This window comes from Lithobates pipiens, unplaced genomic scaffold (genome assembly GCF_037356315.1).
Source record: "Lithobates pipiens isolate NorthernLeopardFrog02 unplaced genomic scaffold, aLitPip1_a1.2 Scaffold_8, whole genome shotgun sequence".
Taxonomy (NCBI): Eukaryota; Metazoa; Chordata; class Amphibia; order Anura; family Ranidae; genus Lithobates; species Lithobates pipiens.
The window spans coordinates 668,275,875-668,347,963 of NW_027507903.1; the positions used below are offsets into that span (position 1 = coordinate 668,275,875).

The following is a 72,089-nucleotide window of genomic DNA, read 5'->3' on the forward strand; positions in this document are numbered from 1 at the left end:
ATGTCTTCCGCCGAGGCCGACATGTCCCTCGTCTCTCGGGTCCCAGTGCCGCCATCCTCACTAAGGGTAACAGGCATTGGAGCCTTACGGTTTCACTGCCCGTTTCCTACTGCGCATGCGCGAGTCACGCGGCGCTTTGTGAATGGGACGCAACACACAGTTCCCAGAACACAGCGCGCCCCATTACCCAGAAGACCGAAGATCACAGAGGAGCAGGAAGAAGGCAGATTAGGAAGACTGCCTAGCAACAGGGATTTCTGACCAGGTAAAAAAAATATATATATATTTTTTTTTTACTTTTTTTAATAATATTAATGCTCTTTTTTTTTTTTTTTTTTAGGGTGGCCCTCCACGTTAAGGCCTAGGGCTGGAAGGCCTGGAAGTTCAGAGATTCCAGTGCTGGATAGCCGCACACATCTTTGCCGGAAGATGATGGAGGTTCAGAGACTCCAGAGCTGGAAGGTTTCCACCATGTTCCGAAAGCAAGAAGTAGCTGAAAACCGACCGGAGTGAACCAGGGTTGGCCTGGACCTTTCCTGAGCTGGCCTGGGAGGAAAAGGGCAGGAGGAGAAGGCAGGGGAGGCCTGGGACTGCTAGCGTTTCAATAGCACATGCTTTTCAGAGGGGCATGCGTGTCAGCTCACTAAAGGAGAGGGACTACTCACTACTCAGGCAACTCTTATTCTGTGCATCACTGATGTGATAGTACCCGCCGGAATCTGGAATAAAGTTAAAGTTTTGAACTGTTCTACACGTGTCTGTGCTTTACTACAGCGGGGGTGGAAGAAGCGCTGGTTAAACCAGCCGTACTGTATGAACTACTAGCAGCTCCCAAGGGAGTAGTGCGCCTCACTAGTTAATATCAACACTGGAGTATTAGTATTGAAGGGAAAGGCTTCCTTCTATTCTTAGATGTAGCACCCTGATGTTTAGGCAGGGTTGCTCTTAAATTTATCTGCCAAGTGATAGTTGCATTGGCCGTGTGCTAGGAGGTCGATTGATCTCACCCTAATTCTGAAATGATTCCACTTTTCTCTTTTGTCGCTAGGTGGCCAGGTATCTGCTGACATTAGATAAGGCAAGGGCATTGCAAGGAAAGATTAGGAATTAATGAGGTGTCTATGCCAATGGGCGGGAATTTTCTTGGGTCCCTTGGCCTGCTGGGAGAACCTATTTATTTAGGTGGAGTCGGGTAATCGGGGTTCTGTGCTACCTGGACGGCTGTCTGGGTGGACGTGTGTCGTCTTGCTCCGGGCTGCTAGGCCAGAGACCTGAGGCCTATTCCGGGGGACATCTGTCTGCTAGGCTATCTGAGGGCCTATCCAGAAGCAAGAGAGCAACGTAGGGTTGAGATTGCGGCTTGCACTCCAACCAAAAGTAACGGTTCTGCGGGCTGGAGAATCTGTCATGGTCGGATTTAGAGGGGAAGCTGTCGCCACTAAGGGACCATCCACCTTGTTACCAGGGACCACTGTGAGTAGCTGAAGCAAGTACCAGAGCAGTATTCTCACCAACCGGGGACGGTGAAGAATTGAGAAACTTCAGCAGATGCCAAGCCAGGGACCCAGCCAGCGGAGGTGACGCTTGCAGAGCATTATTGTGTGCCAAGCCAGGAACCGGGCAGGCCAGTGGGGTGAAGCTTGAAGAGTATCTGTGAGTGCCAAGCTAGAAACCCAGCAGGGATGCAGGGTGACGTTTGAGGAAGACAGTAAGTGAGAAGATTGGAAGAGCTCAGGGGATCCAGTGGCATTGGATCAGCAAATCTAGTGAGAGAGACTGGGAGCTCAGTTTGAGTGAAGATCTACAATAGAAGATTGTAGAGGAAGTAAAAGAGCTTGTTACAACTTGTGTTAGAAACTGTTATAAGACTGTTGCCATAGGTGACAGCGATCCTACTCATGCAGATGTGGTGTCTTGCTGGATGCCTTTCCCTGCATGACTTTCTGCCTTTAGAAGTCTCGGACTCTGCCAAATTAACATTGCAACTACTAAAGGGTATCCTGGCCCTAACCCTCTCTCCCACCATTCTGTTCAAGAGAAAATATATCTCTTTGCATTCAAGAAGTGTCTGGCACCAATGAATCTACCTTGCATTACACCCACCATGCCTTGTAACCCACTCTAAACAGAAGGATGTCAGCTGTCCCTAATGCCCCATACAAACGGTCGGAAATTCCGACTGAAAAAGTCAGATCGGATTATGTTGTCAGAAAATCCGATCGCGTGTGGGCTCTATCAGACTTTTTCTGTCGGAATTTCCAACGGAAAAAGTTTGAGAGCTGGATCTAAAATTTTCCCACAACAAAATCCAATCTGACTTTTTCCGTTTGTGTGTAGAGAATTCCGACGCACAAGGTGCCACGCATGCTCAGAAAAAATTTGGAGACGAATGCTATTGGCTACTGGCCTCTACGTAGTCCTGTCGTACGTTTTGTACGTCACCTCATTCCAAACGATCGGATTTTCTGACAACTTTGTGCCACCGTGTGTATGCAAGACAAGTTTTGGTCAAAATCCGTCGGAAAAAATCAGACGGATTTTGTGGTCAGAATGTTCGACCGTGTGTATGGGGCATAACTCTGGAGGTCACCATTAGGCCCCAGGGGCTCCCGGGGACATCGATACATAAATATGTGCTGTGCTGGTGTTCTACTTTAACCTAGAGCATCTGTGAGATATACTCTTTTCTCCCTGGACTGTAAGTAATAAAGCTATTTTTTCTTTTTATCTAAAAGTGACTGGCGGACATTTTTCACAGTAATACAATCAAAGCCAGGACTTCCCCCTGAGAATTGAATGTCAGCTCTTTGCACACTCCTGGGTGGCACTATCTGCTTCCGAAGGGGGAGTCGGGGTGTAGAGGGGCTACAAGTAGAATAGTTGTTAAAGGAGCAAGCACCTAGACTTCCATATCCACTGTTTAACCTCTGAGTGTGAATTATTGTTTGGGTTTTGTGTCTTTTAAAGTCTATGAGCCGTGCTTGTAAATGTGCTGAGACAGTAAAGCTCAGTGACCACCCACATATCATTTTGTAGAAAAGAGCAACCGTTCCCTCTTTCTCTCTCTTCTAACGTAGGGAGGTGTGATTATCTTCACTACTGCAGAGAACACCCCTCCCCCCTCTGTACTTTGTATTTCACCATGTGAAATAGTACTGATTAGGCCCAGCCTCATCCTGTGTAGGATGATGTGATCAACCCAACTGCATCCTTCCCCATTGTCTTTCACTTCCCTTCCCTTCGGCGATGGCGTCTGCTGATTTGAGAGTTGAGTTGGAATGTTCCGTCTGTTTGAACATTTATACAGATTCTGTAAACCTGAGATGTGGTCACAACTTCTGCCGGGTCTGTATTGATCGTGTGCTGGATACACAGAGGGGGTCTGGAGGGTATTCTTGTCCTGAATGCAGAGAAAAGTTTCTGAATCGGCCTGCACTGCACAGGAACATAACACTACGTAACATAGTGGAGAATTTCCTGTCTGCTCAGCCAGATCAAGAGGAGTCCGGGGTCTTCTGTACTCACTGCGTGGACTCTCCTGTACCTGCTGTTAGATCCTGTCTGCTCTGTGAGGTTTCTCTGTGTGATAAACACTTGAGAGTCCACAAAAAGTCCCCAGAACACGTCTTATGTGACCCCACCTTGTCCATGGAGAGCAGGAAATGCTCCGTCCATAAGAAGATCCTGGAGTATTACTGCACTGAAGATAATTCTTGCATCTGTGTGACCTGCAGTTTGGCCGGAAAACATCGAGGACACCAGGTGGAGATGCTGGATGAGGCGTCTGAGAAGAAGAAGGAGACCCTGAGGAATGTTCTGCAGAAACTTCTGATAAAGAGAGAGGAGACGGAGGAAAGAGTCCAGAGTCTGCAGGAACACAGGAGGAAAGTAGAAGAAAAAGCACCTGGTGACACCGAGAGAGTCACTGTCCTGTTTAGAGATCTCAGGAGACGTCTGGAAGACCTGGAGAAGAGAGTCCTGAGGGAAATCTCCGGGAGGGCAGAGCGGATCTCCATCTCCATCCGGGATCTGGAAATAAAGAAGGAGGAGCTGTCCAGGAAGTTGCGTCACATTGAGGAGCTGTGTAACGTGACGGATCCACTGACTGTCTTACAGGAATCAGACACAGGTGACTTGTGTGATACTGAGGATGGAGATAATGAGGACGGAGAGAGACATGAGGAGCACCTCCATGATGGAGGGGGTCTGGATGTGGCGGGGGTCTTACATAAAGGTTTATCTGATATAATAACAGAGGTAAATGTATACATCTATATACAGGGAGCTGCAGACATATTACTGGATGTGAACACAGCACATAATGATCTACATATATCAGATGACAGGAAAACTGTGTCCAGGTCACATAGAAACCAGAATCGTCCAGAAACACCAGAGAGATTTCAGGATTATTCTCAGGTGTTGAGCAGTCGGAGTTTCTCCTCAGGGAGACATTACTGGGAAGTGGATGTCGGGGGATCAGAGAGCTGGAGAGTTGGGATGTGTTACCCCAGTATAGATAGGAGAGGAGGGCAGTCGGGGATTGGAAATAATAAGTCCTGGGGTTTGGATAACACTAGTAATCAATATGTGGTGATACATGACAGTAAAGAGATCCACATATCTGCCAATATCTCCAGTAATAGAGTCGGGATATATCTGGATTATGAGGTCGGACGGATCTCCTTTTATGATCTGTGTGACCCGATCCGACATCTCCACACCTTCACCACCACCTTCACTGAGCCCCTCCATGCTGGGATATGGCTACCGAAAGGTTGTTTAAAGATCTGTGGGGGGGATCAGGAGATATGAGAACTCTGTCCAGGGACTGGTGATGTCACAGGGAGGAGGGGTGGGATTGGTGAAATATTCAGCCATTAAGATAAAGCTGTGGGAGGGGCTTACGTTAGTTTCCTGCAGGGTTTTCTTCTGTAAATAAACAAGGGAGATTTTCTGTAAGTGCCTTTTAGGTCAAACCAGTGGCGTTGCTAGGGGGTGCCTACTGGGACTGTAGCCCCAAATCTTTTACCTAGGGATGGCTCTTGGCTCCATCTGCTCAGCTGGTGGCCCGGGAAGAACATGATTAGTTAATTTTATCATTATCTATACGCAGCAGTTTCGACAATTTAATCATTGTCCCGAGGTCCACTTCTATACCAATCTGCCAGACAAGGTAATTGACGGGAACCGCAATACAAGGATTACGCCACCGGGACTATTTGATGATTTTCGGACTAGAAGTAATCCTTGTGCTGCAGTTCCCCCGAAATTACATTGCCCAGCAGATTGGTATATAAGTGGACATCAGGACAATGATCAAATTGTCGAAACTGCTGAATATAGATAAGAGCTTGTGCCTGATAACATTAACTAGTCATGTTCCTCCCCGGGCCACCAGCTAAGGAGATGGAGCCCGGAACCCAGTCCAATCTGGATCACCACAAGCGGTAAGCACTTGAGCTGAGGGGTTAAACAGTCCTGTTGCTTCCCCTGGCCCCCCCAGCCGAGCAGAAGTTTTTCTTATAATTGCTGCAGACATGGGGGGACTCTCTGAGGACCCTGATGTAAGGAAGGGCCTATCTGGGGACCATGATGTAAGGAGGGGGCTCTCTGGGGACCCTGATGTAAGGAGGGGGGCTCTCTGGGGACCCTGATGTAAAGTGGGGGCTCACTGGGGACTCTGATGTAATGAAGTGCGCTCTTGAGACCCTGATGTAAGTGCAGGGGGGCTCTCTGAGGACCCTGATGTAAGGAGAGGCTCTCTGGGGACCCTGACGTAAGCAAGGGGCTCTCTGGGGACCCTGATGTAAGGGGGAGGCTGTTTGGGGACCCTGATGTAAGGGGGAATCCGCACTCAGATATGTAACAATATTTTATATATATATATATATATATATATATATATATATATATATACACACATATATTATATACAGTATCTCACAAAAGTGAGTACACCCTTCACATTTTTGTAAATATTTTATTCTATCTTTTCATGTGACAACACTGAAGAAATGACACTTGTCTACAATGTAAAGTAGTGAGTGTACAGCTTGTATAACAGTGTCAATTTTCTGTCCCCTCAAAATAACTCAACACACAATATTTTGTGTAGCCACCATTATTTTCCAGTACTGCCTTAACCCTCTTGGGAATGGAGGTCACCAGAGCTTCACAAGTTGCCACTGGAGTCCTCTTCCCCTCCTCCATGATGACATCACGGAGCTGGTGGATGTCAGAGACCTTGCGCTCCTCCACCTTCCATTTGAGGATGCCCCACAGATGCTCATGACTAGGGGATGTGCTTATTTGTGAGGCTCTTCTATAACCACTTATACTCTATATGACTTATTTATCAAATCCCAGACGACACATTATCTTCTTTGGAGTCGAATGGCCATAGCAGCCCTTTTTTATTACAAACATATGAAAAATGCAAAAATACTCTAAAACATAACTTAAATGCATATAAATACATTTTCAACAAACATTATAAACCAAATATATACATCCAGCATTAACCCATTTTTTGATCTAGAGGTCTTTGAAGGTAAATTAGAATTTTAACCCACCAGTTGTATCGGTAAACCATAAACAGGCCCCCCGCCATGTAATTTACGCAAGCTCAGGGACAAACCAGCAACTTCCTTCCAAATACAACCTCCTCCATTCCATTATTAACATTTTAAGGGAGAAAAGGACACCCATACCTCCATCTGTGCCCAACCCCCTTAAACCTCCATTATTTTTTCCAGCACCACCTTCAAAGACCCCATAGACCTAACGCTGCTACGACAACTAATTCCCCGTAACCCACCTGAATCACCTAAAATTAAACAAACCACCACCCCAAAACAAGAAAAAACATCCCGCATACCACTACACCTTGACCCACTGAAAACCACAAGTAGGGAGGGAGGGTGGGAAAAAACTCTCCTGCTTCCTGTTCCTCAGCGCGAACTGGTCTCTGCGCGCCGGCTCCGCCCCCTTTCCACGTCATCCCGCCGCCCAAAGGCCCGCCTCCTAACTCCCTAAACTACACGCAGCCGATCCTCACTGCCCCCACCCTCGTCATGTCGGCCCTCCCCCTAATTTTAGTGTACGGGCCGTTTCTATAGGGTTTAGGTCTGGAGACATGCTTGGCCAGTCCATCACCTTTACCCCCAGCTTCTTTAGCAAGGCAGTGGTCATCTTGGAGGTGTTTTCGGGGTCGTTGTCATGTTGCAATACTACCCTGCGGTCCAGTCTCTGAAAGGAGGGGCTCATACTCTGCTTCAGTATGTCACAGTACATGTTGACATTCATGATTCCCTCAATGAACTGTAGCTCCCCAGTGCCGGCAGCACTCATGCAGCCCCAGACCATGACACCCCCACCACCATGCTTAAATAGGCAAGACACACTTGTCTTTGTACTCCTCACCTAGTTGCGGCCACACATGCTTGATACCACCAGAACCAAATAAGTTTATCTTGGTCTCATCAGACCACAGGACATGGTTCCAGTAATCCATGTCCTTAGTCTGCTTGCCTGTGCTTGACTGTGCATGCGTATGCCCGCCCAAGCTTATGACTTTCTTTACTTCGCTTCTATGGGCTCTAGCCCCAGATCTTTCGTAGACCTAGCAATGCTTCTGGGTCACAGACAGATTTTCACTTCCATATATATATATATATATATATATACATATTTTACAATGAGTTTGTTCTTTTGATTATTTTATTGTGTGAAGAAATAAAAATGAATAATAGATCTACAAATGTATAGAAAGAGATGGAAATCGATGTAAAAATCTCAGAGGAAAAATATGAAGAAATGATCCCGAGATTTACTAGGAAAGAAAAAAAATGGGATTTATCACTATAAATAATGTATGCTTACTAGAACTGGAATGTGTCCCCAATATAATGTGTCCCCATAGAATGGATCACCAATAGAATTCTATGGGATCACTTTTATAGTGGATCCTAATATAATGTATCATTGTGATGGTGTATCTTATAATCACTAGATGTGTCCTGGTGATTGGAGGAGGAATTTAAGAAAAGATGTTAATGTGAATAAAGTTTTTTTCTCTATTTTACATGTGATATTTTACATATATAGTATACTTTTACATCAGTCTTTAACAAGGTGGTGTGATATGGGGGATGTTTGGCTCAGTGATAGATGCGTTGAGTCCACATCATACCGGAACTACAGTTAAGCGCTTGGTAGTCCACTTTTATTGTACAAAAATGAAAACGTCCATCCAGGGGTTTCAACTTCACTCAGCAACAAATAATGAAAAAAATACCAAGCCAACTAGCTCTCTGGTCAGCAGTACCTCTACTCTGTTTGGTCTCCCAGACAGGGGCACCCCCCCTCCAGGCAGTAAAAAAAAAATGTTAAAAAAAAAAACGGTTTTGAAGCTGGACCTTTAAAAAAAAAAAAGGTCCTTAAAGCGGAGGTCCACCCTAAAGTGGACCTTCCGCTCATTGGAATCCCCCCCCTCCGGCGCCACAATTGGCACCTTTAAGGGGGGGGGTGCAGGTACCTGTACATTACAGGTATCTGAACCCACTTCCGGCGTAGATTCTGCAGAAGGTACGCCCCTTTCTGCAGAATCCACGCCCCTTTCCGAAAGTCCCCCCGCTGCCTGCTGGGAAACACACGGATCCCAGAGACAGCGGGGACCATCCTTATTGCGCAGCGCGACTCGTGCATGCGCAGTAGGGAACCGGGAAATTAAGCCGAAAGGCTCCACTTCCTGATTTCCATAGCTAAGATGGCGGCAGCAGCACCCGAGAGACGATCGAGAGATCGGCTTCGGGTGCGACATCGCGGGCGCTCTGGGCGGGTAAGTGTCACTATTTTAAAAGCCAGCAGCTGCAGTATTCGTGCACTGTGTTCGGATGCCGGACACAGTCCGACACCAGACACAGTGCACTTATGGGAAGCGCCACTTCTATGCAAGAGATTGCAGAGGTGGCACTTCATTTACGGGCATTTAGCTTGCCTTGCGGTGCTTTCTGAAGCGCCGAGTAGCTTCCGCCTGTTCGTAGTATATATTACTACGACCGGGTGGTTTGATTGACATCTGAGTTTGATGTCACTTCCTGTTTTCGCTCTCCAATTGCACCCAGGAGAGAGGAACCAGGAAGTGTGAGAGGATGGACCTCTCCACAGGAGACATCGCTGGAGAGGACAACACACTGCAAGGTAAATAAGGGGGGGGTTTGATGTGAGGCTGCTGCAACTTGGTGGCACACATACTGCTGCAACTTGGTGGGATGCATGCTGCTGCAACTTGGTGGGACGCATGCTGCTGCAATTGATGGTAACACATGCTGCTGCAATTTGGTGGGACACATGCTGCTGCAACTTGGTGAGTTACATGCTGCTGCAATTTGAAGGTGACACATGCTGCTGCAATTTGAAGGTGACACATGCTGCTGCAATTTGATGGTGACAAATGCTGCTGCAATTTGGTGGTGACACATGGTGCTGCAATTTGATGGGGGCACATGGTGCTTCAATTTGATGGGGGCACATGCTGCTGCAATTTGGTGGGACACATGCTGCTTCAATTTGATGGTGACACATGCTGCTGAAATTTGATGGGACACATGCTGCTGCAATTTGATGGGACACATGCTGCTGCAATTTGATGGGACACATGCTGCTGCAGTTTGATGGTGATACATGCTGCTGAAATTTGATGGTGACACATGCTGCTGCAATTTGATGGGACACATGCTGCTGCAGTTTGATGGGGACACATGCTGCTGCAGTTTGATGGGGACACATGCTGCTGCAGTTTGATGGGGACACATGCTGCTGCAATTTGTTGGGACACATGCTGCTGCAATTTGATTGTGACACATGCTGCTGCAATTTGATGGGGACACATGCTGCTGCAGTTTGATGGGGACACATGCTGCTGCAATTTGATGGGACACATGCTGCTGCACTTTGATGAGGACACATGCTGCTGCAATTTTATGGGACACATGCTTCTGCAATTTGATGGGGACACATGCTTCTGCAATTTGATGGGGACACATGCTGCTGCAATTTGATGGTGACACGGGCTGCTGCAATTGATGGTGACACAGGCTGCTGCAATTTGGTAGGACACAGGCTGCATGTAAGGATGAACTCTGCTGGGGGCACCTGATGTAAGGATGGACTCCACTGGGGACACCTGATGGCATCTGGTGGCAGGCGACGTGGTTAGTGACACACTCAGGGCTCCCACTGATTCTGCATTATGGTGAGTTGAATGATTTCATTTTATATTACAATGTTATAATATAAACAATGCACTTCAATTATTCTGACACCATAACAACCATGGTGCTGGGATGATTGAAGTGATAACACCAGGTTATCTGCTGATTGTTAAACTTTCTAGAATACACATTTCTAATGTTGTGTAGGATCTGGGCCTGCTGTCCTTCCATCCCTCTTTCCCTCTCCTTCCGTCCCTTGTTCATCTCAGACACTAACCACACCACCTTAGAGCCACGCCCACTATTTCACTGAAACCACACCCATTTTTACCAAGAGGGGGGGATCAAAAAGGAAGGGCGGGGTCTGGCACCCCCATCCTAAAACTTCAGCAGCCGCCACTGCTCCCAGACCACTGACTATTCAGGCTCTCTCTTCCTAGATAGCAGCAACTTGCTGTACAAGTCCAAGCTTGGCCTCTTGACAGAGTTCTCCAATTTGAAGGATCTGTGGTTATGGGGATTCTTCTAGGTGGTCTGCAGACTGAGGCTAACACAGTGGCGTCACTAGGGTTGACGTCACCCGGTGCGGAAAAAAATTAATGTAACCCCCCCCACAACCAACTATAGTCCCCCCTCAGTACAGACCCCCCTCCACTAACTATATACCCACCACTAAGTACAGATCCCCCTCCCGCAGTATAGATCCCCCTCCCTCAGTACAGACCACCCTCACTAAGTACAAACCGCCCTTCCTCAGTATAGACCCCCCTACTAAGTACAGACCCCCTCCCTTAGTACAAACGCCCCTCAGTGCAGACCCCCCCATCAGTATAGACATCCCCCCTCAGTGCAGACCCCCCATCAGTATAGACCCCCCTTATTGTAGACCCCCCATCAGTATAGACACCGCCCCCTCAGTGCAGACCCCCCCATCAAGTATAAACACCACCCTCAGTGCAGACCCCCACATAGCACCCCCCTGCACTTGTCCATGTACATATAGCAGTGCACAGACCTCAGCACGAACGGATATAACAGCAGACAGCGGTGTGTGTCCCTCAGGCTCTCCCTCCTCCTTTGTGGATGTAAGCAGAGAGGAGGGGTAGGGGGCTTCAGTCCGCTCCACTGAGGGACACAGCCATGAGATCCAAGAGGCAAATCAGTGCAGGGCAGCCGGCGGTGTTAGCGGTGCCGCTGCCCATGGGTGTCACCGCTCTGGTGGGGGTCACCCGCACCCCCCACCCCACCTAGCGATGCCACTGGGCTCACATAGGCATTTGCTCGCATCTCTCCTATACTTGGGCCAGGACAGCTCCCAGGCCCTGTAAGCTCCCATTTGAATACACACGGAAGGTCCTAGTAATCCACATAGGCCAGTAAAGGTGCCAAAGTCCGTTTTTGCTTGAGAGTTTCAAAGGCCTTTTATTGGGGGATGTGCCTTTGGCATTGGATGGAGGGTGATAGCCCACCCTTCTTTTGGGTAGTGTGGCTGTTTAGCAGATGGATAGGAGTATGACGATTTGTGTGAACTTGGGGATGTACCACTAATAGTATCCCACCAGTCCTAGGAAGGAGCGTAACTCAGTGACAGTCTGTGGGGGGTGCCAATTCTGTATGGCCTGGACTTTAACTAGGTCCAGACAGATCCTCCTGACTTCCATGATGTGCCCCAAGTACTGGATCTTCTTTTTTATTAAGCGGTATTTCCTGGGTTTGAGCTTCAAACCATGCTCTACTAGATGGGTGTACAGATGGTCCTTGATTGTTTTTTGAAAAATTATATCATCCAAGTAGACTTAAGCCGCGTACACACGGGCGGACTGTATGGCCAACTTAGTCCGTCAGACAATCCGACGGACAGTCCGTCCTACTTTCGACTGAACGGACTTGACCACAATGTGTTTCGACGGACTAAGTTGGACAGACAGTCCGCCCGTGTGTACGCAGCTTTACACAGTCTCAAAGTTGAAATCTCCCAAACTTTACTCCATTAGGTGCTGAAACCTACTAGGGGCATTACTAAGGCCAAAGGGCAGGTGGTTAAATTCGAATAGTCCCAGGGGTGTGATAACAGCAATCTTTTAAAGGTCTTGGTCTCTCACTGGGACTTACCTGTAGTCGCTTGCCAAGTCACCGGTGGAGAAATATTTAGCGATTTCTCCACTCCGGGTACCGTGTAGGCATCCTAGTGGGTACAGGCATTTAACTTGCAGTAGTCCACACAAAATCGCAGACTTTTATCCTTATTTCACACAAGGACCCCGGAAGCAGCCCATGGGCTATGGTTCTCCAAAATTATTATTATTATTATGCACAATTTATATAGCCCCAACAGTTTACACAGCGCTTTACAATGTATAGGGGGGGGGGGGCAACACAATTACAGTACAGTTCAATACAAAAGGTACAGGAGGGCCCGGCTCGTATAGCTTACATTCTAAAGGGAGGAGGTGGTGGTAAAAAAGGAAATAGCTGCAGAGAATGATTTGATGGGGGTGACTCGGGGACAGTAGTTAGGTGGGTGTGGGATAGGCTTCCCTGAATAAATGAGTTTTCAGGGATCTCATAAAGGTAGACAGGGTAGGGGCTGATCGGACATACTGGGGCAGGGAGTTCCAGAGGAAGGGAGAGGCTCTGGAGAAGGCGAGCATGGGAGGAGGTAACAAGGGAGCTAGAGTGCAAGAGGTCCTGGGAGGAGCGGAGGGGACGATTTCGGCATTATCTGCAGATGAGGTTGGTGATGTAGATGGGGGCGATGTTGTGAATGGCCTTGCATGTTATGGTTAGCATTTTCAATTTTACACGGTGGGGTAGGGGAAGCCAGTGGGATTGGCAGAGAGGAGCAGAAGTCATGGATCAGTTAGTGAGGTGTATTAGTCTAGCATCAGAATTCATAATAGACTGAAGGGGGAGGGGGGGGGATAGCCTGCTTAAGGGTAGGCCATTAAGGAGAGAGTTGCAGTAGTCAAGGTGGGAAATAAGGAGTGAACGGGTTGCTTTGTGGTGTCATTAGTCAGGAAGGGTGGAATTCTGGAGGTGTTGCAGAGGTGAAGGCAGCAGGATTTAGCCAGTGATTGGATATGGGGGCTGAAGGAGAGGTCAGAGTCAAGGTTTACACCCAGGACCCTGGCATGTGTGGCGGGACCAATGGTTGTGTTGTTGATATTAATGGTGAAGTCACAGGGGGGGATTGTGAAGGAGGAAATATAACAAGCTCAGTTTTAGAAAGACTGAGTTTGAGGAAGTGGTGTGACATCCATATCGATATGTCATTCAGTAAGTTTGAGATCTGTGAGGAGATCAAGGAGGTGAGTTGAGGAGTGGAGAGATAGATCTGGGTGTTTTCGGCATAGAGGTGGTATTGGAAGCCATGGGAGGTTATCAACTGGCCCAGGGAAGAGGTATAGAGTGAGAATAGGAGAGGCACAAGGACGGAGCCTTGAGGTACCCCAACAGAAAGGGGAAGGGGAGCGGAGGAGATGGAGTTGTAAGTGACACTGAAAGTGCGCTGAGATAGGTAGGAGGAGAACCAGGATAAGGCAGAATCACAGAGACCAAGGGAGTGTAATTTGCTGAAGAGGAAAGGTGTTCAACTGTGTCAAAGGCAGCAGAGAGGTCTAAAAGTATGAGTATGGAGTAGTGCCCATTGGTTTTAGCAGTTAGTAGGTCATTGGTGAGTTTTAGTAGGGCAGTTTCAGTAGAATGTTGTGGGCGGAAACCAGACTGTAGAGGGTCAAGAAGGTTGTTGTCCATGAGGTAGCGACTCATTCGGTCATGGACAAGGCGTTTGATGAGCTTGGAGGCAAACGGGAGCAGGGAGATGGGTCTTAAGTTGTTCAAACAGGTGGGGTCTAGTGAGGGTTTTTTGAGTATGGGGATAACCAGTGCATGTTTGAGCGGGGAAGGAAAAGTGCCGGAGGAGAGGGAGAGGTTGAAGATGTGGGTTAGGGAGTTTAGGATAGTGTGGGAAGGTGATAGCAGTAATTGTGAGGGGACAGGGTCCAGGGAACAGGTAGTGAGGTGGGCCATGGAGAGGAGTTTATCAACTTCATCTGTGGTAACTGGGCAAAAGGAGGAGAGTCAGTGGCGTAACTAAAACCTCCAGGGCCCGATGCAAGAAACCATGAAGGGCCCCCCTGAACCCCCTGAGGAGAGTATTGAGTGTGGTGTTGGACCCGATGTGTTGGGTAGGGAAGGAATTTGAATGCTGGATATCTCCTTGCGAATTGTGTCAATTTTGCTATTGAAATGGTTGGCAATCTGTTGAGCGGTAAGAAAGTTGGTGGGTGAGGGCAATGGGGGGTGAAGTAAGGAGATAAGGGTAGAAAAGAGTTGATGAGGTTTGGATGAGAGTGTTGTAATAGGTTTGTTTAGCAGAGGCAGGAGTTGTATTTGAGAAGGGCAGATTTGTAGAAGGTAAAGTCTTGCAGGGATTTAGATTTACGCCACGCTCGCTCAAGAGCACGGCTGTGTCTCTTGAGACCTCTGGTGTCGTGTGTTTGCCAGGGTTGTGGCAGATGGGGCCTGGTTCTGCGTGTAGAAAGAGGAGCAAGTATGTCTAGGGAGGATGACAGTGTGTTGTTGTAGATGGAAGTGGTTAGGTCTGGGCAGGATAGAGGTGCGATTTTGTCATAAAGGCCATCAGTAGCAGGGTAAAGAAGGGAAGGGTTGAGGTTGCGAAGGTTTCTGCGGGTAGTGGTTTGTGGGTTGGCAGCATGGGATGTAGGAGACAAGAAGAGTGTGAAACGGATAAGGTTGTGATCAGAGAGAGGAAAGGGTGTGTTAGAGAGATTGCAGGGAGTGCAGCGATGGGAGAATACGAGGTCGAGAGTGTTGGAGTGAGTGGTGGTTTGTGTCCATTGTGTTAGGTTAAAAGAGGACGTTAGGTTGAGTAGTTTAGAAGTGGTAGCAGTATTAACATTGATTGGAATGTTAAAGTCACCTAGGATGATGGAAGGCACTTCAGATGAGAGAAAATTGGGTAGCCATGCAGAGAAGTCATCCAGAAAGCGTGACACTGGTCCAGGAGGTCGATAAATGACTGCGACTCTCAGACAAACTGGAGAAAAAAGACGAATACAGTGCATTTCGAAAGAGCAGGGGGAAAGAGAGGGAGGTGTGGGAAGTTCCTGGAAGGTGCATTGTGGGGAGAAGAATCACCCCATTCTGCAGCATGTTACATGGCAAATCCTTGACCTCCTGGCACAGGACTGGGGGAATGTAGCAGTACCGCTCCCAGATGGTGGGGAGCTTCCCCCGTATGAATCAGGTGGTCGATGGCCTTTGTGCAACCATACATTTCTGGGCTGGTGGTAGAGACTAATAGGTGTTTTTCTAGCAGTTGGTGAAGCAGTTGTTGCTGGGGTAAAGGGCAGTGGTGTATTTAGGTTTTGTGCTTCCCTAGGCCTGACTAAACTCATGCACCCCCTAATTTAAATATGACCCACCCCTTCCTGCCAATGCAACACCTCTTCCTGTTTTAGACCCACCTTGTCATCTGTAAAACCACACCCCTTCCTCTTTAGGCTCCACCTCTTCCTCTCTGTACATTGAATGTGGGTACCAAGTGCAGCTTCATCAGTGCCCATTAGTGCAGCCTGATCAGTGCTCCTCAGTGCAGGCTCACCGGTGCTTTTCAGCGCAGCCTTACTAGTGCAATTCAGCGCAGCCTCACCAGTGCCCTTCAGCACAGCCTCACCAGTGCCCATCAAAGCAGCCTCACTAATGTCCATCAAAGCAGCTTCAACAGGGCCCATCAATGCAGCCTGATCAGTGCCCATCAGTGCAGCCTCACCAGTGCCCATCAATACAGCCTCACCAGTGCCCATCAATGCAGCCTCACCAGTGCCCATCAATGCAGCCTCACCAGTGCCCATCAAAGCAGCCTCACCAGTGCACTTACCTGCAGTGAAGCCTTTTGGCTTCCCAGTCGGTTCCCTACTGTGCATGTGTGAAGCACGCTTTGCTTTCTAATTGGCCTGGTTGCGGAGGAAGGAGGGGGGGGCAAACTTCTGAGAGACAGGGCCGCAGTCCCATCTCCCAGAAGTGGGCCAGGTTCCTGTCAAAAACAGGTACCTGTTCCACCCTCCCCGCTGAAAGGTGTCTAATGTGTCACCGGGAGGGGGGGGGAAGGGGGGGATTGGGATATGGATTAGCAGAAGTTCCACTTTTGCATGGAATTCTGCTTTAACATACAGACAGAAAGTGTGTCTGTGTGCGCATCAGGGGGTGGAGTATGGACGCAGCCGATGAAGGAGGCACAACAGAGATGAGGTAGATCATAAGGAGGCAGGGCAAAATCATTGGCCTTTTCAGCAAACTGCGCTGTTCACTGTTCAATGTGTAGCTAAAAAAAAAAAACACGAAAAAAGGAAAAAAAATCTCAGTCAGTCTTAAAGAGGGATTCCACCAAAAAAAAAAATATTAAAAGCCAGCAGCTATAAATACTACAGCTGCTGACTTTTAATAAATGGACACTCACCTGTCCCGGGTTCCAGCGATGCCGGCAGCCGAGGCCGATCGATCGCTCGGCCCTCGGCTGCTGCCGCCACCATTCTAGGTGAGGGAATCGGGAAGTGAAACGAATCGGCTTCACTTCCCGGTTCCCTACTGCGCATGCGCGAGCCGCGCTGCGCAATAGGAAATCTCCGCGCTGTCACTGGGACCCGTGTGTGTCCCAGCAGACAGCGCGGCAGGGCAGGAAATGGCGTAGACTCCCGTGGGAGTCTATGCCCGGAAGTGGGTGAAAATACCTGTCTTTGACAGGTATCTCCACCCCCCTCCCCCCTGAAAGGTGTCAATTGTGACACCGGAGGGGGGGGGGGGGGTCCGATCAGCGGAGGTTCCACTTTAGGGTGGAATCCCGCTTTAAATGTAGTCAGCAGGATGGATACTAAAATCCAGACTGATCTATAATGAGAAATGACACGCTTCTTTATATGTCAGAAGGCAGCATTAGCCATACAGGTAGCTATGAAAGGTTAACCAATATAAACAAGCAGACACTAAAGAGGAAGTAAACCCTGATGGGTTTACTTCCTCTTTTTTTCCCTGCAAAGGTAAAGCATAATGGACTACTATGCATCGCATAGTAGCTCATTATGTGTCACTTACCTGACACAGGAGCCAGCGAAGTCGCCGCTGTCCTCTGTAGTCCGCCGCATCCATCTTGCTGGTGGCGTCTCGCATCTCCGCCGAATGACAGCGGCGAAGCCGCGATGACGTCACTCCCACGCATGCGCACGGGAGTCGCGTCTCGCAGCTCCGCCGCTGTCATTCGGCGAAGCTGCGATGACGTCACTCCCGCGCATGCGCACGGGAGTCGACAAATTAGGCAGCTCCATTCTTGGACTTGCCGCGTTTAGTGCGCCTGCGCGCCGCTGTCTACGGCGCATGCGCCGTAGACAGCGGTGCCCATTTTCGGGCAAATATCTCCTAAACCATATAGGTTTAGGAGATATTGCTTGGACCTACAGGTAATCTAGGCTTACCTGTAGGTCAAAGTGGTTTGTAAGGGTTTACAACCACTTAAGGTGTTAAATACCATTTATACCAGAAGCACCAGCTTGCAGATATTGAGATGTAAAGAGTTAACCATTTAGGGAAGTAGCAGTGTACATAAGTTCATTGTAGCAGAGTAGAGAAGCACAGTCCTCTCCTAGCAAGGACACAGAGGGTTAATTACCAGAGTCTATTTCAGATAACAGGGGATAGGAGAAAGTTGGAAAGCTGGAGCACAGATAAGCCCATGAGGTCTGGAGAGACAGATTGTGAAGACCTGTATTTTACTCTCACCCCTCCAAGATATACACTATGTCTGTGCAGAGGGGAGAGGGAGAGGGAGGAGGAGAACTGTCAAGCTCCATGCTTCACAAGAGAGATGCTCTCTGAAGGCTGCAGCCAGCAGCCACAGCAGGGAATGAGCTGACTGGGGAGGAGGGGAGTGCTTTTTTCTTGCAGTGGGGGTGTGTGGCTTTTTTGCCTCCCCTCTCAAAGTGCCGCCCTAGGCCTGGGCCTTGTCGGCCTAGGCCATGAAACAGCACTGGTAAAGGGTAGTCCCAGAAGGGGATGGCCAGCTATTCCAGCATTAGTTTGTTTTGTAGCTGATAATGCTAAACAGTGCTTGCTATAATGTGCAAAACCATAACAGTCTGTATAATATATGTGCTCCTTTCAATAGTCACATTGCTATTTCATGAGACCAAAATTACAAAACCAATATTATGTTACCAATTGACCATTGTGACTTGTCTAAAGATTCCATGGCTGCCTGTAGTGCGGCACAAATGGCTTCTACCCCTGGTTGGGTCTCCAAGGTACAGTGACAGGGTACCACATCAGCTATAGTGGATGGTTGGGCGGTGAAATTGGGGTTGTTCCCAGGTTGATGACTGCCAGCATCTTCTCTTTGTAGACCTTGGATAAGGTGCGAGTAACCAGCCACTCCCCTTGGTGTCACTGAGTCTTTGCGGGGTTCCACCATTACTGTGACCCCTTAAAACTTCTTGTGAGTGCTGATGGACAGAGACCAAACCACCTCTTGGAGGGGGTGCTAGGATTATTTTTTCGTGGGAAGCGTTTCAATAACCCCCACCTGTTCAGGCTGTTTCCTTGCTGCCCTCTGGTAGGTCTCATGGGCCTGTATCATGAGCCAAACAACTTGCAGACCACCGCCCCACACATGTGGGCCTGAATGCTCAAATTTGACCATGAAGTGGGGTAAATCCAAGTCCTTCAGTATCTTCTTGCCTAGAACAATAGGTACTGCTGATCTTACTGGGCCAATGCTCACCATGGCCCCTACTTGCTCCACTACCTGGTCATCCAATCAACTACCAGCCTATATTATTTGGAAGAGAACAGGGATGGTCTGCAGTCAGATTTACGTGCACACTGAGCCCAGTATATAGTACACTGACTTAATAAACTGCAGCTTAGCTCAATCAACTGCCAGCCTATATTATTAGGAAGAGAACAGGGATGGTCTGCAGTCAGCTTTACCTGCACACTTTGCCCAGTATATAGTACACTGACTTAATAAACTGCAGCGAAAATAACAGGAACACTCTGAAGTGAGATCTAGCTAAATTGAATACAGTGTATATAGCTCCTGGGATGCATATATATACTAAATACACTGACTGCAGCTACCTGAATCGCCTGCCTGCTCTATCTAACTTAAATGAAATGACACTCTGACTCTCTCTCTATCTCTCTCACACTCTGCAACACACTACTCAAGGCCGACACGCAGGCGGCCTTATATAGTGTGGGGCGTGTACCTACTCCCCTGAGCCATGATTGGCCAAAGGCACCCTTCCTTTGGCCAATTATAACTCTCTGTGCCGACGGCGCTGTGATTGGCCAAAGCATGCGGGTCATAGTGCATACTTGACCAATCATCAGCCAGCAATGCACTGCAATGCCGCAGTGAATTATGGGCCGTGACGCGCCTCTCGAATTTGGCACGAACGGCCCATAATATTCAACTCAAACATGAAGCGCATCCCTACTTAGCACAAAGGGAATATGGTTGAAATCAAACAGTTCCAGATGTGTGATAAAGGTTGTCTTTTCACGATCATGGTCTCTTACAGGGACTTGACAGAAGCCACTTGCCAAGTCAAGGATGGAGAAATACTTGGCCTTGCCCAGCGGCATGAGCGATTCCTCAACTTGGGGTAAAGGGTATGGATCCCGGTGGGTACAGGTATTTAACTTGCAGTAGTCCACACAGAATCGCAGTCTTTCTTTCGCACCAGGACCTCCTGACACAGATCTTGGGGAATGTGGCGGTAACGCTTCCGAATTGGTAGAGCATTCCCCGTATGGATTAGGTGGCTGATGGCCTTGGTGTAGCCATAGAATTCCAGGCTACTGGAAAAGCCTGTCAGGTGCTTTTCTAGTAGTTGTTGAAGCAGCCTTTGTTGCTCCAACAATGAAGTCACGGTGGTCTGAAGTGAAGTACCCTCTACCCTGGGCTGAGCCTTCGAGATATAGTGACGGGGTACTATGTACAGGTCTGGTTGGGGAGTGGAATTGGAGTTGTCCCCAGGCTGATGAGCTGTACCAGGACAGTCCCTTTGTAGACCTCGAATAAGGTGTGCAACTAACCACTATCATGGCACCACCAAGTCCTTGCAGCGTTCAACCATTATGGAGGGCCCTTGATGCTTCTTGTAAGCACCAACAGAAAGAGCCCAGACTACCTCTTGGAGGGGTACCAGGATTAATTTCTGTTTGGGAGGCGGAAAACCTCCACCTGCCCAGGCTGTTTCCCTATTGCCCTCTGGTGAGCTTCGCAGGTCCATATTACATTGAGCCATACAGCTTGCAAAGTCACAACCCCGTGCCCACTGGCCTGAATGTTCAGACTTGGCAAGTCCAAGTCCTTTAGCACATTCATGCCTAGAACAATAGGCATCACAAAGCTAACTAAGCAACGAATCACCACCACCCCTGCTCGGTCCACCACCTGATCATCAATCTGGATCTTCACCCAGGTGACACCTTCTGCCAAGATGGGCAAGTTATTGGCCTCCTTGAGGGATAGCCAGAAGAGGTCCAGCTGGTCTCGCTTCCTGAGCCGCTAGACATAGAAGTCATACTCCATGATCGTGACTCCCGACCCTGTGTCGATCAGACATGGTTCCTCTAGTCTATTAGGGAGGGCAGTCACCACTGGACTTGGTGCGACCATGGACTCTGGTTTGCTGGGTCCTTGTGCCACCTTTCCTAGGGGTCGTCCTTCTGCACAGGAGCCGCTAGTTTAACGGTGGCCTGAGTGTGCTTTTGAGTCCAGGCCAGCCACAGTTCTTACAGTGCTTACATGTCCAAAATGCCCCCCCCCCCCCCCCGCCAGCCCTTACAGTCATCTTCTGGGTCCCTCCGTAATGGGTTTTCACCCTTAGGGCTAGAGGCCAAATCTTGTTTGAGTGTGAGCATTTCCTGTTGCAGGGAGCCCATGTCCAGGGCAAGTTCCCTCAACATTGTTTGTATGTCTGACAGAGCTGAAGGAGCCAAGGCCTCCTCTTTTACATGTAGCAGATCATATGCTTTTGTCACTGTGAGGCCGCGTACACACGGGCGGACTGTTCGCCCAACTTTGTCCGCTGAACAGTGTTTGGGCGGACAGTCCGCTCGTGTGTGGGCTTTCAGCGGACAGTTTCAGCGGACAGTTTGACGAACAAGGTTTTACGGAATTTCCGAAAAACTGTCCGCTGAAACCTTGTTTCAGCGAACAGTCCGCTCGTGTGTAGGCTTGTTCGTCAAACTAAGTTCCGCGCATGCTCAGAAAGGATTTACACGCTGAAAGTTATAATGCAGTGTATAGGACGTCGTATTTTTCGTCCCGTCGTACGTGCCGTTCACGTCATCGCGCACGGTTTCAGCAAACTGTTCGTTCGTCGTGTGTGGCCATGTCCGTCCATGCTAATTTTGAGCGGACTGTTTGCCGAAACTGTTTGACGGACAAAGTTGGGCGAACAGTCCCCGCGTGTGTACGCGGCCTTACAGTAGCTTCTGCATCTTCCTGTTCCTGCACAACTGCATCCACCACAATATCATGGATAGATATGGTGGGTTGTGTTCTGATTCGCTCCTGCAGGACTAGGCCTGCCTTCAATCCTAAAATGAACTAGTCCATCAGCAGGTGATCCCAGTTGGTGATGTTGGCAGCCCTCTTTTCCAGCTGTTTCCAGAGGTTCTAGAGTGCTACTGCGAAATGAGTGAGACTCTCATGCTCCAGCTGCCTCTAGACAAAGAATCTGTGCTTCAACTCTGAAACCGTCGCCTTCTCTCCGAACAGGCCCTCCAAGTGTGTCAAGATTTGCTCCAGGGTGGCCCACTGTTCTTCTGGGGGAGCCATCACTGCTTGCTGGCCCTCATTCACTATGGAGTTGATAGCCAGCTCCACGATCAGCCGGACAGGAATCTGGTATAGACTCAGCACTTTCTATTCTCTCCTTTTTTGGAGCCATTGAACTTTGGCACTAGAGCCAGTGCCGATCTTAGCGGGGCCATGATGTTGCTTGCTCCTGATTCTGCACCCGCTGCAATAAGTGACATATCCTGCCGACTACTGCCAAGTGTGGGTGGGTGCAGCGCAGTGTGGCAGCAGTAAACACACCCAGCCCAGTTGCAAAAACAGAACTTGTATTAAAGCGGACCTTCAGTCATTTTTCAACTTTCTATCTATTAAATCTTCTGCCCTTGTTGTTTTAACTTTGGATGGTAAAACATTTTTTTTTCTGCCAGTAATTACCTTATACAGCCTACTTCCTTTTTCTTGTCTGGTCATTAGCCTAGGCTTATGACATCATGCACAGCTCTCTTTCAGAGGAGCAGGTCTTAAAGCGGGGTTCCACAGCCGTTTTTTTTTGTCCTAATTGGAATAATTATGTTATCTAATTATGTCACTTACTTTTATTTTTTCCAAAAGTGTCTTGCTGCCGTTTTTCTGTCTTAGAAAGCATTTATAAAAACGTCTCCTGACGTTTTTCATTTTGCCTGTGGCACTGCCCGTATAATCTCGGATCTCCTGGGTGCCGCACAGACTCCTGGGAAATTGAAAAAACGATCCCAGGAGCCCATGCGGCCGACAGGAAGAGCTGACCTGCCGCTGAAGCCCCGCCCATATCCGCAGCAGCACCGCCCCTTTCCAGAATCTCCAGGAGAAGGAGATTTAAAATAAGAAAAAAAAAGAACAAGACAGCAGCAAGGTAAGGGGGATATCCAGCGATTAGGGATCCAGATCATCGCATAGGCATAGGAGTAGGAATTCGGGTGGAGCTCCGCTTTAAGAAGCTGACAGCATCTTGATGGGTGGAATGCGGCCTGCCCTGTCCTGACCCAAGTGGGGAGGCTTCCAGGAAGGATGGTGTGTCCCTATCCTTTCCCTACTCGCCTCTCCCTATTGCTATTCACTGTCCCTGTTAGGTGGGTGACCTGTCACTACACTTTCACTTGTGAAATGCATGCCAAACCCAGGAGCCAGAGTCTCTGCTTGACCTAAGAAGGCTGCAAGAGTCACATGGGTGGCCAGCATCCAACCGGATTGCTTCCCCAGTGACTTAGGAAAAGGAAACCTCAGAAGAACCATGTTCCTCTTGACTTTCTCTCCCTCTGCAATGCCGCTGCGGTTGAGCGCCACCTGCAGTGGAGAAAGTAGATTGCACCTTCCTACATGGGTTTATACTCTTTTTTTTTTTTCCCAAGCCTTCTCAATCCTGCCCCTTACTGCAAGCCAAATAAATGCCAGGGGAGGGCTCAGAGTTCCATCTTTCTTCCACATGGGATTACAGAAGAACTGCTGCAACATGTAGTCCTATTGAAGCATGTGGCTCCCTTCTTGGTCACCATGCTGGGATTCTCCCTGGACTCTTGCTGAATGGACTTTGCTTTTCTGAGAGGTATCAACCTCGGCAGCTTGCATTAGTTAGTTAGGGCTGGGCTCTTTCTCAGTGTGCTGTTGAACTGTGCTGCTGAATCTTCATAAAAGCTGTTAACTGTTTCAAGCGTGGTCTGAAGCTATTCAAAGCGGTGCATGGTGGTATATGGCGCATCAGAAGAACAGGTTCTGTAAAGCACACATGGGGTCTGAAGTCACTACAAAAGGTCTGCTTGGCAAGAGAAGCAGGAGGAGCAGTTGCTATGGATAACTAAGTACTAGTACAAGGACTAGTATTAAAGCGTGGTACCTAGTGATAGGTCCTTAGGTAGCAAGGGGGTCGGTGATCTGGCTCCCTTCCTAGCCGAACACACATTACTGGGACCCGCAGCCTGGGAATATGGTATGAGAGAACAGGATTTAGCAAGTGCATGCATGAGGTCCATGCTGGGTGCACGGCTGGATCTCCTTCTGTAACTGGTATTGAGGTAACAGATGTTTCCTGGTCTGTTGGAGATGGCTGATGCAAAGCAGTAACCCTTCTAAATGCAGCATACATCAGCTAAGGTTTGGAATGACACGGGACAGCACTTTCGGGAACTCTGTACATTTCTACTCCACCCAGTGTTACCGCTAATCTCTAAGCCAGGGAACCGCAATAATGTTTGATACTCATATGACCTCGGTCCCCTCTGGACATTAAAGAGCATGTTCCTGGCAAAATGTGCCCCCAGGACGAGGTGGCTCCGCCCAAAAATTGCCGTAGTCGGCAGGATACACCGTGTACGCTCAACAGGCGTACCAGATAAAGCTGGAATTTTCGCCTGGAGGACTCTCTAGAAGATTCTAATGTATTGCTCAGAATTTTAGCCCCAGGTAATGGTGATGGATTCTTCTGAAGATTCTAGTGATATTTAATTAAAGATTACTAACACTGGAGTGTTAGTATTGAAGTGAAAGGCTTCCAACTGATTTTATTATTATTCAGGATTTATATAGCGCCAACAGTTTACACAGCTCTTTACAATAGAAAAGGGAGACAATACAGTTATAATACAATAAAATACAAGAGGATTAAGGGGGCCCTGCTCAGAAGAGCTTACAATCTAATAGGGTGGGGCGGGTTGTACAAAAGGTTGTAACTGTGTGGAATGAGCTGATGGAAGTGGTAAAAGATTACGTGGAGGCGTGATAGACTTTCCTGAAGAGATGAGTTTTCAGGGATCGCCTGAAGGTAGCAAGAGTAGGAGATAGTCGGACAGGTGGAGGTAGCGAGTTCCAAAGATGGGAGAGGCTCTGGAGAAATCCGGTAGACGAGCATGGGAGGAGGAGACAAGGTAGCTTGGGAGTAGAAGGTCTTGGGAGGAGTGGAGAGGACCGTTTGGGTGATATTTGGAGACAAGATTGGTGATGTAGCTCGGGGCAGAGTTGAGAATGACTTTATATGTTGTGGTTTGTATTTTGCATTTAATTTGCTGGGCGATTGGGAGCCAGTGTAGGGATTGGAGGGGAGGGTTGGCAGATGCTGAATGGTGGGTAAGGTGGATAAGCCTGGAAGCAGCATTCATGATAGACTGCAGAGAGGATAGCCTATATTGAGGCAGGCCAATGAGAAGGGAGTTGCAATAGTCAAGGCGAGAGATAACAAGGGAGTGAATGAGGAGCTTGGTGGTTTCATCTGTTAAAAAGGGGCAAATTTTAGAGATGTTACGGAGGTGAAGTCTACAAACTTTTGACAATAATTGGATTTGAGGCTGAAAGGACAAGTCGGTGTCTAGGATTACACCTAGTAGTCATAGAGAGGGGCATGGACAGGGGGGAATATTAATAACTCAGTTTTAGAGAGATTTAGTTTAAGGAAGTGGTACGACATCGATGCTTATATGTCAGTTAGTAAGTTAGTAATGCAAGAGTAGACTGAAGGAGTGAGGTGAGGAGTAGACAGATACATTTGGGTGTCATCGGCGTATAAGTGGTATTGGAAGCTGTGGGCAGTTATCAAGTGACCAAGGGAGAAAAGTGTAGAGACAGAGAAGAGAAGGGGTCAAAGAACAGAGACTTGGGGGACCCCCACAGAAAGGGGAAATGGAGAGGAGGAGACAGAGTTGTAGGTAACACGGAAGGAGTGCTAGGATAGGTAGGTAGAGAACCAGGATAGAGCATAATTTTGGAGGCCAAGGGAATGGAATTTTTTTCAGAAGGAGCGGCTGGTCAACAGTATCAAAGCCTGCAGAGAGGTCAAGCAGTAGGAGTATGGAGTAGTGGCCATTGGTTTTAGCAGTTAATAAATCGCTGGCAAGTTTTAGTAAGGAAGTTTCCATGGAGTGCTGTGAGCGAAAGCCAGACTGTAAGGGGTCAAGAAGGTTATTTTCACTGAGGTAGGAGCTAAGACGGTTGTAGACTAAGCGTTCAACAAGTTTAGAGGTGAATGTGAGCAATGAGATGGGTCTTAAGTTGTTCGGGTTGGTGGGGTCCAGTGAGGGCTTTTTAAGTATGGGAGTGATCTGTGCATGTTTTAGAGGGGAGGGGAAGGTGCCACTAGAGAGGGAGAGATTGAAGATGTGAGCGAGGGAGCATAAAATAGAAGCAAAGGGTGAATAGAAAGAGTGTAACAAAACTGTGCTATAGGGAATCAAAAAAAACAAAAACGAAATCAATAAAACGTAAGCAGCAACCCTCCTGTATGACATAAATCACAGTGTAGCATGTATAAAAGAAAATAGATAAATTATAGTTCCACTGATCAATCCATCAAATTTACAGATATGACGTTCTTATAAAAGTCCACCAGTGCTTATAACCAGGAGTCTTGAAGATTTCCGATGAAAGGAACTACCATTGATCACCCTATGTGAAGAATCCACCACCAAATAGTAAGGTCAGCTTCTTACCAGCTTCAGATGATCCCCCGTCACAGGGGTTTGGCTTAAACCCAGCCTGGGTCTTTCTCCTAGTGTAAACATACACCTGGCCGCAGGGTGCCACTCACTCACTCATAAGGATGGATGGATGGGTTTTCATAAAAAAACAAAAAGCTCCATATGATGTAAAACCTCTTAAATGTTTATTAAAAAAAGAAAGTAATGCACTTACATGTTTAATGTATAATAAAAGCCTTAAGTCTGGTGTGCCGGCCGACGCACAACCAGAACAAACCCGTCCTTCCGGGACACGCGGGGATAAGTGACATCAGCGCGTTGCTCTGCCCTACGCGTTTCGTCAGAGATTACGTCATCCAGGGGCATGGGCGGCATGCTGCGTCACCTCCTTAAGTAGTAATCAGACTAACCAAGCCTCGATCTGAGACGCGACTCGCTATTCCAGTATCCACATCGGCATGTGTGGACATCCGCTATGCTGATGCGCTCTTCAAAATTACTAATATATATAAAAAAGGAAAAAATAATCCTCTATTAGCCACTAATGGAAGAGGAAACTCTGAGATATGACAGTTTCTGTGACCTCCTCTCCCCTAGTAACCTCTTAACCTATTGGACAAATTCCATCCTCCCGATCATTTTCACAGGAAATGGATAAGTTTGTATATTTGTGTCACAGACACCAGAATTCAGCACAGTGACATCTAGTGGTTGAAAGTGAGAATGCCACTCTGATCGTCACACAGATGCAACCCAAGGCTCAGAACAAGGTGCATATAATAAAGTAATTAAGCCTAAAAAACAAAACAGGTAGATTGAACCCCAAATCCCAATCTCAAATCTACATGAAACAAGTATAATTATTTATCCAAAACACCTCTTTTAATAGAATGGTCCACAGAACCAATACAGACAGGGACCACCTATGTACACACAAGGCAATAATCAACTGCCCCGGGATGCCCTATAGTGAGTGGGATTGACTCTGTTACGTCCCAGGTGTGCAAGTATATTGATAATTACCTGCAACCATTAGTGTAGGAGATGCTATCATATATTAAAGATATTAGGCGCGTTTTTAATTTACTGTCTGGAATTATCCCCAAAAAAGGTTTGTGGTTGGTTACAGCTGATGTGACTTCATTGTACACAATCTTTTCCCACTTTTTAGGTTTGGAGGCAGTTAGGATGCATCTGACTAGAGAGTCTGGTCTTGCGGTATCCCAATTGGAGTTCATCATGGAACTATTGGAATATGCTGCGACCCATAATTACTTCTGGTTTGATCATCAGTTTTATCACCAGGACAGGGGGGTGGCCATGGGGGCTAAATATTTCCTGAGTCTAGCCAACCTTTTCATGGCTAAATAGGAGGAGGACGACCTTATCTATGCCTAACATAGACCATGGGTGGTCTTGTGGGCCAGGTTTATTGATGACGTCCTCCTCCTATGGGAGGGCAGCAAATCTGAACTTCTGTGAATTTATGGAGATGATTAATAATAATAACAATAGGGGCATTCAATTTAACTTTGAGTCCAGTATGGAGGAAATCAATTTTTTTAGACCTTAAAATTTCTGTGAAGGCAGAGAATCTTGTTACGACCACTTTCTTCAAACCTACCGATAGGAATTCATATATTAATTTGGACAGCTGCTATTATGAACCTTGGTTAAGATCGGTCCCTCTGAGTCAATTCATGCGCCTCATACGTAATTGTACTGCGGTAGACGAGCTTGACACCCAGGCAGCTGTCCTTTTCGATAGGTTTGTAGAGAAGGGGTACAATTCAGAATTACTACGTGACACAATAAAGTCTATACAGGAGCTAGACAGGATGCCATTGCTTGTAGAAAAACAGCCAGATACAGCTAACACCAAGGTCTCTCTCCCATTCATAAGCACCTTTTATGTGCAACATCGGAACATTAAGAGGCTAATACAAAAATATTGCCATGTATTGGGTAGTGACCAGGTACTTGGCACGTTCTTACCCAATAAGCCACAGATAGTATTTAAGGGCGCCTCTTCACTAAGAGATAGGATAGCCCCCAGTATACAAGAGCAACCAAAAGAAAATAGATGTTTTTTCCCGAATCTTACAGGGTACTATCGCTGTAAAAAATGTCAGGTATGCTCCCTTAATAAGTGTAGAGATAGAGGAAGATTTGAGGCTTTGTCTCAACGAAAACACGTCTTGGGCCTTTGAAATAGAGCCATTAATTACATATTCATCTATTGGAGTGGTCTATCTCATCCAATGCCCCTGTGGGCTCCAATATGTGGGCAGGACCAAGAGGGCCCTTCAGGTGAGGCTCAATGAGCACATAAATAATATTAGTAGGTTTTAAAAATCTTTCCATATTAAGGCACAACGATTTGATGCTGGAGAGGGACCCCTCAGATACCCTGTTTTTGGGTATCGATAAATACAGACCCCACTGGAGAGGAAGCTCTCTGGTAAGGGAGATCTCAAAACAGGAAATGGCCTGGATATATAGGTTAAAGTCTTATGTCCCCTATGGCCTCAATGTAGACACTGATGTCAATGCATTCATTAACAACTCTTAGTAGAATGCATGTAGACACTAATGATTTGATTTATGAGAGAGAAATTTTGGATACTCTGGGCCTATGTTCTCGATAATTTTTGCCATATTCCTTCTTTTTCATATGATATGGTCTGTTAATATTGTCTAAGGAGGTCATTTGGTGTGTAACCTTGCGGATCTGATACTTAAACAACATTAGATAATTATGTTTTTTTTTTTATATATTAACTATGGGACGTATATTGGACAAGGGCAGGGTCTATTGAAGTGGTTGTAAACCCTTACAAACCACTTTGACCTACAGGTAAGCCTAGATTAAGGCTTACTTGTAGGTCCAAGAAATATTTCCTAAACCTATACAGTTTAAGAGATATTTACAAAAAGACAGCCACCACTGTCTACGGCGCACGCAGGCGCACTGGGCAGGCTGCAGATCGCGGCGATATGCCGCGAGTGTCGGCACTCGTGCACATGCGCGGGAGTGACGTCATCGCTGCTCTGGCGAATCACAAGGCCGGAGAAGCGAGACCCGGAAGTCACTCCGGGATCCATGGCAGTGGCGGACATGAAGACGGAGGACCGCTTCGGGGCCTTGGTTCTCAGGTAAGTTATTCATAATGAGCTAGTATGCTATGCATACTCGCTCATTATGCCTTTGCCTTGCAGGTTGCTTTTTTTTTTTTTTTTTTTCCCATGGGTTTACAACCACTTTGGATAAATAATTATACTTGTTTCATGTAGATTTGAGATTGTGATTTGGGGTTCAAACTACCTGTTTTGTTTTTTTAGGCTTCATTACTCCATTATGTGCACCTTGTTCTAAGCCTCGAGGTGCGTCTGTTTGACGATCCGGTGCAGTTTTTATTAGTTTTTATGTTTTGATTTTCTATTGTGTATTATAAATTTTGTATCCATTTTTAATATCAGTTTTTTGACTAAATTTATTTTATGCCATTAATACATATAATATGTTTTTAGGTTTTAACATTAATTCGTTTTTTCCCATCATATCTCTTTGGGATTGGAAAAAAACGTTTTTTTTTGGCAGAGTGACATTCTCACTTTCAACCGCTAGATGTCACTGTGCTGAAATCTGGTGTCTGTGACACAAATATACAAATTTATCTATTTCCTGTGAAAACGATAGGGAGAGTGGAATTTGTTCAATAGGTTAAGAGGTTTCTATGGGAGAGGAGTTCACAGAAATTGTCATAACTCGGCGTTTCCTCTTCCATTAGTGGCTAATAGAGGACTGTTTTTTTTCCTTTTTTAAACATATTAGTAATTTTGAAGAGCGCATCAGCATGGCGGATGTCCGTAAAAAAGAGGCTTGGTACATGCCGATGCTGATACTGGAACAGCGAGTCGCGGCTCAGATCGAGGCTTGGTTAGCCTGTCTACTATTTAAGGGGGTGACGCAGCGTGCCGCCTGTGCCCCTGGCCGATATAATCTCTGACGAAAGGTGTAGGGCGGAGCGACGCACTGACGTCACCTATACCCTCGTGTCCCGAAAGGACGGGTTTGTTCTGGTTGTGCCGGCACACCAGACTTAAGGCTTTTATTATACATTGAACATGTAAGTGCATTATTTTCTTTTTTAAGAAACAGTTAAGAGGTTTTACGCCATATGGAGCTTTTTGTTTTTTATGAAAACCCATCAATCCTTATGAGTGAGTGAGTTGCGCCCTGCGGCCGGGTGTAGGTTTACACTGGGAGAAAGACCCATGCTGGGTTTAAGTCAAACGCGCTGTCTAATCCCCTATAACTGGGGATCATCTGGAGCTGGTAAGAAGGAAACCTTACTATTTGGTGGCGGGTTCTTCACATAGGGTGATCAATGGTAGTTCCTTTCATCACAAATCTTCAAGACTCCTGGTTACAAGCACTGGTGGACTTTTATAAGAACGTCATGTCTGTAAATTGGATGGATTGATCTGTGGAAGTATAATTTTTTTGCGCGATTCTTTTTTCTTTCATAGAAGAAAAGGGTGACCATAGTAGTTGCGAAGGAACAGGATTCAAGGGACAATTGGTTAGGTGGGCATCTGAGAAAAGATATGTAACCTCTTCAGTAGTAGTCAGTTCAAAAGAGTAGAGCGTTGAATGTGCTGTTAGGCAAGGTATGTTGAGTGGGGAAGATGTACGCACAGTGGATGTGAGCTATACTTGAATATGTGTCGCGCTAGAGTTCTACTTTAAGCCTAGAAAATCTATGAGATACAGTATACTCTTTTCTCATTGGACTGTAAGGGCCGGTTCACACTGCAGGCGAGGCGAGGCGACTCCGACTTGCCTCGCCGCGACCTGCCGCGGCCTCAGCGGCGACTTGCAAATGACTTCTGTATAGAAGTCAATGCAAGTCGCCCCGAGGTCGCCCAAAAGTAGTACAGGAACCTTTTTTCTGAGTCGGAGCGACTCGAGTCGCTCCTCTCAGAACGGTTCCATTGTACAGAACGGGGGCGACTTGCGAGAGCGAGGCGAGGCGAGTCGTGTCGCCTCGCATCGCCCGCTGTGTGAACCGGCTCTAAGTAATAAAGCTTCTTTCTGTTGTGAAAGCCAGGACTTCCCCCTGAGAATTGAATGTCAGCTCTCTGCATACTCCTGGAGATGGCACTATCTGCTTCCGGAGGGGGAGTCGGGGTGTAGAGGGGCTACAAGTAAAACAGTTGTTCAAAGAACAAGCAGATAGACTTCAATCGCTACTGTTTAACCTCTGAGCGTGAGTTATTCTTTGGGATTTGTGCCTTTCAAAGTCTATGAGCCGTGCTTGTAAATGTGCAGGGCAGTACAGCTCAGTGACCAACCACATATCATTTTGTAGAAAAATACAATCGTTCTCTCTTTCCTTGCCTTCTAAAATTCGAAAGTTTGATTATCGTCACTACTGCGGAAAACACCTCCACCCCCCCTGTTCTTTGTACGTCACCATGTCAAATATCACTGATCAGGCCCAGCCTCGCCCTGTGTAGGAGGAAGTGACCCTCCCAACTGCATTCTTCTCCGGTGTCAGAGATTTTCACTTTCATTTCCTCGTCTGCTGTCAGCGATGGCGTCTTCTGATCTAAGAGCCGAGTTGGAATGTTCCGTCTGTCTGAACATTTATACAGATCCTGTAAACCTGAGATGTGGACACAACTTCTGCCGGGTCTGTATTGATCATGTGCTGGATACACAGGGGGGGTCTGGAGGATATTCCTGTCCTGAATGTAGAGAGAAGTTTCCGGCTCGCCCTGCACTGCACAGGAACATAACACTACGTAACATAGTGGGGAATTTCCTGTCTGCTCAGCCACATCAGGAGGAGTCCGGGGTCTTCTGTACTTACTGTGTGGATTATTCTGCACCTGCTGTTAGATCCTGTCTGCACTGTGAGGTTTCTCTGTGTGATAAACACCTGAGAGTCCACAAAAAGTCCCCAGAACACGTCTTATGTGACCCCACCTTGTCCATGGAGAGCAGGAAATGCTCCGTCCATAAGAAGATCCTGGAGTATTACTGCACTGAGGATGATACCTGTGTCTGTATGTTGTGTGTGATTGGAGGACATAAAGGACATGAGATGGAGTCACTGGATGAGGCTTCTGAGAAGAAGAAGGAGACACTGAGCAATGTTCTGCAGAAACTTCTGATAAAGAGAGAGGAGATGGAGGAAAGAGTCCAGAGTCTGCAGGAACACAGGAGGAAAGTAGAAGAAGAAGCAGCTGGTGACACAGAGAGAGTCACTGTCCTGTTTAGAGATCTCAGGAGACGTCTGGAAGACCTGGAGAAGAGAGTCCTGAGGGAAATCTCCGGGAGGGCAGAGCGGATCTCCATCTCCATCCGGGATCTGGAAATAAAGAAGGAGGAGCTGTCCAGGAAGTTGCGTCACATTGAGGAGCTGTGTAACGCGACGGATCCACTGACTGTCTTACAGGAATCAGACACAGGTGACTTGTGTGATACTGAGGATGGAGATAATGAGGACAGAGAGAGACATGAGGAGCTCCTCCATGATGGAGGGGGTCTGGATGTGGATGGGATATCACACACATTACACACATTTTCTGATATAATAACAGAGGTAAATGTATACTTCTATATACAGGGAGCTGCAGACATATTACTGGATGTAAATACAGCTCATAATAATCTCCATATATCAGATGACAGGAAAACTGTATCCATGTCAGATAGAAAACAGAATCACCCAGAAACACCAGAGAGATTTCAGAATTGGTCTCAGGTGTTGAGCAGTCGGAGTTTCTCCTCAGGGAGACATTACTGGGAAGTGGATGTCGGGGGATCAGATGGATGGAGAGTCGGGATGTGTTACCCCAGTATAGAGAGGGGAGGAGGAAGGCAGTCACTGATTGGAAATAATAAGAAGTCCTGGGGTTTGTACAGGAATGGTGATCAGTATTGGGTGATACATGACAGTAAAGAGATCCTCTTACCCCCCAATATCTCCAGTAACAGAATCAGGATATATCTGGATTATGAAGCCGGATGGATCTCCTTTTATGATCTGTGTGACCCGATCCGACATCTCCACACCTTCACCACCACCTTCACTGAGCCCCTCCATGCTGGAATATGGGTACCAAAAGGTTGTATAAAGATCTGTGGGGGGGAAACGGGAGATGCGGGAACTCCGCCCAGAGACTGATGATGTCACAGGGAGGAGAGGTGGGATTGGTGAAATATTTTGCCAGTAAGATAAAGCAGTGGGAGGAGCTTCAGTCAGTTTCCTGCAGATTGTTCTACTATAACTAAATATACAGTAAGTGAGATTTCCTCTAATGGCCTTTAAGGTCACATACAAACTTTTAATTCCAGATTTACACAACACCCTATTTTTTTACTATCTAAGATTAGAACGTGTAGATCAGGGGTACCGAATGAAAATTCACGGAGGTCCAATTTGTAAAATTTTCTTTCAACCTAGGCCCAAATTGCATGTTGGTGTGATGACTCAGATCCTTCACATTAGAGCCCCCTCCTCTCATATCACAATCCCATTGTTTCATCAGATACTCTGTCCCCCCTCATATCACAATTTCCCCTTCACACCAGTGTCCTCAGCCCCCCTTCACATCACCCCCCCCTTTCCCCACAGCGGTGTCATCTGCCTCCCCTTTATACCCCCCCCATAACTGTGTCCTCTGCCTCCCCTTTACACCCCCCACAGTGGTGTCCTCTGTCGCCCCTTTCACATTACCCCCTCAGCAGTGTCCACTGTCCCCCCTTCACATTACTGCCCCCACATCAGTGTCCTCTGCCCCCTCACATCTCAGACTCCCCTTCACATGATTGCCTCCACAGTGGCGTTCTCCCTCACTCACTTACAGCCCTCACAGCGATGTCCTCTGGTCCACTGTGCCTCTCCCCCCTTACTTACATGCAGTGCTTTTTTTCTCAGGAACTCATCCTCCCCCATGTGGAAGAGTAGCGATGCAGTGCATTGCACACATTGCATCATAGGGTGAAGGTGACCAAATTTTACAGTTGGAGGGTCTTAAAGGAGCATTTTTAACTAAAACCAGGAACACATAACACACAGAGTGCAGGCTTCAGGAGTGCACTACATACAGAATGCATGGTTAAGATGTGCATTACACATAGGGTCCAGGAGTGCGTGATGGAGTACAGGTTTCAGAAGTGCAGTACGCACAGGGTGCAAGGCTCAGGATTGAGCTATGCACAGGGTGTAGGATTCAGGAATGGGTAATACACAGAGTGCAAAGGCTCAGGAGTGCACTATGTACAGAGTGCAGGGTTCAGGAGTGTGTAACACACACAGTGCAAGGAAGGCATTATGCCCAGAGTGAAGGATTCAAGAGTGTATTAAAAACAAGGTTCATGGTTTAAAAGTGTACAACACACAGAGGTCAGGGTTCAGAAGAGCATTACACACAAAATGCAGGGTTTAGGAGCATGTTACATACAGAATGGAGGGTTCAGGACTGTGCTATACACAGAATGCAGGGTTAAGGAGTGCTCTATACACAGATTCCAATGTTCAGGAGTATACTACGTACAGAATGTAGGGTTCAGGAGCGTGTTATGTACAGAAGGCAGGGTTTAGGAGTGCACTATATATATAGAGTGCAGAATTCAGGAGAGCACAACATATACAGTGCTAAATTCAGGAGTACGTTCCTCACAGAAGGCAGGGTTCAGGAGTGTGCTACGCTCAGAATTAAGGGTTCAGAATCATGTTACATACAGAATGCAGGGTTCAGGAATGTGCTATACACAGAATGCCGGGTTAAGGGGTGAGCTATGCACAAAATTCAGGGTTCAGGAGTGCGCTACGCACAAAATGCAGGGTTCAGGAGTGTACCACGTACAGAATGTAGGGTTCAGGAGCGTGTTACGTACAGAATGCAGGGTTCAGGAGTGTGCTATGCACAGAACTTAGGGTTTAGGAGTGCGCTACATACACAATACAGGGTTCAGGAGTACACTACGTACAGAACTTAGGGTTCAGGAGTGCGCTATGCACAGAACTTAGGGTTCAGGAGTGCGCTACATACACAAAACAGGGTTCAGGGTACACTACGTACAGAATGCAGGGTTCAGAATTCACTATGTAGAGTGCAGAATTCAGGAGTCATGGAAGGCAGGGTCCAGGAGTGTGCTACACTCAGAATTCAGGGTTTAGGAGCATGTTACATACAGAATGCAGGGTTCAGGACTGTGCTATACATAGAATGCAGGGTTAAGGAGTGCACTATGCACAAAATTCAGGGTTCAGGAGTGCACTACGCACAGAATGCATGGTTCAGGAGTGCACTACATACAGAATGCAGGGTTCGAGAGTTCGCTATGTATAGAGTGCAGAATTCAGGAGAGCTTTCCTCATAGAAGACAGGGTTTAGAAGTGCGCTATGCTAAGAATTCAGGGTTTAGGAATGCATGCCACACAGAATACAGGGTTCAGGAGTGCGCTACGCACAGAATGGAGGGTTTAGGAGTGCGCTAGGTACAGAGTGCAGATTTAATACAAACGCTACATGCAGAATGCTGGGTTCAGGAGTGCATTACACACAGAGTGCAAGGTTCAGGTCAGGAAGGGATATCTAAATAGCTTACAACCGAACCTCACCCCTGAACCCCCCATCCTCAACAGCTAAGCTCTAACTCTGCAGCCATCTTCTTCAGCTATAACCTCTGCACCCGCACAGCCCTCATCTTTGCACGTCTTTAAACCCTACTGTCTGATCTGTTTACCTGCTGTGCTCTGCAAAAATTTCTTCTCAGCAGCTGCCCTGTCTTATATTTCCATGCAGTGCACTTAGATCGTACTCATTTATGGCTCCGCCTCTCGCCCAGTGGCCGGCAGGGGCAGCGAACAGCGAGGGACATTGGCATCTGAGCACTGGGCTGTCTTCCCTATAACCTATTAACACACTGCACACAGAAGCTATCTCTCCCTTGTCTCCGCTCTGAAAAAAAAAGCCCTGCTTACATGGGTACATAGAGGAGAGGAGAAGCCAGCTTCCCAACAAAGCCTCGACCGCTGTCATTCTAAGCAGAGAAGAGCAGGAGCCTGTACTGTGCTGAATGGAGGGTGGGAGAGGGAGCAGCCAATCACCTGCTCTTCAGAACTATACAGCCTCCTGCTCTTCTCTGCTGAGAATGACAGCGGCCGAGACTTATGAAAATTCGGCTCCTAATTGGCGGCACCGCAGCGGTCCAGAAAGGACTGTAACTTGGCCTGATTCCGGACCATGGTCCGCCATTTAGTGAGGCCTGCTGTGGATGTTCTCATTCCTTAATAACAATACATTTACAAGGAGTCGGTTCTTTTGATTATTTTATTGTGTGAAGAAATACAAATGATGTACAAATAGATAGAAAGAGATGAAAATCGATGTAAAAATCTCAGAGGAAACGTATAAAGAAATGTTACTAGAGAAAGAAAAATGTGATTTATCACTAATATAATGATATTACTATAATAATGTATGATTACTAGAGCTGGAATGTGTCCCCAATATAATGTGTCTCCACAGAATGCATCACCAATAGAATTCTATGGGATCACTTTTATAATGGATCCTAATATAATGTGTCCCCATAGAAGGGATCACCAATAGAATTCTATTGGATAATTTTTATAATGGATCCTAATATAATGTGTCCCTATAGAATGGATCCCCAATAGAATTCTATTGGATCACTTTTAGAATGTATCCTAATATAATGTGTCCCCAATGAATGGATCACCAATATAATTCTATGGGATCACTTTTATAATGGATCCTAATATAATGTATCATGTGATGTATCTTATAATCACTAGATGTGGTGATGGGAGGAGAATTAGGAAAGGCGATGTTAATGTCAAAGTTTTTTTTTTTGTTGGTGATTAGATGAGCTCTGGGTTTGATCTGAATCCTGGACCTTCAGCCACCTCGGCAGGGGCCAACCATCATATACCATGTGTGTGTGACTGAAACCACAGCGCCGCCATATAACCAGAAAAGTCTGTGCAATTGGTCACAGAAATTGCAAATGTATGATACACCATGACAATTTATGGCCAAAGGTAAATTGTACATTAATCAGACTTTGCCTGGCCGATGTCCCGTCTGGTTCCTGATCCTGTTCTTCTGCCTCCGATTACACTGATCTCTGGTTTCCTGATTACTGGCTTGTCTGGCTATCCACTTTGGCTTAAGATCCCTGGCTTATGTTTTGACTACGTTTACTGATCTGTACCATTTTTACCATTACATTAAAAGGTGTGACTTTTACTGCGTTTGATTCATGGTTCCTGATAGATTCTCAAAGTGAAGAAAATGTCATCGGCACACCACGGTGATGTAATGACCATGGGCTGAAAACCGTGGATAATCGAAGTGAAGAAAATGCCATCGGCACACCATGGATTCCTTGAAAGGTTCCAAAGCTTTATTTCGTGGTCACATGATAGATATGCAGCAATGTTTCAGAGCCACACAGGACCCCTTCGTCAGGCTGGTTACTGACTGACAAAAGGACCCTGTGTGGCTCCGAAACATTGCTGTATTTCTATCGTGTGACCACGAAATTGAGCTTTGGAACCTTTCGAGGAATTCTTGGTGTGCCGATGACATTTTCTTCACTTCGATTATTCACGTTTTTCAGCCCATGGTCATTACATAACCCAGCATTACTGAACAGCCGGTTTTCTTGAATGTGCATGTGGGGAACATTGCGTTTGGCTTAAAGGTCCTGACATTGCTATGGATCTGGAGAGCCTGTAAGTGATCTTCTTCAGTATCTAGGACCCCTAGCCTCTGTTTGTCAAAAAAAAACTTTAAAAGGACAAAAAGTGACTGCTCCTCAATATACTTTCATGAACCCCCCCCCCCCCCCCACACATTTTAGCCATGGACTCAGCCCTGGGGTGAAATGCTAGCCCACCCCTGCCTCTGAAGACACTATCCTGCTTTTGGGGTGTCAGAGGCAGAGCTGCTAAACCTATTAACCTACAAAAATGGCCAGAACTGAATTTTAACATGTGGCTCCCATTGACTTCAGTGGGGTTTTAGATTCGGCACACCCCAGGTATGTTTGGCTGATACCTATTGGTCATATAACACAGAAATAACAGTGTATATGTGTTGATGGACCAGAAAGAGTGTATGTAGACCTGGGATTACTCAACGGGGTAGATTTACTAAAACTGGAGAGTGCAAAATCTGGTGCATGGTAGCTTCTAACTGCAGCTTATTCAATTAAACATTGACAAAAAAAACTGGAAGCTGATTGGCTCCCATGCACAGCTGCTCTAGTTTTTGCACTCTCCATCATTTTTTAGTAAATCATCCCCAATGTGTCTACTGGAACAGGCATCCCGAGTATAAATCAATATGCAGCACTACCCCCATTGGAGTTTTAAATGTCAGGGTTCCCCACTGTGCAGCCAGTCACACAGCATTTTTAATTAGCATCCAGACACAGAAAACAGTCCCTGAGCTTTGTTTTTGTTGTTTTATTGAGGGGATAATAACCTTTTATGAGATTATGAGATGCCCAACTTGACAGAAACAAAAGAACCAGGGACAACCTCCCTATATACAGCTCCACTTAATCCTCCTTCGCAGCTGATCGTGTGTGGGCTCTATCGGACTTTTTCCATCGGAAATTCAGACGGAGAAAGTTTGAGAGCAGGATCTAAAATTTTCCCACAACAAAATCCGATCGGACTTTTTTTCGATCATTTGTAGAGAATTTCCGACGGACAAAGTACCACGCATGCTCAGAATAAATTACGAGACGAAAGCTATTGGCTACTGGCCTCTATATAGTCCCGTCGTACGCAACGAACATCACAGTGTTCAGAATGATCGGATTTTCCGACAACTTTGTCCGACCGTGTGTATGCAACACAACTTTCCGCCAAAATCCGTCTGAAAAAATCAGACGGATTTTGTGGTCAGAATGTCCGACCGTGTGTACAGGGCTTTATTCTGAAGAACTCCAATTGATTTATTCTTTGGGAACTCAGGCCGCGTACACACGACCGGTTTTGGCATCAGAATAAACTCAGAAGGTTTTTTCGACAGTATTCCGACATCAACGACGCACTATAAGAAGGACGTTCAATAGCCACTGCGCCACCCTTTGGGCTCCTTCTGCTAATCTCGTATTTATCTTGTGTTAGTAGAAGTTTGGTTAGAGACGATTCAATAAATACAATGTCAAATTAAAGCGGAGGTCCACCCTAAAATGGACCTTCCGCTCATCGGAGCCCTCCCCCCCTCCGGCGCCACAATTGGCACCTTTCAGGGGGGAGGGGGGTGCAGTTACCTGGATAATCCAGGTAAATGCACCCACTTCCGGGATAGCTCTCTGCGGAAAGGGGCGTAGATTACGCCCCTTTCTGCAAGTGCCCGCCCCTTTCCGCAAGTGCCCCGCTGCCTGCTGAGAAAACACACAGAACCCAGAGGCAGCGGGGACCGTCCTTATTGCGCAGCGCGGCTCGCGCATGCGCAGTAGGGAACCGGGAAATGAAGCCGAAAGGCTCCATTTCCTGATTCCCATACCCAAGATGGCGGCGACAGCACCCGAGAGACGATCGAGAGATCGGCTTCGGGTGCCGACATCGCGGGCGCGCTGGACAGGTAAGTGTCACTATTTTAAAAGTCAGCAGCTGCAGTATTTGTAGCTGCTGGCTTTTAAAAAAAAAAAAAAACGCGGAGTCCCGGCGGACTCCCGCTTTAACAAGGGACACAATTTTTTTTTTTAGCAGAGAATCTAGAGAATAAAACGGCGATTGTTGCAATATTTTATGTCACACAGTATTTGTGCATCGGTGTTTTAAACGCAACTTTTCGGGAAAAGGGACATTTTCATGAATTAAAAAAAAAATGAAACAGTAAAGTTAGCCCGATTTTTTTGTATAATGTGAAAGATGATGTTACGCTAAGTAAATAGATACCAAACATGTCACGCTTTATAATTCCACGCACTCGTGGAATGACGACAAACTACGGTATCTAAAAATCTCCATAAGCAACGCTTACATTTTTTTTACAGTTACCAGGTTAGAGTTACAGAGGAAGTCTAGTGCTAGAATTATTGCGCTCGCTCTGACGATCGCGGCGATACCTCACATGTGTGATTTGAACACCGTTTACATACGCGGGAGCGACTTCTGTATGCGTTTTCTTTGCTGCGCGAGCTCACGGCGACGGGGGCGCTTTAAAAAATAATTTTTTCTTATTTATTTTAAAATTTATAAATAGTTTAAAAAATTTAAATTTAAATTTTTGATCACTTTTATTGCTGTCACAAGGAATGTAAACATCCCTTGTGACAGTAATAGGTGGTGACAGGTACTCTTTATGGAGGGATCGGGTGGTCTAAAAGACCTCCAATCCCTCCTTTGCACTTCAAAGTATTCAGATCGCCGAAAACGGCGATTCTGAATACTGTATACTTTTTTAAAACCAGCCACATTGGCAGCCGAGTAAACGGGAAGTGACACCATGACGTCCGTGTTTACAATCAGGAGACTGGAATTAAGCCGTTTCCGGCTTCAAGACAGTCTGTCCCTAACCGCTAGAAGCGGCAGATTGTTGATCGGGGCTCCCGGTGGAACGGGAGGCCCAGTAAGGGCGGCGGGAGGCGGCGGGAGGCGGCGGGAGGGGGGGATGTCCCCTCCTGCTCCTCCAGTATAACAGCCGAGTGGCTTTTAGCCACATTGGTTGTAATCACTGGAAAGACGATCGCCGGCTCTAAAAAGCTGCGGGCATCATCCCAGTATAACCTCCGAAAGCCGAGTACGCACATCTGCGTATGCTCGGCGGCAAGGGGATAATAAAGAAATAAGTTTGTGAGAACTCTGTGTGAATATCAGCAGCAAAACAACTTCATTCTTCTAGCATTCTAAAGAAGAGAACGAGCTGCATTAAACTACTTAAAAAATTTCAGCGTGATGAATGTGCTATCTCCATTACGAACCCTGGTTTTACCAGACCGCGCGCTTCCGTCTCGTAGTTGCTTCAGAGCATGTGTGAGTTTTGGTGCGTCGGATAATAACCCTGACCCAGAATCCATGGCTCAAGCTTAGCCGTGAACCAGACTATAGTTTACCCCAGGGCTTTTTTCTCAAACAATAGGTGCTGGAACTCAACCACGACCTCACAAAACCCCTTCACCCACACACACCCTCCAAATCACATCAAATATTGGTTGTGGTCAGTCAAATTTCACAAACAGTAGGAGGGTCTTAAAGGGGCATTAAATACCAGAATTACATTACATAGAGAGTGCAGAGTTCAGGGGGGGTTACACACAGAGTGCAGAGCTGTCACTTGTAAACACAGAAACTGGACTTCTGTGTTTACAAGTGATTGTGGTGAGCAGACCCCCCCCCCAAGGGTCTGAGTTCCACCAAGTTCCCTAGAGGGTGCTACAATCATGTAGGAGAAAAAAAAAATGTAAAGAACTTTAAAGGTACCAGAAAGAGTCATAAAGTGCAAATTCTGTGTAGCCGCCATAACCCTTTGTAGGGCGGCCTTAACTTATTGGGCTTACCGGTTACCTCCGCTTGGCTTGTTCGTCCACGTCTAGGGGTTCCCAGAGTGGATACCCAACAACTTGAACGCTGATACCAATAAAGTCCTTTTGAAAGGTTTTATTTTGCAGTGATAACATCCAATGACACAGTCTCTCATGGGAACAGAGGGCACGGGTGAAGAACTCAGGTACCTTGAACTGCAGATATAACAATGTCTCTAATTCCACCCAGAGACTAGCCACTCACAGCTGGGTACTTCAAGGCTGAACAGATCTCTAGCCAGAAATCGTGGCAGTCAGCACATTGATTCAAAACTTGAAACAATCCTATGAAGGTGTACAAGTTGTAACTAAGAGTGAACAGTAACCTTTTTCCTCAGTACCTGGAACGTTCTCTGTCTCCTTGATAGTAAAAAAGTGTGGATTCATCAATGTTCTTCCCAACTCAGTAACCAGGCACTTCTCAGGATGCCACTTGTTGGCCCTCCTCCGAAGAGTCCTCCCCCGGTCACTTTCACGAGCTGTGGTGCCCCTCCAAGCCGAGAGCACACCTGGACACCTTGAATCCTCCCTCAGTTACTGCGCCTCGGACCAGCCGGTTCCGAGACCCGGGAACAGACGGATCCTTACCCCAGACCAGGCGGGTCTATTGGGGGTAACCAACAGGAACATGTTTTGCGAGATGTTGAACACCCCATGACCGGGACCCCTCGTGGGGCTACCCCGGTCCTGGAACAAGAACAGACCACATGGGCCTCACAAACTCCTCTCCCTCCACACGTGACCCCCAACATCTTAAGTACCCCCTCCCAGACTCCTCAGCGAGGCCCGGCACACCCACTCATTGGTTCTGAGAAGGCTGATACTTAAAATGTCCAACCAGGCCTGGTTCTGCCATTGTGCTGGGTGTTCAGTGTGCTCCTGTACCTTTAAGAAGGGGTGGCTCCCCTTCAGTCCACCTGCTTTCACCAATCCATCAGAATGCATGTGCCTCCACTGTGGGGACACTTATAAGTTAGTGTTAGGTACCACAGATACTGGGGTGCCTTGACGGGGGCTAATTTCAACCGATACAACAAAACTCAAACATAATAAAACACTACACAACCATACTCAAATTCCCAGGGCTGTCTGTCTATTTTTCTAATTAATGATGTAGCCAGGAGCTGGCTAATATTGCCTGCATTATCAGGAGACACGTTGTAGCACTTGTTGCAGTGAGACTGTTTCTTCTAGTGCTCAGCCTGGACTCTACATTATGTCATCACATCCTGAAGGTAGAGTAAATAAGACTTAAAGCGGAGTTCCAACTACAATCAATCATTTTTTTAACCTTTCACAAGCATTTTAAATGGCATTGTAACACTCACGTCTTCTGTAAAATTTGTCTACCGATGTCCGGTTTCATCTGTAAAAAGAACTTTGATAACGTTGTTCTGGCCGTCTTCATTTTGCTTGTGGGCATGTGAAGCCCACAAACGTCCTGTTCCGATCCTTTTCCGGGATACGGTGCTGCTGCTGGACCAGCATGCACCGCCCGTTCTCTCCCCAATCTCGCGCATGTCTGTCATTGCAGCGCCGTCAACTACTCAGGTTGCCATCACAACAGGTGTCGGTGTCGGAAGTGCCCGCCCCGTTGTGATGTCAATGAAGGGAAGTGAAGTCAGGAGCCGAGGTGATGAAGGAGGAAGATTTCAATGGGCCGCATAGCAACAGACAAAAAGAGGTAAGTGAAAATAAAAATTTCTCCAAATATTTGTTTTTATATTATTTCAGGCACATTAATGACATTTTTTTTTTGTGGGTGGAACTCCACTTTAAGAGTGGAGGAAAGCATCTTGGGACATGTAGTTCAAAGAGCCATGTTATCCATTCAAGTTTTACTCTTGTAGACTACAAGTAGCAGCTGAAGAAGAGAACAAAATGCTGGGAGAGGGAATAAAAAGGCTGTGTGGGGACATGATCGCTCTCTTGTGACCATGGCTTGGATTTGCAAGCAGTGACTTGGATGGTAGTTTGTGCTGTAGCCGGTGTGCGGCCTGTGCTACGGAAGGGAAGAGTCATCATGAGCGGGTGTGGGTGCATCTGCTTCCCAGCCACATCTGATGGTTCGACGCCCACCGTCGGGCTGCTCCCATCCCCTCCATGCCAGATCCAGCTGGACGGTATTGTGGAGCGATGCAGGGTCGAGTGCTGTCTCTTGAGCCAGACTCTGCAGAGGCTGGGATTGGAGAACGGCCACTTGCCCATTTCCTTTACACCAAAGGACACTGCATGCAGACACCGCTTCCATATTTACTCCACCAAGCCTGTAAAGGGATCCTTGCTACACTTTAGTCCATACTGAAAGAATCTAGTGTCTAACTTACTTGCCAGGACACAATTTGCTCATCTTAAATAGTAAGCTGAAGACTCGAGTTTTCTCCTCAAAGGACTACAGAATATCCCCCCCACAAGGGATAAGATATAAAGGAGTCCGCCTAGGCCCTACAGTATCCAAGGACTCTAATTGTTAGAGAACAGGGATAAAGACTTTAGAGTTTTTACTCAACCACTAGAGATCCGCTCTATAGCCGAATGACGGCTACAGCGTGGACCTGCTTTGCCGGGACTATGTCTACTGACGTCGTCCCGCGCACGAGCAGCCTGCGCTCGGCGCGCTCTGTGATCGGCGAGTCTATGAGACTCACCTGATCACGGATCCGAGCAAGGGGTCAATCCCGACCCCTTACCACGTGATCAGCTGTCAGCCAATGACAGCTGATCATGTGACAAAACAGAGGCGGTAATCGGCTATTTTTCCTCCTCGCGCTGACAGCATGAGGAGAGAAAAAAAAAGCCGATCACAGGCGGCCATGATCGGGACATAAGTCCCGATCACGGCCAGCTTATCAGTGCCCACCTGCCCCCTGCCAGTACCACCCAGCTATTAAAAAAGATGCCAACCAGCAGTGCCACCCATCAGTGCCCATAGTGCCATACATCAGTGCCATACATCAGTGCCCACAGTGCCATACATCAGTACCCACAGTGCCACCTATCAGTGCCCACAATCTGCCTCAACAACAGTGCTGCACCTCAGTGCCACATATCCGTGCCCATCAGTTTCATCTACCAGTGCCCATCAGTGTCGCCCATCAGTGCCCAGCAGTGCCACCTATCAGAGCCACCTATCAGTGCCCATCAGTCCCATCTATCAGTGGTACCTATCAGTGCCCCTTAGTGCCACCTATCAGTGCCCATCTTTGCCCATCAGTGCCGCCTTATCTGTGCCCATCAGTACTGCCTTATCTGTGCCTATCGGCGCCACTTTATCTGTGCCTATTAGTGTCGCCTTAACTGTGCCTATCAGTGCCCACCAGTGCCGCCTATCAGTGCCTCCTATCAGTGCCCACCAGTGCCGCCTATCAGTGCCCACCAGTGCCGCCTCATCAGCGCATTTCAATGAAGGAGAAAAATGACCTGTTTGCAAAATTTTATAACAAACTATGAATTTTTTATTTTGCATCTTTTTTTGTTTGTTTAGCAAAAAATAAAACTCCCAGTTGTAATTAAATACCACCAAAAGAAAGGTCTATTTGTGGGAAAAAAATGATAAAAATTTCATTTGGGTACAGTGTTAAATGGCCGCGCAATTGTCATTCAAAGTGCATCAGCGCTGAAAGCTGAAAATTGGTCTGGGCAGGAGGGGGGTTTAAGTGCCCAGTAAGCAAGTGGTTAATGTGAATTTAGAGTTCATACTTTGCCGGGACTGTGGTATCAGGAGATTTAAGGGAGAGGTCTGACAGAAGCGTAGTCACTCCTCTCTACCCTTTTTGGCTTGTAGTCATAGACTTTATACTGGGTCAAATTCAGCTGATTATATGTTCTTGAGGTGTTATAGTTGCCTATTTCTTAATTGGCTTTTCCACCAAGTTTATTGTCCTTGTTTTATCTATCACATGTTACAAACTATTATTGCTGAATTCATTGCCTTTAATTTGTCATTAAACAAACCTAACTGGTTTACTTTGAATAGGTCCCCCATCAATCCATACTAGGCCCTTTTGGGTATGTCACAGATTTGAAGGGGAACGCCACACCAAAATGTAAAAAAAAAAAACGGCTTGGGGCCCTACCAAATCCGTACCAGACCCTAAGGTCTGGTATGAATTTGGAGGGGAACCCCCCGTCAAAATTTTAAAAAGAAAATATCGTGGGATCCCCCCCCCAAATCCATACCGGACCCTTATCTGAGCTTTCAGCCTAATAGGCCTGAAAGGAAGGGGGGGGGACGAGCGAGCACCCCCGCTCCTGAACCATACAAGGCCCTTTCAGGTCTGTTACAAATTTTAAGGGGAACCTCACGCCAAAAAAAAAAAAAGGTATGGGGCATGGGTCCCCCCAAAATCCATACCAGATCCTTATAAAAGCATTCAGCTTGGCAGGCCAGGAAAGTGGGTAGGGGGAAGGAGCGTTTGTCCGCCCTCCTGAACCATACTAGGCCACATGCCTTCAACAGGGGGGACGGGGCGGGGGACGCTCTTTCATTCCCCCCTTTTCCTGTCCTGCCAGACTACATGCTCAGATAAGGGTCTGATATGGATTTTGGGGGGACCCCATGCCATTTAACCACTTGCCGACCAGCGCACGCCGATGTACGTCGACAGAATGGCACGGGCAGGCAAATGGGCGTACATGTACGTCCCTTTAAATTTGCTGCCCTGCCATCGGGAGCACGCCGCCGGTGGCGCGCTCCCGCACTGATCGGGACCCCCGTGAGTCCGGTCGCTGGACCCGCGGACTCGATCGCCGCGGGCATACCCGCGATCGTCTCACGGAGCGGCCGAATGAAGAAATGCCGTTGTAAACAGCATTTCTCCATTCTGCCTAGCAACTAGTGACGCTGATCTCTGCTCCATGTGATTGGAGCAGAGATCAGTGTTCACTAAATGAAAGCCCAACCCCCCCCACAGTTAGTAACACACCCCTAGGAACACTTAACCCCTACACTGCCACCCACTGGTTAACCCCTTCACTGCCAGTGTCATTTACACAGGAATCACTGCATTTATATAGCAGTGATTACTGTATAAATGACAATGGTCCCAAAAATGTGTCAAAAATGTCCGATAAGTCCCCCACAACGTCGCAGTCACAATAAAAATCGCTGATCGCCGCCATTACTAGTAAAAAAAAATAATAAAAAATTATTAATAAAAATGCTATAAAACTATCCCTATTTTGTAAACGCTATAACTTTTGCGCAAACCAATCAATAATCGCTTATTGCGATTTTTTTTACCAAAAATATGTAGAAGAATACGTATCGGCCTAAACTGAGGGAAAAAAATTTTTTTTTATATATTTTTGGGGGATATTTATTATAACAAAAAGTAAAAAATAATGCGTTTTTTTCAAAAATGTCGCTCTATTTTTGTTTATAGCGCAAAAAATAAAAACCGCAGGGGTGATCAAATACCACCAAAAGAAAGCTCTATTTGTGGGAAAAAAAGGACGTCAATTTTGTTTGGGAGCCACGTCGCACGACCGCGCAATTGTTAAAGCGACGCAGTGCCGAATCGCAAAAAGTGGTCTGGTCTTTGACCAGCAAAATGGTCCGGTCTGAAAGTGGTTAAAAAAAAAATTCCCCCACTGTGACCATTCACTGAGATCACAATATTAAATAATGAATCATGAATGAAAGCCATTCATGACAATAGTTTACTGGTGAACATGGGGTCATTGTGATTGATCACAGGGATCACATAGTACCTGGGCCAATCACAGTGGCCCGGGACTGGTCGATCTGTTTTGCAGAGCGATAGAAAGAGATAGAAAGAGCGATAGAAGATTGCACTGCTGCGTACCCCACAGGGTGTGCACAAGGCATGCAAGTGGTTGGATATCATATCCAAACGCAGTGTTCCCCACACACACATTCAAGAAAACCATACCTCCCAACATTTTGAGATAGGAATGAGGGACACTTACTTGCAAACGTATGTAGGCATAGGACACGCCCCCTTGACAAATCCCCTTAAAGGAGAATTAACCCCAAAAAAGTTAATTAAATCCACAAGGACTTTTTTTTTGCCATTCCTATTGGCTTTTAACATTTACAGATGCCGCAATTTTGAATTTAGATGAAAGGTTTAGCACTGGGAAACACTTTTTGAAAGATAAAAAGTGGATCAGACCAAAATGAGGGACAAATGAGGGGGAAAGAGGAACAGAGGGACATTGCTCCAAATCAGGGACAGTCCTTCAAAATCAGGGACAGTTGGTGGTGCAGCGTTTCCCAAGTACGTGCCCAGGGTTGCAAGATGTACTAAAGCAGGCCAGAAGAGTCTATAGTCATTTCAGACGGTCATACACAGCCAGTGCTCGGTTGGCTGAAATTCAGCAGGAATTCCACCTGCCCATAAACCGCCTGATTTGTGACATGCCCACCAGCTGGAACTCAACTTTGGGAATACATGCAGCAGAGGGCTGTCAACGAGTACCTGTGCCAGTACGGCACGACGACAGGCTCAGGCCACCTCTGCTTTTTTCCCCACGCCAATGGCTGATCATTAAGGATGCATGCACTGTATTGTCACCATTTGAGGAGACCAGAAGGATGGTGAGCAGCAGGGGCGGACTGACAACTCATGGGCCCCCGGGCAATAGGAGATTATGGGGCCCCCAGGCAATCAGACATTATGGGGCCACACAGTATACACAAACACACACACAGTATACACAGACATGTTTCTATTGGCTGAAAAGGTACTGGAGAGGTGGGGCAGCTATAATCTCGGGATTTTTAGACCAAAAGGATGTCGGTAAGGGAGATTTCAGAGACAGATGTAAAAAAAAAACACAGATTTTTACATACTTTCCATGGTTTTACTGAGGCTGGCAACCTTGATGGGGCAATCCCTGCTGTGTTCCTGCTGGAGCAGACTCTGTGTGGCATTATGGACAGGGCACTGGAGGCAAAGCAGCAGGAGGAAGAGGAGGACTTCCTTTCCCCTCAAGGCCCACTTTATCCAGACACCATCACTCCTATATCACAGAACACACAGGAGAAGAGAGGGGAGGAGGATGAGGAAGAGAATCCTGGCACTTTCATAGGCTTTGAAGAAGAGGAAGACGTGCGTCAATCTGTAAGTGATGGCTTTCCAACCCCAGGACCCTTGGGAGTAGTACGTGGCTGGGAGGAGGAAGTTCCAGATGCTGTCATCCTGCGTGACCCAAAGGAGTCTACTTCTCGAGCCAATTTGAGACAAATTTGAGGCGCATGGGCAACCTCATGCTTCAAAACCTGCGAAAGGACCCAAGAATACGTGGCATAAAGGAGAAGGATCATTATTGGTTGGCAAACCTCCTTGACCACTGTTATAAGGGGAAGGTCTCAGAACTCATCCCGTCCCCACAGAGAGTGCAGAAGATAAAATCTCTTGAGGAAACATTAAAGAGGATTTTACTGAACGTTTTTCCTGACTCCAGTAGGTTACAGTGTCATGGAAAACGTAGTTTTGAGTCTTCTGTTGGTCAAGAGAGGAGCGCTGGAGAAGGCATCCGCCTAAGTGAGGCATTTCGGATTTTTTTTAGTCCTCGCCGCCCAGGGCTGTCAGCTTCCACATTCCATTGGCAGCTGCATCACATGGTGGACAATTACCTCTGGGCCAAAACAGAGATGGAGAGCTTTCCAGCTGACGATCCACTGACTTACTTGGTCATGAGAATAGACCACTGGCCAGAACTTGCCCAGTATGCTATTGAGTTGTTGGGCTGCCCTGCATCCAGCGTGCTTTCAGAACGGGCATTCAGTGCTGCAGGAGGTTTCATTACTGATCATAGAACGCATCTGTCCACAGACTCCGTGGACCGTTTGACTTTTATAAAAATGAATCAGTCCTGGATTACCAGCTATGAAGCCCCTGATGCTGATGTCACTGATTAAGTCTTTTTGGGATGTGGAATCTCTGCAGGACTTTGAGGCTGCCTAGCTTTGAAATGATTGAACACCCTCATCTGGAAGAATGTTTTTGGTATAGGTTTCATGGGCACAATTAACACCCAAAGTCCAATTATTCAGCACCTATTTGACAGGTGCATATCATTGCAATTTTTACAGCAAGGCCAATTCTTGCTTTCATCAAGAGTACCTCTATAGGGTTATGGTGGGAAGGCGCCCCCGACACCCAAAGAGTAATTTTTCTGCACCTGTCTGACAGGTGCATATCATTGCAATTTTTTACAGCAAGGCCAATTCTTGCGTTCATCAAGATTACCTCTATAGGGTTACGGTGGGAAGATGCCACCGACACCCAAGGACCAATTTTTACGCATCCATTACTTCTTTCTTTCTTTCTGTCAAAGTGACACCAGAATGTATCCAAAAAAATCTCTTAACTTGTTCCCAGTGCACTGCATTGTGGCCTCATCATACACACTGGCCCCCAGCTGTTGCTGAGCAAAATAAAGGCAGCTTGCAAGGGAAAATTTCATATTTTTTGGCTTTATAAATGCAATTATTGCTGCAGTAGATTCTAGACATGGCACAGATCTGCCACTTTACAGGTAGACTAAGGGGACCCCCCCCCCAGGCACTATATTGGAAGGAATTTCTTCATTTTTATGCTTTCACTTTAAAAATCAAAAAATCACTGCTCATTTAAAAATGACGTTTTCACAAACCTTTTTTTATTGATACATGTCCCCCAGGGCAGGACCCGGACTCCTATAACCATTGTATGCTCAATTACTTGCATATAAACCTTCAAAATGGGCACCATTGACTTTAATGGGGTTTGTTATTTGGGTCCGAACTTTCGTGGTGTTCGAAAGTTCTGGTGCGAACCGAACAGGGGTCCATGCGGCCCATCCCTATTTATCACCAAGTAAGTGGGTCTGGGACATTCACATGTACCTATTGGGCATCATTAGAGCCAAATGTGCCAGGGCTGGTTACAACTGTTTAACCTCTAAATATAAATTATTGTTTGGGTTTTGTGTCTTCTAAAGTCAATGAGCCATGCTTGTAATTGTGCTGAGACAGTACAGCTCAGTGACTAACCACATATCATTTTGTAGAAAAGAACAATTGTTCCCTCTTTCTCTCTCTTCTAAAGTAGGGATTGTCTTCACTACTGCAGAAAACACCCCTCCCCCCTCTGCGACCCGTCAGATTTCGTAACGTAAGTGACGTTGAGTCACAGCCATCTTGGTACACCCCGCACTCATCCATACTAAGCCTACAGTCTGAACAAGCGTACATCTTTTTACACCCACCAAAATCTTGCATTTCACACTTATTTTTACCACTAAACTGAGCTTATATCATGAAATACAGTATTTAGAAGTCTGTGACACTGTTTTGATGTTGAATTTTAAAAGCAGCAAGCCTGCTGATCTCACACTTTTGCTAATCTGACAGAAGACCACTGCTTTTAAAATTCAACATCAAAACAGTGTCACGGACTTCTAAATACTGTATTTCATGATATAAGCTCGTGGGTGTAAAAAGATGTCCGCTTGGGGACTTCAGACTGTAGGCTTACTGTGGCCGAGTGCGGGGTGTACCAAGATGGCCATAACGCAACGTCACTTCTGTTACAAAATCTGACGGGTTGCCTAATCTGACGGAACACCCCTCCCTACTCATCAGGCCCAGCCTTGTGTAGGAGGATGTGACCCCTCCCAACTGCATTCCTTTCCGATGTCAGAGACTTTCAGTTTCATTTCTCTACTGTCAGCGATGGCGTCTGCAGATCTGCGAGCTGAGCTGGAATGTTCTGTCTGTCTGAACATTTATACAGAACCTGTAATGCTGAGATGTGGACATAACTTCTGCCGGGTCTGTATTGATCGTGTGCTGGATACACAGGAGGCGTCTGGAGGATATTCCTGTCCTGAATGTAGAGAGAAGTCTCAGGATCGGCCTGCACTGCACAGGAACATAACACTACGTAACATAGTGGAGAATTTCCTGTCTGCTCAGCCAGATCAGGAGGAGTCCGGGGTCTTCTGTACTCACTGTGTGGACTATCCTGTACCTGCTGTTAGATCCTGTCTGCACTGTGAGGTTTTTCTGTGTGATAAACACCTGAGAGTCCACAAAAAGTCCCCAGAACACGTCTTATGTGACCCCACCTTGTCCATGGAGAGCAGGAAATGCTCCATCCATAAGAAAATCCTGGAGTATTACTGCACAGAGGATGAGACCTGTATCTGTGTGTCCTGCAGTTTGGCTGGAGAACATCGAGGACACCAGGTGGAGATGCTGGAGGAGGCTTCTGAGAAGAAGAAGGAGACACTGAGGAATGTTCTGCAGAAACTTCTGATAAAGAGAGAGGAGACGGAGGAAAGAGTCCAGAGTCTGCAGGAACACAGGAGGAAAGTAGAAGAAGAAGCAGCTGGTGACACCGAGAGAGTCACTGCCCTGTTTAGAGATCTCAGGAGACGTCTGGAAGACCTGGAGAAGAGAGTCCTGAGGGAAATCTCCGGGAGGGCAGAGCGGATCTCCATCTCTATCCGGGATCTGGAAATAAAGAAGGAGGAGCTGTCCAGGAAGTTGCGTCACATTGAGGAGCTGTGTAACGTGACGGATCCACTGACTGTCTTACAGGAATCAGACACAGGTGACTTGTGTGATACTGAGGATGGAGATAATGAGGACAGAGAGAGACATGAGGAGCTCCTCCATGATGGAGGGGGTCTGGATGTGGCTGGGGTCTTACACACAGGTTTATCTGATTTAATAAGAGAGGTAAATGCAGACTTCTATATACAGGGAGCTGCAGACATATTACTGGATGTAAATACAGCTCATAATTATCTACATATATCAGATGACAGGAAAACTGTATCCAGGTCAGATATAAACCAGAATCGCCCCAAAACACCAGAGAGATTTCTGGGTTGTGCTCAGGTGTTGAGCAGTCGGAGTTTCTCCTCAGGGAGACATTACTGGGAAGTGGATGTCGGAGTATCAGAGAGATGGACAGTTGGGATGTGTTACCCCGGTATAGACAGGAGAGGAGAGCCATCACTGATTGGATGTAATAACATGTCCTGGGGTTTGTATAGTCATGATAATCAGTATTCAGTGATACATGAGAGTAAGAAGATTCATTTACCCACCAATATCTCCAGTAACAGAGTCAGGATATATCTGGATTATGAGGTCGGACGGATCTCCTTTTATGATCTGTGTGACCCGATCCGACATCTCCACACCTTCACCACCACCTTCACTGAGCCCCTCCATGCTGGGATATATGTATATAAAGGTTGTATAAAGATATGTGGGGGGAATTGTGGGGACTTGAGAACTCTGCCCAGAAACCAGTGATTTCACAGGAGAAGGGATGCAATAGGTAGAATACTCAGCCAATAAGATATTTTATTGTGTGAATAAATACAAATGAATAATAGATCTACAAATAGCTAGAAAGAGATGAAAATTGATGTAAAAATCTCAGAGATTTATTACTAGTGAAAGAAAAAATAGGAATTGCTTATATAATGATATAACTATAATAATGTATGCTTAATAGAACTGGATTGTATCCCCAATATAATGTGTACCCAGAGAATGGATCACCAATAGAATTCAATTGGATCACTTTTATAATGGATCCTAATATAATGTGTCCCCATAGAATGGATCACCAATAGAATTATATTGGATCACTTTTATAATTACATAGTTACATAGTTAGTCAGGTTGAAAAAAGACACATCTAGTTTAACCCCAAAAAATAATACAATCCCATATACACAATCCTTCACCCATGACTAATTCAGAGGAAGGCGAAAAACCCAGCAAAACATGATCCAATTTGCTTCAGCAGACGAAAAAATCCTTCCTGATCCCCCGAGAGGCAATTAGATATACCCTGGATCAACTTTACCTTTAAATGTTAGTACCCAGGACCTTAAAGTGAATAACTCTACATCAAGTTCACTATAAGGACCACTTATATATTTGTACATGTTGATCATATCCCCCCTTAATCTCCTCTTCTCAAGAGTGAATAAATTTAGTTCCTCTAATCTCTCCTCATAGCTGAGTTCCTCCATGCCTCTTATCAGTTTGGTTGCCCTTCTCTGCACTTTCTCCAGTTCCCCGATATCCTGTTTGAGAACTGGAGCCCAAAACTGAACTGCATATTCCAAGTGAGGTCTTACTAATGATTTGTACTGGGGCAAAATGATATCTCTCTCTCTGGAGTCCATACCTCTCTTATATAAGTAAGGACTTTGCTCGCTTTAGAAATTTCAGCTTGGAATTGCATGCTATTATTGAGCTTATGATCTACCAAAACCCCCAGATCCTTCTCCACTATGGATCCCCCCAGTTGTACTCCCCCTAGTATGTATGATGCATGAATATTCTTAGCCCCCAAGTGCAGAACTTTACATTTCTCAACATTAAACCTCATCTGCCACTTAGTTGCCCAATTAGACAGAGCATTGAGGTCGGCTTGTAAGTTGGAGACTTGTAAGTAAGGACGTTATTCCACTGCATAGCTTGGTGTCATCTGCAAAGACTGAAATGTTACTTTTAATTCCAGACCAGATATCATTTATAAATATCTAAAAAGTAAGGGTCCCAACACCAGGGGCGGACTGACAACTCATGGGGCCCCCGGGCAGTAGGGGATCATGGGGCCCCCTTTGTCCCCACCCAAACACAAGCCACACCCTCACAAAGCACCACGTATATATTGCACTGGTGCATCATATGCATTGGTGACAGAATTTCTCTACTGTATGTTCAAAATAAAGGTTTAAAGAGTTAGGAAAATAAAGAAAAATAAACTCACATTAACCACGTACATTTACTGCGGGGCTGCGTCTTCTGTGAGCAGAATCACATACAGGTACTTGATTCTGCACTTGCGGGTCTGCACGCTGTTTGATTGTACACACCGAGAGCTAATCAGTGGGTCCGGCGGGCCCTGACGATTGTTTCCAACAAAGGCAGAACGGGGGTCTTCTGATGTAAACAAGTCCCCAGAGAACCTCCCTCACTTACATCAGGGTCCTCAGAGAGCCCCCCTTTACATCAGGGTCCCCAGAGAGCCCCCCATACATCAGGGTCCACGGAGATCGCCCCCTCCATACATCAGGGTCCCCGGAGATTGCCCCCTTCATACATCAGGGTCCCCGGAGATCGTCCCCTCCATACATCAGGGTCCCCGGAGATCGCCCCCCTTACATCAGGGTCCCCAGAGAGATCCCTCCTTACATCAGGGTCCACAGAGAGCGCCCCATAGATGTGGGTCCCTAGAGAACCCCCCCATACATCAGGGTCCCAGAGAGCCCCCCCATAGATATGGGTTCCCAGAGAGTCCCCTCATAGATCAGGGTCCCCAGAGGCCCCCCCATACATCAGGGTTCCCAGAGAGCCCCCCCATACATCAGGGTTCCCAGAGAGCCCCCTCCATACATCAGGGTTCCCAGAGAGCCCCCTCCATACATCAATGTCCCCTGAGAACCCCCCATACATCAGGGTCCCCAGAGAGCCCCTCCCCCATACAGCAGGGTCCCCAGAGAGCCCCTCCCCCCCATACAGCAGGGTCCCTAGAGAGCCCCCCTCCATACAGCAGGGTCCCCAGAGAGCCCCCCTCCATACAGCAGGGTCCCCAGTGAGCCCCCCTCCATACAGCAGGGTCCCCAGTGAGCCCCCTCCATACAGCAGGGTCCCCAAAGAGCCCCCCTCCATACATCAGGGTCCCCAAAGAGCCCCCTCCATACATCAGGGTCCCCAGAGAGCCCCCTCCATACATCAGGGTCCCCAGAGAGCCCCCTCCATACATCAGGGTCCCCAGAGAGCCCCTCCCCCCATACAGCAGGGTCCCCAGAGAGCCCCCCTCCATACAGCAGGGTCCCCAGAGAGCCCCCCTCCATACAGCAGGGTCCCCAGAGAGCCCCCCTCCATACATCAGGGTCCCCAGAGAGCCCCCTCCATACATCAGGGTCCCCAGAGAGGCCCCTCCATACATCTGGGTCCCCAGAGAGCCCCCTCCATACATCAGGGTCCCCAGAGAGCCCCCTCCATACCTCAGGGTCCTCAGAGAGCCCCCTCCATACTTCAGGGTCCCCAGAGAGCTTCCCCCTTACATCAGGGTCCCCAGAGAGCCCCCTCCATACAGCAGGGTCCCCAGAGAGCTCACTCCTTACTTCAGGGTCCCCAGAGAGCCTCCCCCTTACATCAGGGTCCCCAGAGAGCCCCCTCCATACAGCAGGGTCCCCAGAGAGCCCCTCCCCCCATACAGCAGGGTCCCCAGAGAGCCTCTCCCTCCATACAGCAGGGTCCCCAGAGAGCCCCCCTCCATACAGCAGGGTCCCCAGAGAGCCCCCCTCCATACAACAGGGTCCCCAGTGAGCCCCCCTCCATACAACAGGGTCCCCAGTGAGCCCCCCTCCATACAGCAGGGTCCCCAGTGAGCCCCCCTCCATACAGCAGGGTCCCCAAAGAGCCCCCCTCCATACATCAGGGTCCCCAAAGAGCCCCCTCCATACATCAGGGTCCCCAGAGAGCCTCCTCCATACATCAGGGTCCCCAGAGAGCCCCCTCCATACATCAGGGTCCCCAGAGAGCCCGCTCCATACATCAGGGTCCCCAGAGAGCCCCCTCCATACATCAGGGTCCCCAGAGAGCCCCTCCCCCCATACAGCAGGGTCCCCAGAGAGCCCCCCTCCATACAGCAGGGTGCCCAGAGAGCCCCCCTCCATACAGCAGGGTCCCCAGAGAGCCCCCCTCCATACAGCAGGGTCCCCAGAGAGCCCCCTCCATACATCAGGGTCCCCAGAGAGCCCCCTCCATACATCAGGGTCCCCAGAGAGGCCCCTCCATACATCTGGGTCCCCAGAGAGCCCCCTCCATACATCAGGGTCCCCAGAGAGCCCCCTCCATACATCAGGGTCCCCAGAGAGCCCCCTCCATACTTCAGGGTCCTCAGAGAGCCCCCTCCATACTTCAGGGTCCCCAGAGAGCCCCCTCCATACAGCAGGGTCCCCAGAGAGCCCCCTCCATACAGCAGGGTCCCCAGAGAGCCCCCTCCTTACTTCAGGGTCCCCAGAGAGCCTCCCCCTTACAGCAGGGTCCCCAGAGAGCCCCCCTCCATACATCAGGGTCCCCAGAGAGCCCCCTCCATACATCAGGGTCCCCAGAGAGCCACCTCCATACATCAGGGTCCCCAGAGAGCCCCCTCCATACTTCAGGGTCCCCAGAGAGCCCCCCTCCATCAGGGTCCCCAGAGAGCCCCTCCATACTTCAGGGTCCCCAGAGAGCCCCCTTCCATACTTCAGGGTCCCCAGAGAGCCCCCCTCCATACTTCAGGGTCGTCAGAGAGCCCCCCTCCATACTTCAGGGTCCCCAGGGAGCCCCCCCATACATCAGGGTCCCCAGAGAGCCTCCTCCATGCATCAGGGTCCCCAGAGAGCCTCCTCCATGCATCAGGGTCCCCAGAGAGCCTCCTCCATGCATCAGGGTCCCCAGAGAGCCTCCTCCATACATCAGGGTCCCCAGAGAGCCTCCTCCATACATCAGGGTCCCCAGAGAGCCCCCTCCATACAGCAGGGTCCCCAGAGAGCCCCCTCCATACAGCAGGGTCCCCAGAGAGCCCCCCCCATACATGAGGGTCCCCAGAGAGCCCCTCCATACTTCAGGGTCCCCAGAGAGCCCCTCCATACTTCAGGGTCCCCAGAGAGCCCCCTCCATACTTCAGAGTCCCCAGAGAGCCCCCCTCCATCAGGGTCCCCAGAGAACCCCCCTCCATCAGGGTCCCCAGAGAGCCCCCCTCCATCAGGGTCCCCAGAGAGCCCCCTTCATACTTCAGGGTCCCCAGAGAGCCCCCTCCATACTTCAGGGTCCCCAGAGAGCCCCCCTCCATCAGGGTCCCCAGAGAGTCCCTCCATACTTCAGGGTCCCCAGAGAGCCCCCCTCCATCAGGGTCCCCAGAGAGCCCCCCATACATCAGGGTCCTCAGAGAGCCCCCTCCATATTTCAGAGTCCCCAGAGAGCCCCCTCCATACTTCAGGGTCCCCAGAGAGCCCCCCTCCATCAGGGTCCCCAGAGAGCCCCCTCCATCAGGGTCCCCAGAGAGCCCCCCATACATCAGGGTCCTCAGAGAGCCCCCCATACATCAGGGTCCCCAGAGAGCCCCCTCCATACAGCAGGGTCCCCATATAGCCCCCTCCTTACTTCAGGGTCCCCAGAGAGCCTCCCCCTTACAGCAGGGTCCCCAGAGAGCCCCCCTCCATACATCAGGGTCCCCAGAGAGCCCCCCTCCATACATCAGGGTCCCCAGAGAGCCCCCTCCATACATCAGGGTCCCCAGAGAGCCCCCTCCATACATCAGGGTCCCCAGAGAGCCACCTCCATACTTCAGGGTCCCCAGAGAGCCCCCCTCCATACAGCAGGGTCCCCAGTGAGCCCACCTCCATACTTCAGGGTCCCCAGAGAGCCCCCCTCCATACAGCAGGGTCCCCAGTGAGCCCCCCTCCATACATCAGGGTCCCCAAAGAGCCCCCTCCATACATCAGGGTCCCCAGAGAGCCCCCTCCATACATCAGGGTCCCCAGAGAGCCCCCTCCATACATCAGGGTCCCCAGAGAGCCCCCTCCATACATCAGGGTCCCCAGAGAGCCCCCTCCATACCTCAGGGTCCTCAGAGAGCCCCCTCCATACTTCAGGGTCCCCAGAGAGCTTCCCCCTTACATCAGGGTCCCCAGAGAGCCCCCTCCATACAGCAGGGTCCCCAGAGAGCCCCCTCCTTACTTCAGGGTCCCCAGAGAGCCTCCCCCTTACATCAGGGTCCCCAGAAAGCCCCCTCCATACAGCAGGGTCCCCAGAGAGCCCCTCTCCCCATACAGCAGGGTCCCCAGAGAGCCTCTCCCTCCATACAGCAGGGTCCCTAGAGAGCCCCCCTCCATACAGCAGGGTCCCCAGAGAGCCCCCCTCCATACAACAGGGTCCCCAGTGAGTCCCCCTCCATACAGCAGGGTCCCCAGTGAGCCCCCCTCCATACAGCAGGGTCCCCAGTGAGCCCCCCTCCATACAGCAGGGTCCCCAAAGAGCCCCCCTCCATACATCAGGGTCCCCAAAGAGCCCCCTCCATACATCAGGGTCCCCAGAGAGCCCCCTCCATACATCAGGGTCCCCAGAGAGCCCCCTCCATACATCAGGGTCCCCAGAGAGCCCCCTCCATACATCAGGGTCCCCAGAGAGCCCCCTCCATACATCAGGGTCCCCAGAGAGCCCCCTCCCCCCATACAGCAGGGTCCCCAGAGAGCCCCCCTCCATACAGCAGGGTGCCCAGAGAGCCCCCCTCCATACAGCAGGGTCCCCAGAGAGCCCCCCTCCATACAGCAGGGTCCCCAGAGAGCCCCCTCCATACATCAGGGTCCCCAGAGAGGCCCCTCCATACATCTGGGTCCCCAGAGAGCCCCCTCCATACATCAGGGTCCCCAGAGAGCCCCCTCCATACATCAGGGTCCCCAGAGAGCCCCCTCCATACATCAGGGTCCCCAGAGAGCCCCCTCCATACTTCAGGGTCCTCAGAGAGCCCCCTCCATACTTCAGGGTCCCCAGAGAGCCTCCCCCTTACATCAGGGTCCCCAGAGAGCCCCCTCCATACAGCAGGGTCCCCAGAGAGCCCCCTCCTTACTTCAGGGTCCCCAGAGAGCCTCCCCCTTACAGCAGGGTCCCCAGAGAGCCCCCCTCCATACATCAGGGTCCCCAGAGAGCCCCCTCCATACATCAGGGTCCCCAGAGAGCCACCTCCATACATCAGGGTCCCCAGAGAGCCCCCTCCATACATCAGGGTCCCCAGAGAGCCCCCTCCATACTTAAGGTTTCCCAGAGAGCCCCCTCCATACTTCAGGGTCCCCAGAGAGCCCCCTTCCATACTTCAGGGTCCCCAGAGAGCCCCCCTCCATACTTCAGGGTCGTCAGAGAGCCCCCCTCCATACTTCAGGGTCCCCAGGGAGCCCCCCCATACATCAGGGTCCCCAGAGAGCCTCCTCCATGCATCAGGGTCCCCAGAGAGCCTCCTCCATGCATCAGGGTCCCCAGAGAGCCTCCTCCATACATCAGGGTCCCCAGAGAGCCTCCTCCATACATCAGGGTCCCCAGAGAGCCCCCTCCATACAGCAGGGTCCCCAGAGAGCCCCCTCCATACATCAGGGTCCCCAGAGAGCCCCCCCATACATCAGGGTTCCCAGAGAGCCCCTCCATACTTCAGGGTCCCCAGAGAGCCCCTCCATACTTCAGGGTCCCCAGAGAGCCCCCTCCATACTTCACAGTCCCCAGAGAGCCCCCCTCCATCAGGGTCCCCAGAGAACCCCCCTCCATCAGGGTCCCCAGAGAGCCCCCCTCCATCAGGGTCCCCAGAGAGCCCCCTTCATACTTCAGGGTCCCCAGAGAGCCCCCTCCATACTTCAGGGTCCCCAGAGAGCCCCCCTCCATCAGGGTCCCCAGAGAGCCCCTCCATACTTCAGAGTCCCCAGAGAGCCCCCCTCCATCAGGGTCCCCAGAGAGCCCCCCATACATCAGGGTCCTCAGAGAGCCCCCTCCATATTTCAGAGTCCCCAGAGAGCCCCCTCCATACTTCAGGGTCCCCAGAGAGCCCCCCTCCATCAGGGTCCCAGAGAGCCCCCTCCATCAGGGTCCCCAGAGAGCCCCCCATACATCAGGGTCCTCAGAGAGCCCCCCATACATCAGGGTCCCCAGAGAGCCCCCTCCATACAGCAGGGTCCCCATATAGCCCCCTCCTTACTTCAGGGTCCCCAGAGAGCCTCCCCCTTACAGCAGGGTCCCCAGAGAGCCCCCCTCCATACATCAGGGTCCCCAGAGAGCCCCCCTCCATACATCAGGGTCCCCAGAGAGCCCCCTCCATACATCAGGGTCCCCAGAGAGCCCCCTCCATACATCAGGGTCCCCAGAGAGCCCCCTCCATACTTCAGGGTCCTCAGAGAGCCCCCTCCATACTTCAGGGTCCCCAGAGAGCCTCCCCCTTACATCAGGGTCCCCAGAGAGCCCCCTCCATACAGCAGGGTCCCCAGAGAGCCCCCTCCTTACTTCAGGGTCCCCAGAGAGCCTCCCCCTTACAGCAGGGTCCCCAGAGAGCCCCCCTCCATACATCAGGGTCCCCAGAGAGCCCCCCTCCATACATCAGGGTCCCCAGAGAGCCACCTCCATACATCAGGGTCCCCAGAGAGCCCCCTCCATACATCAGGGTCCCCAGAGAGCCCCCTCCATACTTAAGGTTTCCCAGAGAGCCCCCTCCATACTTCAGGGTCCCCAGAGAGCCCCCTTCCATACTTCAGGGTCCCCAGAGAGCCCCCCTCCATACTTCAGGGTCGTCAGAGAGCCCCCCTCCATACTTCAGGGTCCCCAGGGAGCCCCCCCATACATCAGGGTCCCCAGAGAGCCTCCTCCATGCATCAGGGTCCCCAGAGAGCCTCCTCCATGCATCAGGGTCCCCAGAGAGCCTCCTCCATGCATCAGGGTCCCCAGAGAGCCTCCTCCATACATCAGGGTCCCCAGAGAGCCTCCTCCATACATCAGGGTCCCCAGAGAGCCCCCTCCATACAGCAGGGTCCCCAGAGAGCCCCCTCCATACATCAGGGTCCCCAGAGAGCCCCCCCATACATCAGGGTTCCCAGAGAGCCCCTCCATACTTCAGGGTCCCCAGAGAGCCCCTCCATACTTCAGGGTCCCCAGAGAGCCCCCTCCATACTTCAGAGTCCCCAGAGAGCCCCCCTCCATCAGGGTCCCCAGAGAACCCCCCTCCATCAGGGTCCCCAGAGAGCCCCCCTCCATCAGGGTCCCCAGAGAGCCCCCTTCATACTTCAGGGTCCCCAGAGAGCCCCCTCCATACTTCAGGGTCTCCAGAGAGCCCCCCTCCATCAGGGTCCCCAGAGAGCCCCTCCATACTTCAGGGTCCCCAGAGAGCCCCCCTCCATCAGGGTCCCCAGAGAGCCCCCCATACATCAGGGTCCTCAGAGAGCCCCCTCCATATTTCAGAGTCCCCAGAGAGCCCCCTCCATACTTCAGGGTCCCCAGAGAGCCCCCCTCCATCAGGGTCCCCAGAGAGCCCCCTCCATCAGGGTCCCCAGAGAGCCCCCCATACATCAGGGTCCTCAGAGAGCCCCCCATACATCAGGGTCCCCAGAGAGCCCCCTCCATACAGCAGGGTCCCCATATAGCCCCCTCCTTACTTCAGGGTCCCCAGAGAGCCTCCCCCTTACAGCAGGGTCCCCAGAGAGCCCCCCTCCATACATCAGGGTCCCCAGAGAGCCTCCCCCTTACAGCAGGGTCCCCAGAGAGCCCCCCTCCATACATCAGGGTCCCCAGAGAGCCCCCCTCCATACATCAGGGTCCCCAGAGAGCCCCCCTCCATACATCAGGGTCCCCAGAGAGCCCCCCTCCATACTTCAGGGTCCCCAGAGAGCCTCCTCCATGCATCAGGGTCCCCAGAGAGCCTCCTCCATGCATCAGGGTCCCCAGAGAGCCTCCTCCATACATCAGGGTCCCCAGAGAGCCTCCTCCATACATCAGGGTCCCCAGAGAGCCCCCTCCATACATCAGGGTCCCCAGAGAGCCCCCTCCATACAGCAGGGTCCCCAGAGAGCCCCCTCCATACAGCAGGGTCCCCAGAGAGCCCCCTCCATACATCAGGGTCCCCAGAGAGCCCCCCTCCATCAGGGTCCCCAGAGAGCCCCTCCATACTTCAGGGTCCCCGGAGCGCCCCCCTCCATCAGGGTCCCCAGAGAGCCCCCCATACATCAGGGTCCTCAGAGAGCCCCCTCCATACTTCAGGGTCCCCAGAGAGCCCCCTCCATACTTCAGGGTCCCCAGAGAGCCCCCTCCATCAGGGTCCCCAGAGAACCCCCCTCCATCAGGGTCCCCAGAGAGCCCCCCTCCATCAGGGTCCCCAGAGAGCCCCCTCCATACTTCAGGGTCCCCAGAGAGCCCCCCTCCATCAGGGTCCCCAGAGAGCCCCCTCCATACTTCAGGGTCCCCAGAGAGCCCCCTCCACACTTCAGGTTCCCCAGAGAGCCCCCCTCCATCAGGATCCCCAGAGAGCCCCCCATACATCAAGGTCCTCAGAGAGCCCCCTCCATATTCCAGGGTCCCCAGAGAGCACCCTCCATATGTCAGGGTCCCCAGAGAGCCCCCCTCCATCAGGGTCCCCAGAGAGCCCCCCATACATCAGGGTCCTCAGAGAGCCCTCTCCATATTTCAGGGTCCCCAGAGAGCCCCCTCCATACTTCAAGGTCCCCAGAGAGCCCCCCTCCATCAGGGTCCCCAAAGAGCCCCCTCCTTCAGGGTCCCCAGAGAGCCCCCCATACATCAGGGTCCTCAGAGAGCCCCCCATACATCAGGGTCCTCAGAGAGTCCCCTCCATATTTCAGGGTCCCCAGAGAGCCCCCTCCATACTTCAGGGTCCCCAGAGAGCCCCCCTCCATCACGGTCCCCAGAGAGCCCCCCTCCATCAGAGTCCCCAGAGAGCCCCCCTCCATCAGGGTCCCCAGAAAGCCCCCTCCATACTTCAGGGTCCCCAGAGAGCCCCCCTCCATCAGGGTCCCCAGAGAGCCCCCCTCCATCAGAGTCCCCAGAGAGACCCCCATACATCAGGGTCCTCAGACAGCCCTCTCCATACTTCAGGGTCCCCAGAGAGCCCCCCTCCATCAGGGTCCCCAGAGAGCCCCCTATACATCAGGGTCCTCAGAGAGCCCCCTCCATACTTCAGGGTCCCCAGAGAGCCCCCTCCACACTTCAGGTTCCCCAGAGAGCCCCCCTCCATCAGGATCCCCAGAGAGCCCCCCATACATCAAGGTCCTCAGAGAGCCCCCTCCATATTCCAGGGTCCCCAGAGAGCACCCTCCATATGTCAGGGTCCCCAGAGAGCCCCCTCCATCAGGGTCCCCAGAGAGCCCCCCTCCATCAGGGTCCCCAGAGAGCTCCCCCTCCATCAGGGTCCTCAGAGAGCCCCCTCCATATTTCAGGGTCCCCAGACTTAAACCCCCCCCCCCCAGGTTCCCCTGTACCTGGCTGTGCACATCCAACCCCCAGCACGGGGAGGTGGGAGGGGCGATCGACAGCTCTATGGTGCCTGTGGACCGCGGGATCTCCCTGGGGTTTGCATTTCTCCTTCACAGTGTATAGAGTGGAGAGGGGAGGAGCCTCTGACCCGGGCAGCAGTCGGCAACAGTATACAAGCCGAGCAACTCACTGAAAAGTGAAACTTATAGCTGCCCGGGTCAGAGGCCCCTCCCCTCTCCACTCTATACACTGTAATGGAGAAATACAAGCCCGATGGAGATGCCGCTGTAACGACATATTCGATCGCCGCCTCCCATCTCCCGGGCCCCTACTGAACTGAAAGCTAGAGGTGCAGGGGAGATGCTGTGTCTTCGCCCCCCCCCCCCCCCGCAGCGGCAGAACGGCTCCACCGCAGCACTGCCAGCAGCATAGGAGTTTCTTACAGGCCCCCTACTGGCCGCGGGCCCTCGGGCGGCGTCCGAATGCCCGAATGGTCAGTCCGCCCCTGCCCAACACTGAACCTTGGGGTACACCACTGATAACCTTAGACCATTCAGCGCAAGAGTCATTAACCACTACTCTCTGAATCCTGTCTTTTAGCCAGTTTTCTATACATTTACAGATTGATCTTTCCAAGCCTGTAGACTTTACCTTACACATGAGCCGTGTCTGGGGAACTGTGTCAATCGCTTTTGCAAAATCCAAGTATACCACTTCCACAGCCACCCCTCTGTCCAAGTATACAACGTCCACAGCCACCCCTCTGTCTAGGTATACCACATCCACAGCCACCCCTCTGTCCAAGTATACAACGTCCACAGCCACCCCTCTGTCCAAGTATACCACATCCACAGCCACCCCTCTGTCCAAGTATACCACGTCCACAGCCACCCCTCTGTCCAAGTATACCACGTCCACAGTCACCCCTCTGTCTAGGTATACCACGTCCACAGCCACCCCTCTGTCCAAGTATACAACGTCCACAGCCACCCCTCTGTCCAAGTATACAACGTCCACAGCCACCCCTCTGTCTAGGTATACCACGTCCACAGCCACCCCTCTGTCCAAGTATACAACGTCCACAGCCACCCCTCTGTCCAAGTATACAACGTCCACAGCCACCCCTCTGTCCAAGTATACAACGTCCACAGCCACCCCTCTGTCCAAGTATACAACGTCCACAGCCACCCCTCTGTCCAAGTATACAACGTCCACAGCCACCCCTCTGTCCAAGTATACCACGTCCACAGCCACCCCTCTGTCCAAGGTTTTATTTATCTCTTCATAAAAATAAATCAGGTTTGTTTGACTTGTCTTTCATGAACCCATGGGTTAGGATTAAGTTCGCCTGCTGGTGACACTATGCTGCTCTGGGCTGTTTGCTGCAGTTCTAGTGTCCACCAGCAGGTGTCACCCAGGAGCCAGTAGACTGGTGTAATCAGGCTAATTAATGTTCAGCTGCCTGGGGGCTACTTAAGGCTTTTCCTCCCTTCCCCCGGTGCGTCACGATTCTGGTCCCTTCCTTGCCCGCTATGCCTAGCTTGAGCCAGTCTGTACCGCTTTGCCTTGTTCCTATTCGAGTACCCTGTTGAGATCCCCCTTCCTTGCATTCCCTTATCCTTGTCCTTTAGAGGGGTTTTGTATATAGTTAGTAGTTAGGTTCCTTTGTTATTTGTCTTTTGGGGTTTGCTTATGTTCACATTTACTGTTTGCTATGTGTGCTGTGTTAATGGTTTGCTGTGTTTCACTATAAATAAATATCACTTTAATATATATATAAGGGTCTCAGTTCCCTTGTGTAGCTACATGTCTGGTCTCCCCAGCCGCTGATCCTGACACCATGCTGTCTGTTGCTTAAAATGTTTTTTCCCAGCAAGAACTCGTCTTTGTGGTCTTTTATTAAACTCTCCAGTATCTTCCCGACTATAGAAGTTAAACTAACAGGTCTATAGTTACTTGGTAAAGACTTTTTAAATATGGGTACCACATTGGCCCTACGCCAATCCAGTGGTACCATTTCAGTCATTAACGAGTCCCTAAAAATGAAAACAATGGCCTTGAAATGATAGAGCTCAACTCTTTTAGAATCCGTGGGGTGGATGCCATCTGGTCCAGGTGCTTTATTCACCTTTATTCTGTCTAAATATTTCTGGACCATATCACTTTTGAGCCATTGTGGATCATTTGAGGCTGTGTCACTACCACCCCTATTATGGACATGAGCTCCCCCATATGCTCCGTTTGTATACCCAGAGCTAGAGAAAGTATTTAATATATTTTCCTTCTCTTTGTCCCCAGTGACTCACTCTAGATTATTTTGTAAAGGGACTACATGCTCAGAACTGACCTTTTTACTATTAATATGTTTGAAGAATTTTTTTGAGGCTTGCCCTACTATCTTTTGCAATCTGTCGTTCATTTTGAATTTTTACATCCTTCATTTACCTTTTACATATTCTGTTATATTCTTTGTAATGTTTAAATGATAATAGCATTCCTTAATTTTTTTATATATATATTATTTTTAAAAGCTCTTTTTTTTTAAATTTATAGCCATTTTAACTTTGGCCGTGAGCCACATAGGTTTTATTTTTAGCCTTGTAAACTTATTGCCCATGGAAATATACTTTGCAGTGAGTTTAGATACAGTAACTTTGAAGAATTCCCATTTCTGTTCTGTGTCCATTGATGCCGATATTCCCTCCCAGTCTGGATCCTAATATAATGTGTCCCCATAGAATGGTAGCAATAAAATGAAGTAGCGCTATATATGTACACTCATAGAAAACAAATGTAGCCAAGTCAAGGACCTCTCTAGGGCTATTGGTGACCTCCAAATTTAGAGTGGGTTACGAGGCATGGTGAGTGCAATGTTAGGTAGATTAATGGATGCCAGACACTTCTTGAATGCAAAGGGATTTATTGTCTCTTAGACAGAACTGTGGGGGAGAGGGTTAGGGCCAAGACACCTTTTAGTAGATGCAATGTTAATTGGCAGACTCCGAGACTTCTATAAGTAGACAGCCATGCAGGGAAAGGCACCCAGCTGGACACCACGTCTGCATGTGTAGACACGTTGTCGCCTATGGCAACAATCTTGAACAGTTTCTAATACACGAAGCCTCACCAAAGCCCCACCAAAGGCTCATTGAAGCCCCATCGAAGCTCCACCAAAGCCTCATCAAAGGCTCATCGAAGCACCAAACAGAAGCAAAGTGTAAACAGGACTGCAAGCTAACCATTTTATTTAGTGACAGGGTCTGAGGCCTTCTTTTGAAGCAAGTGTAAACTAGCCCTTATACAGTTTAATTTACCATTAGTCATGGTTTTATAGAATGTCCCCAATCAAGTATTATGATGGTGTAAAATTTATTGTAACGCTAGCAATGTATAATTAATATATTATTTCTGCTTTTTCTGCAATATTCTCTATTCAGCGGGTATTCTTCATTGGTTCCTATGCTGTGTTTATTTTAGAGTCGGATTATATTTCATCCCACTACATCCCCTGATTTGCCGGGATACAGGGGTGGTGTACGTCATCAGTTGCAGCTGCTGCATTAATTATCCCCATCAGCCGATGTACATGCACAGTCTATTGAGGAAGGGGTACCAAGGTCTTTCCTGGTCTGGATGGAGAAGGTGGTCCAAGATATACAAGAACCCCGATTGGACCCTGGGCAAAAAAATTATTGCCCCCCCCCCCCCCCCCATGCAGTTTTGCTCTCCACCTGCTCAGAGACATACAATAAATAGCAGCTAGACTTAAAAGTTTACTGAATCAGATCAGGCAGCAATTGTGATTGGTTGCCAGTGGTTACAGCATATCATTACTGCTTAATGACTGGTTGCTAGAGGTTACAGCACACATTACGGCTCACTGATTAGTTGCTAGAGGTTACAGCAAATGATTTCTGCTTGTTAATTGGTTGCTAGAGATTACTTTTAAGTAATACTGCTCACTGATTGGTTTCTAGAGGTTACAGCACATCATCTCCTCACTGCAGGGGAGCATGATAAACATAGGAATGCCACCTTTATTTACATATCAATGCTGCCAGCCACATCTATTTACTTAGTAATGCTGCCAATATTTACATATGAATGCCGGTTATTTACGTGTAAACATAGGGTCTAAAGGTGAGTCATCTGTACGCAACAATAAGGCAGAGCTGGGCAGCATTAGTGCCATCACTTCACACTGAGCTATCAGGACACAGTACAGGACTAAAACTTCAAGGGACAAGGGAATTTACACTGGGATAGTTGGTAAGTATGAGGCAGCTGTTTTGGGCCCCACAACAATGACAGGGCCCAGGGCAGCTGCCTCTTTTGCCCTGCCTTAAAGCGGGAGTCCACCGGGACTCCGCGTTTTTTTTTTTTTTTTAAAAGCCAGCAGCTACAAATACTGCAGCTGCTGACTTTTAAATAGTGACACTTACCTGTCCAGCGCGCCCGCGATGTCGGCACCCGAAGCCGATCGCTCGCTCGTGCCGCCGCCATCTTGGGTATGGGAATCAGGAAATGGAGCCTTTCGGCTTAATTTCCCGGTTCCCTACTGCGCATGCGCGAGCCGCGCGGCGCAATCCGGACGGTCCCCGCTGCCTCTGGGAGCTGTGTGTTTCCCAGCAGGCAGCGGGGCACTTGCTGAAGGGGGCGGGCGCTTGCGGAAAGGGGCGTAACGTACGCCCCTTTCCGCAGAGAGCTAGCCCGGAAGTGGGTGCAGTTACCTGGATTATCCAGGTAACTGCACCCCCCTCCCCCCTGAAAGGTGCCGATTGTGGCGCCGGAGGGGGGGGGATTCCGATGAGCGGAGGTCCATTTTAGGGTGGACCTCCGCTTTAAAGACGGCCCTGACCCTGAGTCCTATTCAGGATGGTGGATAGCCCACTGTATGTCAATGATTATCTAATTGTCCGAAGGGAACCTGGGAAGATTGCTATTTCTTTCAGTTGTGGGCATATCTAGAGTTCTAGGTGGCTGTGACCAGAATGGAGGGAAGTTGTATATAAAGCACCATTAGTAGGCTCTGAGGAAAGGTGTCAGTATTGCTGTATTAGACCACCTTTGGTGGTAAGACATAGCTCCCAACTGTCCCTTTTTTCGAAGGACTGTCCCTGATTTGGAGCACTCATTCCTCCTCATTTGTCCCTCATTTTGGTCTGATCTATATAAATATATTTTTAAAATGCACTTTTTATCTATCAAAAAGTGTTTTCCAGCAGTAAACCTTTCATCTGATTTCTAAATTGCTGCATTTGTAAATTCCAAAAACCAATATAAAGGAATAGTAGTGGTAAACTTGTGGGATCAACCAATCTTTTTTTTTTTTTGTACAATTCTCCTTTAAGGGGCATGGCAGGGGTGTGTCCTATGCCTGCATGCTTTTGCTGATAGGTGTCCTTCATTCCCATCTCAAAAAGTTGGGAGGTGTGGGTAAGAGGCCTCTCATGGATCAGTTTGATGTCCAAAGCAGATGAGATGATAGTGATGTGTCTGACACCCTTTCTGGGAGTATATATCAGGGGTCTTCAAACTATAGCCCTCCAGATGTTCAGAAACTACAATTCCCTACAATTCCCTACAATTCCCATCATGCCTAGTAATGTCTGTGAATGTCAGAGTTTTACAATGCCTCATGGGATGCGTAGTTCCGCAACAGCCGGAGGGCCGTAGTTTGAGGATCCCTGATATATATTGTTCACTCTTTATTAACAAAAGGTGTTTGTATACTTCACAAAGTCAATGCCCTCTGTTTTTGAGTTAGTTTGCCTATTCAGACCTCTCTGACTGTACATGAGCTACCGGCTAAGGTATAAAATGGAAACAACCAAACTATCCCTCACATTGGAGAAGAGAGTGGTGCTGAACATTTCCTATTTCTGAATAGCTCCTTGCCTGATTTCTTGGTCGGTCTTCAGTAATATCTGGTTTCTTGCTGAACTCTGAACTCTTTGCTCCTCCCATGAACTTCCCCTTTAAGCCACGCCTATGCACTTCCTGTTTGCCAGATTATTGTCAGTATACTAATACGTGGGCCTACTTCGCTGTGCACGGGGGGGGGGGGGGGGTACCTCTCAGGTGGAGCACACTCATCAATACTCGGGACAAGGCGGAGACTGCGGTCATGTGAAAAATCTAACATTAAGGCAGTTCCCCAACTTATGACGCGCACACACGACCGCACTTTCCGGCAGAAAAGGTGTGACGGTCTTCCCAACGGACTTTCGACGGAGTTACGACGGACTTCCGAACAAGCGGACTTGCCCACACATGAACAGACTAAAGCCTGTTCGTTTTGAACGTGATGACATACGATGGGACTAGAAAAAGGAAGTTCAATAGCCAGTAACCAATAGCTCTCCTTGCGTCGTATTTGGTCCGTCAGACCAGCACACAGATGAATGGTTTTCCCGATAGGAATTGGGTCCGTCGGACAGATTTGAAACATGATCTATTTCTAGGTCCGTCTGAATTTTTTTTAAAGAAAAACGATCGGAGTATCCCAAACACGATCGGACTATCTGACGGAATGATTCCGTCTGAACTATTCTGCCGGAAAGTCCGGTCATGTGTACGTGGCATTAGAGATAAGCCTTCACTGGGTGCAGTAAAAGTGCAGTACTGGCAAAGTACTGTCCCATGTCACTATTCACTGTATTTGATGTATGTTGCATTAGGAGGACTAAGCTGAGCTTGTGCCCTGTCCACCAGTCTAGCGTACCTCTGTTACCTCATTCCCAGTAACAGAATGAGGTCCCGCCGTGCACCTAGCGTGAACCTCATGCATGCACTTATTAATAACCTCACTTCCTGTACCTATTGACCAGGTCATAGATCTCCATAATGCGAGTTCAGATCCAGTTGCTATTGTATACCGACCACTGCATTGTAAAAAAAAAAAATGGCATGCGTTTCCCCTCCAAATCTATACCAGATTTGAAGGGCCTGGTATGGCTGGGGGGAAACCCCACTCCGTTTTTTTCTTTGCACTTTTTTATTTTTTATTCAGCTGTCAGTGGGAAAACCTATTGACAGCTGATGACTCATTGGTTGTTAACTGCTTGCCGACCAGCCACCGTCATTATACTGCAGCAGGATGCCACAGCTGCACAAATCACCATAGGTGTACGTTGGCCTCTTTAAGAGCTATAGGGGGCCCCGCGGGGCGACGCCGGAGCCCATGTGCATGGCCTGCAGGCTCAATGTCCGCCGGTGACCCACGATCGCTCCAAAGAGAGCAAAAACGGGGATCTGTCAATGCAAACAATGTCCCCTAGTGATCAGGAACAGCGATCTATTTCTACTCCCAGTCAGTCAGTCCCCCCCCCCCACAGTTAGAAACCCCTTACTAGGGAGCACTTAACCCCTTGCGCGCCCCCTAGTGTGCCAGTGAGATTTATACAGTAATACGAGGCTATTTTTTAGCTCTGATTTCTGTATAAATGTCAATGGTCCCAAAAAAAGAGTCAAAAGGGTCAGATCTGTCCACCGCAATGTCACAGTCACACTAAAAATCACTGATCACCGCCATTACTATTAAAAACAAATTAAAAATAAAAATGCCTCTTTTTTTTGTAGACGCAAAAGATTTTGTGCAAACCAATCAATATACGCTTATTGTGATTTTTATTTTTTTTTTGCCAAAAATATGTAGAACACATTTTGGCCTAAGCTGAAGAAATGTAAACATTTTTTTGGGGATATTTATTATAGCAAAAAGTAAAAAATATTGTTATTTTTTTCAAAATTTCCCAGTCGATGCCTGTTACGGGGAAACGCGTCTCCAATGTTCTTTCTCATATCATTTAAAGAGGAAGTAAACCTTGATGGGTTTACTTCCTCTTTGTCTCCCTGCAAAAGTAAAGCATAATGGGCTACTATGCATCGCATCGTAGCCCATTATGTGTCACTTACCTTACACAGGAGCCAGCAAAGTCACCACTGTCCCCTATAGCACGGAGCGTCCATCTTCTTCCGGGTATCGCTGCTCCGGCCACTCACAGTGCTGGAGCAGCGATGA

General features: G+C 48.8%; 2 protein-coding genes across 2 annotated transcripts; both read left to right on the plus strand.

The window, feature by feature from the left end:
* Positions 1–2,806: 2,806 nt before the first annotated feature.
* LOC143962512 (uncharacterized) lies at positions 2,807–37,778 on the plus strand. The gene is made up of 3 exons (XM_077471787.1): positions 2,807–4,812; positions 5,117–5,176; positions 32,036–37,778. Exons 1-3 carry the CDS (start codon positions 3,247–3,249, stop codon positions 33,680–33,682), a joined length of 3,273 nt encoding a protein of 1,090 aa, XP_077327913.1. The 5' UTR covers positions 2,807–3,246; the 3' UTR covers positions 33,683–37,778.
* A 13,949-nt stretch (positions 37,779–51,727) lies between these two features.
* Positions 51,728–54,620, plus strand: LOC143961920 (E3 ubiquitin-protein ligase TRIM39-like). Its single transcript, XM_077471255.1, has one exon. It carries the CDS (start codon positions 51,761–51,763, stop codon positions 53,354–53,356), a length of 1,596 nt encoding a protein of 531 aa, XP_077327381.1. The 5' UTR covers positions 51,728–51,760; the 3' UTR covers positions 53,357–54,620.
* The last annotated feature ends 17,469 nt before the right edge of the window (positions 54,621–72,089 follow it).

Excerpts from the sequence above, each read along its gene's own strand:
- LOC143962512 (XM_077471787.1), top strand. The coding sequence starts at position 3,247 with ATGGCGTCTGCTGATTTGAGAGTTGAGTTGGAATGTTCCGTCTGTTTG. Across the intron at positions 4,813-5,116 it reads GTGGGGGGGATCAGGAGATA|CAGTTTCGACAATTTAATCA; the intron begins TGAGAACTCTGT and ends ATCTATACGCAG. Across the intron at positions 5,177-32,035 it reads ATACCAATCTGCCAGACAAG|CTCCGGTGTCAGAGATTTTC; the intron begins GTAATTGACGGG and ends AACTGCATTCTT.
- LOC143961920 (XM_077471255.1), top strand. The coding sequence starts at position 51,761 with ATGGCGTCTGCAGATCTGCGAGCTGAGCTGGAATGTTCTGTCTGTCTG.